Raw genomic sequence first — 72,089 nt, 5'->3', positions numbered from 1 at the left:
CCCTATACAAAATCCGTCATTTCCTCTCCCCCAACATTCTCAAAATCCTTGTCCTTGCCCACGTTTTCCCCCACCTCCATTACTGCTCGTCAGTGTGGGGTGGTGCTCCTAACTCCCGTCTTGACCGGCTGCAAAAAGTCCTCCATTTCGCAGCTCGGCTGGTTACAGGTCTCCGCCGATACGACCATGTCGGCCCCGCTCTCGCCGCGCTCGGCTGGCCGGACATTCGGGAGATGATCGCGCGTCGTGACGCGCTGAACGTATATCGCGCTCTCCACGTTGTTTCCGCGCCCGGCCCCCTGCGTGCGATGTTTCGCCCTCGTGCCGCCGTATCGGAGCGCGTGACGCGCAGCGCTGCCGCGGGGGTGTCGGTGCTGGGGCTGCCCCACTATCGGCTCACCATGGCGAGGCGGCTCTTCCCATACAGGGCCGCGGTATCGTGGAATGAGCTTCCACGAGATGTCACGTCATGTCCGACCAGGCGCTCCTTGTGTGATCATTTTAAAGCCTGATTTGATATTTATGACAGATGCATGTCTCAAGTTTTTACCCTTTTTAATGTGCTTTGCTTCATTGAGTTTGTATTGACTGGGCCCTAAGAGCCACTTTGTGGAACGGCCTTTGAATACACAATACACAATACACAATTAAATTAAAAACAGCTACCCAAATCTACCCAAATAATACAGCTAAAAATACAAGTCAATCACCCAACCTAATGCACCCGTAGCATAACATAAATCAAAACATACAGTTATCGCGTAAACATGTACGTGTACCTCTAGTCTGAATAAAATGACAAAATAGCAAAAATTCGGAAATATTCGATTACAGAACTTTGTCAACCAATACCAGCAGGCGCCACATTGTATATGTCAAAAGAATTTACTGGTTGACAAAGTTCAATTCTGTTTTGACATCTACAATTGTGGCGCCTGCTGGTATCGGTTGACAAATATCTGTAACCGAATATACCCGAATTTTTGCTCTTGCGCCCGTAATGGAAACACCAATACGGGCGCGGGTTAACATTATCAGTCAATAAGTGCCTTTTTTATTTTTTTGTTAATAGACCCAGGGATGCGGAGCCGTGGAAATTTCAGACGGCTCCGGCTCCGGCTCCGGCCTCGGCTCCGAGTAAAATGGTCCGGCTCCGGCTCCGGCTCCAATACTCAGTACATCCCCCATGCAATTAAATACGGATGGAAGAAAAAAGACGATGGGATTGGTGCACGCTGCTTCTGTATTTGCATAACAAGGCTATTTTCATATTTTGAATACCGCATGTTTTACTGCCTTGATCTGTCAAACCAAACTAGGTCAATAATTATTTCCTCTTCAAACAAAAAGGAGCCGGAGTCGCCGCCTTCTTTGACGACTCCGACTCCGGCTCCGGCTCCGGGCTATACTGTTTCACGGCTCCGGCTCCGGCTCCGGCTCCGGCTCCGAGCAAAATATGCCGGCTCCAGCTCCGGCTCCGGCTCCGCACCCCTGAATAGACCATATTGAAAAAAAAATAGGTAGGGATCTCAAACCTTCAATGCCAAAGTATATAGTTGAGACTGGTTGTACGGTGGCCGCCGTCTCCACCCTGGCGGGCCATGCACATCATCACTGCTCTGATCATGTTCTCTCGTTTACAGACATGAATCATGTATCGCAGATGGCCAAGTCGTTACAGAACAAATTGACTTCTGCTGCCGAGTGAGTATTAAGTACCTATGTTCGTGGTACGCTCGGCACTAGAGATGTCAATCGGATACCAACTTTTTGGTATACCGATACCAAACCGATACCAACTTGGCATTTGGTATTTCAATCGTAATGTGTTTGGTATTTTGTTGGTATCATAAGCCCTCACTAATGTATAAGAGGCTAAGAAATCGGTAAAAGTTGGTATTTCCCTCATTTTCCCAAGTTGGTTTGGTTTTGGTATTTTCCCGTGGTTTTGGTCGGTAGTTGGTTTGGTATCGGTAATCCAATTTTCCGTAATTGACATCACTACTCGGCACTCGTCATGTTTTTGTATGCGTGCGTTTGTGCCGGTACTGCTTGTGCTACTTTTGTATCATGTGTGGCTATTTGTGTATGATATGTGCGGCGTGCGTTGGAGTAGGGGAGACCGGGCCAAAGCCTACCTTCCTTGCCCCGTTCTTCCCTGCTCGCTTTTTTCGATGCTGATGCTTCATTCTTAAATTGGGAAAATTTCTCCTGATAATTTATTTTGTATGATCCTGATCCCTATTAAATTGCCTTCCATTTCAACTGCGTTCCATTTCTTAGCCCACGAGCCACTGGAGGGGGCATAAAGTTGCCCCCTTTACGTTTTGTAGAATATCTCCGAAACCTGATGAGCTACGAACGTGAAACTTGGCATAGCTTTAACCCTCGCCCGTATTGGTGTTTTTACAGCCGCGAACGTATAAGGGGGGGGGGGGGGTCCGTTGGACCCCCCCTTGCCGTTTCGCCCCTGATCGAGCTAGAGCTTCGCGGAAAAAACGAGCGTGTTGCCCGTGACGAGAGAAAGCCGATGATACCCAATTTTAAGGTCCTAGGTCATCGGTTGACCTTCCAGGTCAGGTCAATGACCCAAAAGTCGGGAAAATCGGGACCTGTTAGAAAGTCGTAAAGCGTGGCTGTTATGAGGTTTTTCGGGGTGCTGATCACGAATATCATGTTAGTTTTGATCACAGATGATGTCTTCATGCATTTAGGCCAGGTTGGGTCAGGTCAGGTCAGGTCAACCAGTAAGGGTATTCGTAGTAGGTGGCAACCGCCTCTGACAGCTTCGTAACATGTTACGAAGGTGCTAAAACTACTTCGTAAATGTTCATATGGTTGCCAAATTCGAATTCAGCTCCAAAAACTGGCCTAGAAACATGTAAAACTCGGAAAAGTGAACCGAGGTCATCAAAGGTCAATGACCTGACCTGACCTTCCGGTGACCTTGACACCCACCCTAATGGATAGGAGCAACATCAGATCCCATGTTTGAACGCTTAAAACCACGAAAAGACTGCAAACGCGCGGCTAATGCGAGCCGACATATGCCGAATCGCGATTCCGGCCAAACATGGTCTCGAAAAGTAGGGCACAGGTCAAAGGTCATTAGGGTCAGGGTCATGAAAATTTCAGGGTAGGTGTAAAATTGATTAACGCGAGGGTACTGAAAGTTTCGTCGCGATCGGCCGCTTTTTACGCGAGTTATTCGCGAAAAACCGAGGGGGGGTCCGTTCGACCCCCCCCCCCCCTATACGGGCGAGGGTTAAATGGATACCTAGGCAATGTTTGAGGAAAGTTAAGTGGTTGCAGCACTTATGATGACGTCACAGTGACGTCATAAAATTTTGTCGTTTTCCGATATGTACCGTTTCTGATGTCGCTGAGCATGAAACTCAACTGTAATGCCAGAAACAGACTCTTTCCGCAGTCAGGAAATCGCATGCGAGAGCCTTTTCAAATACATGGAAGCACGCTCGCATCAATCGCACGCACCTCCCGGATGCGATTGATGCGGGAAGAATTATAATGTATTTAAATAGGCTCTCGCATGCGATTTCCTGAACGCGGAAAGAATCTGTTTCGGCCTTAAAGGGAAACTATCACCTTTTTCATTTTTATAAGATTGCACAAATCGAATTTTAGAAGTCGTTCTGTGCAAGTTTCAGAATTACCGGATTCTTCAAACACGATCTTTCGATAAATGATTACAGAGTCGCTTGCGAGTCTAAAATAGTACGTGCGAAAAGCCTTCATCACTATTTTCATGATGGCCGACAGCGAAATCGTCACCTTGAATGGCGCACTTCATACATCTATCACGCAATTTCCGAAGGCAAGCTATAACGATATTTTTTCAATATAAGCCTCACGCCCGTTCCACATTTAAAGAAAAAGGCAAAAAAAAAAATGATGCCAACACACAACCAAATACCCTCGTACCACCATACCCGAACGTTGAATCTCGTCAACCCGGCTTTGTTTACTTTTGCGGCGTATCGATTCGCCGGGTCCAAAGCCGGGAATTCCGGCGCCAACGTTGAGTGAATGTTACTAATGTTTACTAATCTCCAAAGCTTGTCCAAAGCCACAGCATCGGCGAATCGGTTTCTGCTTTCTTTTTGCAAAATGAAAAATGCGAAACGCCAATGGTTTTTGAAAATAATTTAACTGGTAATACATTTATAATTTTCATAACCTAGGATGATTACGAGCGAGCGAGCGCAGCGAGCGAAGCGAGTCTTTTCAATATAACGGAAAAATCTCAGTATGAGCGGCCCGGCCTGGCCTGTAACGCTTTTGAGAGGCTTATATCTCAGCGACCGCTGGACCGATTGGCCTGCGGTCTTTTTTGCTGGGTAGCCCCATCCCTTCTACCCCGTAATTGACTACTTTTGATACACCTCAGTGACCCGTCGTGGCACGTGCCACGTGAAAAGTGATGGGTGTTCAAGCTGTTTTGCAAAAGTAGTGATTTTGAGAGGCTCATATCTCAGCAGCCGCTTGGGCGATTGACTTGCGGTAATTTTTGTAGGGTAGCAGCATCCCTTCTACCAAAAATAGGATACTGCCGATGCATGTGGGTCACCCCCAGTGCACGTGCAAAATACAACAATGAGAGGTGTCAAATTTGTTCCCATTTTAATAACTCGGTAATTACTGGGGCCATTTCGCTGAAACTTGGCATACAGGTAGGCACCCACCAGGCAATGTATTCCCATGTGTTGCGGTTAAGGTGCTACTGCACGTGCGCACGTGCAGGGGGCGCTTCCAGATCTCGAGAACGGCTGGGCCGATTGCGCTCAAATTTGGTACACGGCTGGGGACCAGTTAGTAAGGTGCCTTGCAAAAGTCAGTTTGGACCCCGTTTGCACGTGCGCACGTGCAGAATGCCGCTTCCAGATCTCAGGAACGGCTGGGCCGATTGCGTTCAAATTTGGTACACCGCTAGCGACCGGTTAGAAGGATGCTTTGCGCAAGCCCGTTGGAAGTACCCTCTCGCCTTTGCCGCACGTGCAGGGCTCACTATCTCGCTCGCTCGTTCTTCGCCCAAAAGGCGTTTTACTGGTATTATTATGTTGATATTCGGCAAAATCGCAAATTAACTTTTGATTTGAAGTTTCGTAGAGAAGCTCCGATTTCACGCGATTCAAATATAGTGATAGTTGAGGAATCTGGTGGGTTTTAACCCTATTAGTGGCAGGCTCCTGGCTACCCCTATTAGTGGCAGGGGGGGGGCTGTTTACGACCCCCCCTTGATATCTCGAGATCTAACGGGCCGATTTTCAAAATTCAAACGGCATTCGATTTCGCTCAACGTGATCTACATTTCTAAAAAATAAGAATTAAAAAATGTCAATAGGGGGGGGGGTAGAGGGGGGTAAAAAGGGCAAATTGCAGATACATTTTAGACTGTTTATCACGGCCAGGTTTCTGAACCAATCTTAACGCAACTTTTGCCGATCGATAGAGAATGTACCAGGAATTCACATGGATCCTAAAAATATGCATTTTCAAAAATCATAGGCGGATACAGATCATTGAGATTGGGGGTACACAAAAAGTATAGTAAATAAGGTTTTTGTTGGTACTGTTTCTAAAAAGGGTGGTAATGGTCTTGTTATGTTAGAATTTTCTTATGAGAGAACGACTACAATTGTATTGGTCATGCATAGGCGGTGTCAGGGCACCTATGTTAGGAGGTAAAACATAACCCCCCTTTTTGGACGCCTGGATCCGCCTGTTATAGCAAAAACGTGTCAAAAGAGGATGCACAATAACTGTATATGTTATCACATGATACCTTTCATTCACTGTTCGTAAAACTGGTCCAGCATCGTGATCTTCGCCCAAATGACTCGCTTCACGAATAGGACCCCCCAATTCCCAGTACTCTGGAGCCGCTCCTGGTAAAGTTATGAACTTGACATTGTCAGGGAATGTGCCCAATTTAGTTTTAGGAAAAGTCAGAAAATTTCAGCATCGTAGCTTCAGCGGTTTCGGAGATATTCCCGAAAAACCTGAGGGGTGGATGAAAACAACCCCCCCTGCCACTAATAGGGTTAACCCTCGCACGACCAGGCCATTTCTCATAACACGAACGACCAGGGGGGGGGCTGTTACGACCCCCCCTGGCGTTTCGAAACGGAAGGTCGTAGAGCTTAGCGGAAAAAACCAACGGATTGCTCTTAACGAGATCTCGCGATTGGTGGTATACTTTTTGGTCCTAGGTCAACATTTGACCTACTTATGACCGGTCAAAGGTCAAATTTTCCGAAAAAATCAAACTTTTTCAACTTTCCGCGGCGATTGCGGCAAAACGGTGGGAGATATCGACTTAAAACCTTCACTATCGTGTTCCTTGATCAATTCTCTATCGTTTGGTATGTATTTCGTTTCCCTAGCTCTAAAAATGGCGCGTTGGGAGCGCCGGAAGTCGGCAAGGTCACAGTCGGCGGCAGAAATTCGAAAAATCAAAATAAAAATTTTTGAAATCTGATTGTATTTTTGGATTTGGGAGGTCCATTTGCTCCCTATAGAAGCTAATATTGCTGCATATTCCCATTGAGGTGACAAGAATTAGCAAAATAGTGGTTCGGGCGCTTTTCAAAAATAGCACCGGACGCTGTTCCTCTTGTGACGTCATAGCTCCGTGACCTGACCTGACCCGGTCAATTTTCTTGCACCACACGATAGCCAATGCTTGCCTGAACATGCATGGGAAGTTTCATCATGATCCATCAAACAATGTGGGTATCGCCGGCAGAAAACCTAGGGATTCGGCGCACACGTTTGGTAACTGTCGGCCGGAGGCTGTACCTCTTATGACGTCATAATTCCGTGACCTGACATGACCCGATCAATTTTTTTCGGCAAAAGATGCGCAAAGGTTGCCCCAGAGGGTATTGAAAATTTCAGGCCGCTACGACAAGCCGTTTAGCGTGCACTTCGAAAAAACCTCGGGGGGGGGGGGGGCGGGGGTTGATACAACCCCCCCCCCCCTAGGCGTTCTAGGGTTAAGGTAAAAATAGTACAAAAAGTAGGTGAAATCCCAATTTCAACATTAAATTGCTCGTGACTCAGACCGAATTTCGAAAATCTGACTTCAATTTCGTAAAGTGGAGTGCTGATTCTACCAAATATCAAATTGTGTATTTTAGCTGACAATGTACCTTTAAGTGAATTAAGCAGCACCTGCTGTCATCCTAAAACATCTAGGTACACTTCCAGCTAGTTCCTGACCAATAATCGGTCATTTTTATTCGGTCTCATATATCGCATATATCATGAAGAAGCTGGAAGTCGCAAATCTACAATTTGACTTCTGACGTCACTGTGACGTCAGTTGAAATGAAATCGACACCAAATTTATTATGTATGCTCACTTTTCGGATTATTCTCTGGGATAATAATATCTAACTCACAAGTCCATATATTTCGGATGATATTGCTCACCCTTGGTCACTGGACAAAATAAAAACAATTACATGTATGAAAAACCACACACCAAAATTATTCCCTAGACGGGTTACATTTTTCAAAAATATATCACTTGCCAAAAAACTGACACGGTCTTTTAGCTTGCATGTTCCTCTACATAACAAGTAGTGCAACCAATCTTCTAAGTTCTACATATACCTATGGATACCTACTACCTATACTTGTGTCTACAGAGATACATCCATAGGTATATGTAGAACTTAGAAGATTGGTTGCACTACTTGTTATGTAGAGGAACATGCAAGCTAAAAGACCGTGTCAGTTTTTTGGCAAGTGATATATTTTTGAAAAATGTAACCCGTCTAGGGAATAATTTTGGTGTGTGGTTTTTCATACATGTAATTGTTTTTATTTTGTCCAGTGACCAAGGGTGAGCAATATCATCCGAAATATATGGACTTGTGAGTTAGATATTATTATCCCAGAGAATAATCCGAAAAGTGAGCATACATAACTAATTTCCTGGGAAAAATGACTTTAAAACAACATACGACACCAAATTTGTTAAAAACCTCGGCTAGGTATTCAGGAAGATGTGTGCGAAGTTTCGTCTCTTTATCTCTTCGCGTTGCGACGAATCGTCGCAGAAGTAAAGGGGGGGGCAACTATATGCACCGCCCCCCTTCAGCGGCTGACGGGTGGTGCGGAGGCCCAGCGGCCGCCGGGTTAAGAAACACACTGTTAGTTATTGAAAACAGATTATACTTTGCGGTTATGAGTCTTTAACCCTCGCCGGACCTATTGGTTTTCTACATACACGCCGGCCGAGGGGGGGGGGGGGGGTACGACCCCCCGCCGTTTCGCCCCTGGTGGAGCTAGCGCGTCGCGGAAAAAACGAGCGTGTGCGCCGTTACGAGACGCAGAGACTGATACCCGGTTTTAAGGTCCTAGGTCAACCGGTGACCTCTGAAGTCAGGTCAAGGGCCCCAAGGTACGGTTCCGTTTTTGGTGAATAATTTCGCAATACATGGTCGCAGAGCCGCGATTTGGGCAGCATCGTGCTCGCCTTGCTCTGGCACGTCGAATGATATACTTTTTGTGTGTATGAGGTCAACTTGGGGTGTTGACCTCAGGTCAAGGTCAGGTCAGCGCCCCCAGGTCACGAAATTGGTCGAAGTAAGTCATGTCGCATAGCAATCGATTCGGCAGGTCTTCCTGAGTCCATTGGTGGCTTTTCCGCCTCGCTAGCCCAACTTGATCGGTTATTGACGAAAAACTAATATGACCCTAATGACGTCATAAATGACGTCACACTCTTAATGACGAAATGTTCTTCAAACACATATTTTGCTATTTGAGGTCACTGATACCAGGTCAGGTCACAGAGGTAAGGTTACTGAGGGTCACAAATTAAAAATACAACGCATTTTTACAACGCATTTCTTGAAATGCCTGTAAACGGTGAAAATTCGACCTTTGACCTGACCTGTGACGTCATCGGTTAGACCGAGGTCAATGACATTGGGTCACAAGGTAGTTCCCCGTTGGGGCTATCCAACGCCGTTTGCCGCTTGTCGCTATGGTGCGTGGTTCTCGAGATCTTAAGGGGGGCCAAAATGCCCCCCCATCAGACCACGTTGCTCGGCAGACCCCATCAGGGCGCGGGTTAAAATGGTAAGGTCACGTGACTGACCTGAAATGAGGTGAACTTTATCAAAAGTCCGAGATGTACAAGTTTTGATGGCTCGGAAGATCACTCAATCCTGTAAGTTTCATCTTCTTGTTAACCCGCGCCCCACGGGGGGGGGCTTCATAGCCCCCTCCCGTTTGTCTGCAATAACTTCCAAACCACTTGACGTATCGACGCCAAACTTTCAATACCTTTGGCTGCATCAATTTGACACCTTGCGTTAAAATATGAACTTCGTAGCTACCATAGGTCGGCCGGAAATGACGTCAGAGTGACGTCATGTTCGTCCGATTTCGACGCAAAACATTGAACCACGGCAATCGCTCCCAAGAGCTCAGTTTTTAAGCTAGATCCAATTTCTTTGCATGAGAGGACTCATAATAGACTGCGCTATCACACTTCTATCACGGATTTTCAAAAATTTGCAAATTTTGAGAAGTATATATAATAAATTTCAAAATTTATATGTTTATATTTTTGTCTTTTTTATTTTCGAAAAAAAAACTGGAATATATGTGATAGAACACATGGTTATGACTTACTCTAGCAAGTTTTAGCTAAATATCTTCAAAAATAGCCAAGTTATACGCATTATTGCAAAGAAATCACAATTATAAATTTATCAAATCAATTTTTCGGTACGTTTTTGATATCGTACACCAATATAAATAGCACCATTGTGTTTCTGAGCTCCAACTGCATCCGATAGAAATGTTTTTGTTGAAAAATTTCAACTTTGAAAATTGACCTTTTTTGACCTGAGCGTGACTTGACCTCAGCCATATTAAGATGAAAATGGCCTCAAATGACACAGGCGACACCGAATTAGAAATATATGGCCTAAATGGACGATAAAACATGTGTCACGTGACCGACTTATGACATAAGATTTCCGTGACCTATGATGACCTGACCCTGACCTGAAAATCAAAGTATAAGCTTAGTACCCTCAGGGTATCTAAAGCATCTGTTCACGAGTGTGTAAACCAAAAATCAGCCTGATCTGACTTGTAAGACGGCAGCCAGAGCCCAAAAAGTGAACAAGCCAATAATCAATAATTTTTACTTTGACCTGACCTGTGACGTCATCGGTGACCTTGAGGTCAATGAAATTAGAATCCGCTCAACAGGTTTTCAGGGGCTATCAAATGCCGTTTGAATTTGGACGATCGGCCCAGTAATTTTGAAGTTAGGAGGGGGCTATGAATAGCCCCCCCCCCTCCCCAGTGGGGCGTGTTATACACAGATCCCGATCCCATTGGGGCGCGGGTTAAAGATCTCCTGTCACTGAAAACGTTGTGACTGTGATATTTTAAGACCATACGCAGGTTTACTTATGACATCATAGTTCAGTGACCTTACCTAACCTGAAAAAAAAAACATTGGTGTCACAAGAACCAGCTGAAATCAAAGGTCAAGCGTACCGGCTTTTATTTTTCCCTGACCAGCGCGTAGCGAGTAATCGCAAGAAAACCTTCGAGCGATTGGGTTTGCACTCGTGCCTCCTCTCGGCCGGAGAGGGCGAGGGATCAATAATCAAGATCAAAATATGGTGTGGTGTTGTGTGGGGTTCTGGGATACCTGAGCGCGCCTATGGGCGACTGGCGCGCCTCTGGTGGACGGGTCGGACATCAGCTGACCCACGGGTCAGCGCGGCGGCGGAGAATCAGTAGGTACTACAGTGACCGGTGAGTGGGGCGGACCGTCACACTGGTGGCAGCGATAGTCGCGATGGATGGACATGGGGACAGCCGTGTGGTGTGGGGTGAAGGGGAGGAACTTGATACGTTCATGCGGAAAGTGAAGGCGTACCGGCTGCAAGTGGGAGATGGGAAAAAGGCGATCGGCAAGGCGTTGCTGGGCCTGGGCTCGAGGATCGGCATCATGGACTCTGACTCGCTGACGGAGGACGACACGAGCTCGGTGGCCAGCAGGTCGTACCAGACTGCGCTCGGGACCCGCGCCAGACTTCCCGGCGAGACTTACGGTATGTTTCTGGCTGCGTTGCAGTCTCTGTTTGTGAACGCCTTTCCTGATACCAAGGCGGACACTTCTGTCGTCAACGGGCTCTGATAAAATCTCTGTTTCTCGACGGTATAAATTGAAATGCGACTGCGTCTGCTCAGCTGCGGCTACTATGCCCCGATCTGGACGTTGAGAACCTTCCAGCCCGTGCAAAACAGATTGGCGAGGCAATGGCGGGCGCAGACGGCAAACCTGCCTGTGCTGTGGGGATCATAGCAGTCGGGGAAACTATGGTAAAATCTGCTATTTTTAGCAGTCTGCTATTCTTAACAGAAATCTGCTAAAAATGGCTACGCATGTGACGTCATCGTACCCAAATATAGCAGATTTGGGTACGGCCCCATACAAAAGCAGATCTGCACCCTAATTGAAGCAAATGCGCATCAAATGCCTGGCAGATTCATGATTAGAATAGTGCTGAGAATGTCCTCTGATATTTTTGTTCAGATCCGACTATTTTCAAATAATGATTTTGAATGAGATGTCAGAATGCCACACCTCACCTCGGCTGGATTTTTAGAACTGATCCATACCTTCAAAACTCATGGAAACGTCTTAAATTCTTCAAATTTTGAGTACCCCAGTGCGAAATTCGCCCCGACGGGTTGTCGGTCGTACCCCAACCACATTTCACACCACTATGAACAATAAATGCACATACTGAAATCGCTATTACCGATAGGCTCATCCAATCAAGTTTCGATAAACCCGTTCATCATCATCTCCTGCGGTTTCGAACACGCCTGTTAGGTGGTGCGGTAGACCGCGCCCAAAGCCAGGGCCCCGGTAACGTGAGGTAGCCGAGTCGGGGCAGCGTGCGCTGACCCAAGCCGGGGCCGCAGCTTTGGGCGCGGTCTACCGCATCCCCGCGGGCAGCCCCGGGCTATCACATGACACCGGGAGGACGCGCGGCCCCGGCTTGGGTCAGCGCACGCTGCCCCGACTCGGCTACCTCACGTTACCGGGGCCCTGGCTTTGGGCGCGGTCTACCGCACCACCTAACAGGCGTGTTCGAAACCGCAGGAGATGATGATGAACGGGTTTATCGAAACTTGATTGGATGAGCCTATCGGTAATAGCGATTTCAGTGTGTGCATTTATTGTTCATAGTAGTGTGAAATGTGGTTGGGGTACGACCGACAAACCGTCGGGGCGAATTTCGCACTGGGGTACTCAAAATTTGAAGAATTTAAGACGTTTCCATGAGTTTTGAAGGCATGGATAAGTTCTAAAAATCCGGTTCTCCTTATCTGGGCCATTAACTCCATACGGTCCAGGAAAGCTGGCACACTACCTTTAAGTTTCATCGAACATCGAACGCAATCGTTTTACATGCCTAACAATCTCATAATTTACCAAATTGGGGAGCAACTCGATTATTAGAGAAGGGCGCACGAAAAACGGCACGAAAAATCTTAGAAGCGGCTCACATATCAGCACGTGATACCATCAATACTAGAATTGGATTTATAACTTTAGCAATGTGCGCTGTAAGCTTTGTGGCAGGACCACGATAGATAATCTCGTGAATGTGATCTATTTTTCGAGTGCTATTTTATATTTGTGTACAAGGTGCCGTTGATCATTTCTGTCCTCATTTCTGTTTAAAGGGACTATCCCACCTTTAACATGGGGTTTGAGTTGAGATAGCCAAGTTTGCGGCGCGGTTCAGAAACCACTATCTATCTAGGTTGCAACCCCCGCGGCCTCTTGATGTTGAAGAAATTCGTTCCCTTCATTTGAAAATGGGCCTTGCGCAAGGCCCTATCTTCAACATGGAGCGACCGTTAGTGTGACGTCACCTCGTTTAGTCATTCTGATTTAAATGGGTTTGTTCGTTGAAAAATCGCTTAAAACTTGGTCTGAACTTTGTTGTGGTGCCTACAGAGTAAAAAGAATCAGCTTTATGACAGTCATGTGGCCTGGGGAAGGAGGTAATTTTGGGCTGTGACGTCACATATTTGAAAGTTTGTGTTTGGAATATGGGAAGCCTAAGATGTTTAATGAAAAATAAATGCCAGAACCGTGCTCCTGGTCATCCAATCTATAAAGTCGGGCACAATTTAACTGGTTTTAACAACATTTTAGAAGGTGGGACAGTTCCTTTAACCTGCGCCCTGATGGGGGGAGGGGCATTTTGCCCCCCCTGTGGTTTTTCTTACATAGCAAGAAAACGGCGGCGCCGCGCGCCGCTAAATTTTGGGTACCTTCCCGGGCATCAATTTGACACCTTCACACAAAATTTCAAGTCACAGGTTACCTTGGGTCAGGAGTTATTGAGGTCAAACTGAGGTCATGTTCGAGAAAAAATGAGCAAAAAACATGACATTTTGAAACGCTCACCAAATCTACAGTTAACAAGCAATTTTAAAGTTCTTTATGTGGTTGTGTAGAGAAAAGACAGCGCTACAAAACTGCTATCTCGGATTTTAGAAATCTTGGGATTTACACCCCCAAAAATGATTTTTTTTTGAAAAACTCAAAAAATTTAAAAAAAATTCGAATTAAAAAAACGGAATACTTGTGATAGTCCCTGCGCTCTTCGATATACATCCAAATTTTAGATGGATACCTGCTTTTTTGGCCAAGTTATAGCGAAAAAAACTGTTCAAAATTGATGACGTCAAATTTTTTAACTCAATTATTAGCGATTCTGGACCACGTAGCGCAAAACCGAGACCACCATTGAACTCCCCGTGACGAGCTGCATCGAATCGATACCCATTTTATGCAAAATATCAACTTTGAAATTTGACCTAGTTTGTCCTGACCTTGACCTGACCTGACCTTCACCAGAACATAATCTCAACTGACCCCAAGGGCTGCCTGTCCTACATAATCGCATTTGGCATATGAAATGGACCATAAAACATGCATCAGATGATAATTTTAACCCTCGCATGTGTAGGGGGGGGGGGGTCGGATGGACCCCCCATGGTTTTTCGCGAATAACTCGCGTAAAAGGCGGCTGATCGCGACGAAACTTTAAGTACTCTCACATTGATCGATTTTACACCTACCCTGAAAATTTCATGACCCTGACCCCAATAACCTTTGACCTGTGACCTCTTTTCCGAGACCATGTTTTGCCGGAATCGCGATTCCGCGTATGTCGGCTCGCATTAACCACGCGTTTGCAAGCTTTTCGTGGTTTCAAACGTTCAAACATGTAATTTGATGTTGCTCCCATGCATTTGGGTGGATGTCAAGGTCACCCGAAGGTCAGGTCAGGTCATTGACCTTTGGTGACCTCGGTTCACTTTTTCGAGTTTTACATGTTTCAAGGCTAGTTTTTGGAGCTGAATTCGAATTTAGCAACCATTTGAACATTCACGAAGTACAGGGATGTTCACAAAAAACTGACACATTTTATTTCCGAATAACGAGATAACACTTGCCCTCAGCACGGTGATCATGGTATGGGCAAATAGAGTCGACTTCTAAGTTTTTATTGAGGTATTTTGGGGACTTATCATTTTCGTTTCTAAGAAGTTACAGCGTATTTTGCACATGACGAGTTTTTGGAGCAGTGCACGACCCAGCCCGAGACAGGAAATTATCCCCCGATTACGGACACGTGCCTGGAGAATTGTGACACCTCCCACCGCACTCGTCAGGAGTTTTGAAGTCCTTTGGTCTGAAGCCGCCGCTACAGACCAATGTCACTCACGTGACCTCACAGGAAAAGACCACTGTGTTGAGGTAGAGAGAAATGGCCGGCTATGGGTGAGAGGTGATGCACGAGATAATACCCCCTCCCCCCTGTTCTCGTATGAGACCGATGATCGCGGTTACTGCACGTGGGGTGGCCCCGACGTGCCAGAACCATCGAATGGTGTCGGTGTCGGCGCATTTCCGCTGCAGCAGCTAACGGGAGCCGTTAACAGATGGCGCGGTTGTCAGCCTGTGACTATGATTTATGACAACAGCACTTCCATACCCACCAATCTTGGCGTTCCTTAGGAATTTGCCCACAATATGCCAATAGTATAAAAAATACTCCCTCGAAAAATTAATCTGCCAAATTTTAGACGAACTCGTGGACTGGTTCAGTCTTGGTAGCAGATCGTCGCCGCGAAAGCTTCATTGTTTTTTCGCTAAATTTCGTCGCCAAGTTTAATTTCCCTATTTGAATGTTTTCTTATTTATTTGAAAACTCCTGGTATGCTACCTAAAGGACTTATGCACATACAAAACTTTTTTCAACAGGCTTTCGAATGGCATACAAATCAAGTCTCTATGAGTTCTCACTTGTTCACAAAGTCGTTTAAAAATGTGTCAGTTTTTCGTGAACATCCCTGTAGTTTTGGTGACTTCGTAACATGTTACGAAGCTGTCAGAGGCGGTTGACACGTAATACGAATACCCGTCACGACGCCTACTGGTTGACCTGACCTGACCTGACCCGACCTGGTCTAAATGCTTAAAGACATCATCTGTGATCAAAACTAACACGATATTCGTGATCAGCACCCCGAAAAAGCCCTTAGCAGCCACACTTTACGACTTTCTAACAGGTCCCGTTTTTCCTGACCTTGGGTCATTGACCTGACCTGGAAGGTCAACCAATGACCCAGGACCTTAAAATTGGGTATCATCGGCTTCCTCTCGTCACGGGCAACACGCTCGTTTTTTCCGCGAAGCTCTAGCTCGATCAGGGGCCAAACAGCAAGGGGGGGTCGGTTAAGGGGGGGGTCCAACCGACCCCCCCTACACATTAGAAGCTGGCAAACGCCGCACACATGCGAGGGTTAATTTGTGACCCTCAGTGACCTGAACTCTGTGACCTGACCGGGTACCAGTGACCTCAAATAGCAAAATATGTGTTTGACGAACATTTCCCCATCGATGATTTTCAATGAAATGCATTTTACTAGATTTTACAACGCATTTCTTGAAATGCCTGTAAACGGTGAAAATTCGACCTTTGACCTGACCTGTGACGTCATCGGCTAGACCGAGGTCAATGCAATTGGGTCACAAGGTAGTTCCCCGCTGGGGCTATCCAACGCCGTTTGCCGCTTATCGCTATGGTGCGTGGTCAAGGTCAGGTCAAGGTCAGGTCAAGGTCAGGTCAAATTAGGTCAAATTTCAAAGTTGATATTTTTTCATAAAATGGGTATTGAATCGATGCAGCTCGTCACGGGGAGTTCAATGGTGGTCTTTGTTTTGCCGTACGAGGTCGCTAAATCGCTAAAAATTGAGTTCAAAAATTTGACGTCATCATTTTCTAACAGTTTTTTTCGCTATAACTTGGCCAAAAAACGAGATATCGATCTGAAATTTAGTATGTATATAGAAGAGCGCAGGGAATATCACATATATTCCGTTTCTTTCGAAACTCGGAAAAGTTTTGGATTTTTTAAAGTTTTTCTAAAAAAAAAATCAATTATTTATTTTTTGGGTCAAAAACCCAAAAGTTTGAAAATCCGAGATAGCAGTTTTGTAGCGCCGCTTTTTGTCTACTAGTCCATATAAAGAACTTTGAAATTGCTTGATAACTGTAGATTTGGTGAGCGTTTCAAGATTGCATGTTTTTTGCTCATTTTTGCTCGAACATGACCTCAGTTTGACCTCAGTAACTCCTGACCTAAGGTGACCTAAGACTTGAAATTTGGTGTGAAGGTGTTAAATTGATGCCCGGGAAGGTACTGAAAATTTGGCCGTTTTCTTGCTATTCAGGAAAAACCACAGGGGGGTGCCAAAATGCCCCCCCCCCCCAACGGGACGAGGGTTAATATACACTTGACTAGTTATTGGTATCATTTATCCTAACTGTCTTGCTTGGATATTTTACCAAGGCTATAGCTCAAGGCCCTATATACCAGGTAGGGTCGTCCGGCGATTCTACCTGATCGTGACGTCAGCTCGTGACGTCATCTGGGGGCAAGTCTTGAAGTCCCGTTTAAGTCCTATGCAAATGGGCGATTTTTGAAGCGCTCTAGAACAAACTCTGCTAAAGCTAGCACAAAACTAAGGGCATCATCGGAAAGCCGAGACATTTTTCTTCGAATTATCTAAGAAGCGTTTCTCACTAAACCCATTTGTTTTTCCAAAAATGCGTAAAAAAGCCCCCATGCCTCCGCAGCCTCCCTTCCGCCGGCCGCCACGCCGCCGCGGTAGTGTAGTGGTTAGGATGCTTGCGCCGTAATCCAAAGGTCGTGCGTTCGAATCTAGGCGCGGGTCGTACTTTATTTGAAATTGCAAGCAGAATATATGTTTTTTCTTGATAAATCACTTTAATTACAGCTAACCGTTCATAAAACTATCGATAACAATTGACTGAAACCCAAAATATAGAATACATTCTAATAAAACAAATTCAAATATGGCGGCCGTTGCGCCAGGCTCCGCCCCCGACTCCGCCCCTTCGTGTGACGTCATCTGTGCACTTGGACACACAGGGAGATAGGGGACGACATGGGCCTGCTATAGCTTTCTGCCTTGACTTTCTGCCGTTTTAATGCCACTAAAAAAACCTTAGTCGTCGCACGTGCGCTTGTCGAATCGGGGACCACCAGTCGGGCGATTCGGAATTGTTGGCCAATCAGCACGCCGCTTTTGTGATGTGATAGTTTGAGTGAGTTTGAGAGCCACTGGATATGGTAGCGTAGCAGCTTTTGGAAAGGTGCTACGCTACCAAATCGTCTCCTATTTGTCGCTTAAAGGGACCCTCCCACCTGAACATTAGATTTGAGTTGAGATAGCCAAAATGGGGTCCCTGGCTCACAATTACCGGTTTCGGCACTCACAACATCGAGAAATGCCTTAACTCGAAAATATTGAACTTCAAAATTGCAGCATTTTGATTCAGAGGGGCTAATGCAAAGGAATACCCCTCTGAATGTGTGACGTCAGCGCAGATATCTAACGATTTTTAAATGTTTGACTAAAACGTTTTGTAACACGCGGTGGTATATGCTGCTTTGCGCGCAACAAATGCCGCACTTTCAAATAAAGTCGCTATAGGAACAGCGGAGATCCCAAAAAGTAAACAAAAGTAAGAGTCTAATATCTTGAAAACCGGTGAATATTTCTCGATGAAATTTGGTATATATTCGTTTTTGCTCTTTCTGAACCGAGCGACATCACTTTCATGCCAATTCATTAACTTTTTTGAAGGCGGGAGGGTCCCTTTAAAGAGGGAATTGAAAGGCAGGGGAAAATTCCTTTAAATTATGGAATGTGAATTTTCAGGCATTTAATGTACAAAATTTATAGCTTTTACAGCAAAAAACGTTCCTTGTAAGCCTCTGAATGCAAAAAGCCGCACAGCCGCACTAGCACTAACACTCATATCAGAGTTATACTCGAGGGCTATGATACCTTAAAGGGACTATCCCACCTTTAACATAGGGTTTGAGTTGAGATAGCCAAGTTTGCGGCGAGGTTCAGAAACCACTATCTATCTAGGTTGCAACCCTCGCGGCCTCTTGGTGTTGAAGAAATTCGTTCCCTTCATTTGAAAATGGGCCTTGCGCAAGGCCTATCTTCAACATGGAGCGACCGTTAGTGTGACGTCACCTCGTTTAGTCATTCTGATTTAAATGGGTTTGTTCGTTGAAAAATCGCTTAAAACTTGGTCTGAACTTGTTGTGGTGCCTACAGAGTAAAAAGAATCAGCTTTATGACAGTAATGTGGCCTGGGGAAGGAGGTAATTTTGGGCTGTGACGTCACATATTTGAAAGCTTGTGTTTGGAATATGGGAAGCCTAAGATGTTTAATGAAAAATAAATGCCAGAACCGTGTTCCTGGTCATCCAATCTATAAAGTCGGGCACAATTTAACTGGTTTTAACAACATTTTAGAAGGTGGGATAGTTCCTTTAAATTCGATCTGAAAATGGGGGAGAAAAAGAGGAGGATTAGGGGAACCTCCATAACTCCTATGTAAACACGCTTATTGACTTCGGGGCGCCCTTGGATCGTAGCTTCAACCACAAACAGGCGTCTGATAAGCCTTCAGCTGCTTCAAACATGTGTAAAGACTGCATTTGCGGTCGACGAAACTTGTACGGACATTCCGTACAAGTTTTCGGGCCTTCCAAAACTTGCACGGACACGGTCCGTAGTGTCCGTAGTGGTGGCGACGCCCATGCGGCAACCCCTCGCTCACTAACGACTGTGATTGTGTGCGCCAGGGAGGGGGCGGCGCCGCGGAGCCTGGCCGCCGCGCTGACCCCGGGCGTACTGTCGCGGCGCCCGGCCGCCGCGCTGCCGCCGCTGCTCTCGCCCGAGCCGTTCTGGAGCAGGTCGTCGTCCAGCTGTGACCTGCGCGCCGGCTCCGACGGCGGCCGCACGCCGCTGACACCGTCCAGCCCGCGAGGTAGGCCACCAGACACACCAGCCCACTCCAACACCCCCTTGTAGCTTTTCGCGAATATCGCGCGCCGCCGCTTTTGGCAAACCTTATCATGTGTTGTCGTTACAACAATCACGAATGTTGAGTTAATGAATACATTACGTTAAATGCGAAAAATTCCCATATTACGAATACGAAAAGCGAAGGGAAACGAATCGTCGTAATGCACTCAAAAAACTGTATTTTTCGTCGAAACCCGTCGGAACGTTCAGTAAAATCATGAATAAAATATTAACAGTCCTCGTGCGCTCCAATCGCTGTCGCCTTTCGTTGCGTCGGCGACACACTCCCCCCACCCCGAAATCGAACCGAATAACCGATATAGTCAGGTAACACACGACACATTTACCTCCAGTACCTTTTGGAGGCCGTCTGTCCATTAACAAGCGCACAGTCTAACGATATACTCGCGCGCCTCAGAGACGATCTCAGGATCCTATGTACAACACCGATATTCCTCACGTCCTGCGTCACGTGCGTGCTCACTCCGACTCCTCGAGAACACACAGCCGGACGACAGGTCGGACATATGTACCACTCGGCGTGTTTAGTTCGACTGACCTCACTCGTCCATCTGATCCCGGGAACACTTTGGCTACCCGAGCCAGGGGCCAGCGGCCACGAGGTACATTACTCTCAGCAACTAGCACCACGTCATCGATCTGAATGTTTCTGGTATCCTTCGTCCACTTCTGTCTACCGATCAGTGTGGGCAGATATTCTCTGGTCCATCTGCGCCAGAAATGGTCTGCAATCTGTTGCGAGTGACGCCAACGTCTTGTAGCTAAGACAGCTCCCTGCAACTCCAGACGGACCACGGTCAGCTGCTTCAGAGGAGCGACTCGAGTCCGGCTCATGACCAGCGCGCATTGGATAGCGCCGGTCGCGTCGATTTGCCGGAGGTAGCCTGCTGCGCCGAAGGCTGCTTCCGAGGCATCGCTGAACACGTGCAGCTCTGACCTCTTCACTGGTCCATCCAGAGCGGTGTAACAGCGAGAGATCCGTAGCTGTGAGAGGATGTTGGCTTCCTCTTGCCAGCATCGCCACCTGTGAAGGTCCTGTTCGTCCAGCTGGCTGTCCCATGTAAGCTGCTGTCTCCATAGACCCTGCATCAACAGCTTTGCTTGCAGCATAAACGGCGACAGCAGACCGAGCGGGTCGTATACCGCTGCTATTGCCTTCAGAATTCCCCGTTTCGTCGTTGGGAGATTTCGTTTCTTCGGAACGTTTAGACCGATCGTGTCCTGTTCTGTGTCCCAGATCAGACCGAGCACGCGCTCAGAAGAGAGCGGAGTGAATGCGTCCAATTCGGAATGAGCCCTATCGGTCGGCTGAACAGATTCCATCACCTCTCTTGGGCTGCTTGTCCATTTTCGCAGGGTGAACCCGCCTGTGGAGACGAGCTTGGTGACGGTGTGCAGTAGGTCGGCAGCACTCTTAGGACTTTCTGCTGAGGCCACGTAGTCGTCCATGTAGAACTGCTTTGCAATGCCAGATGCTGAGTGCTTGTTGAGTCCGACTTCTACTTGACTTTCAATCACCTTTCGTAACGCGTAGGAGGCGATCGCAGGAGAGCACTTTGCGCCAAAAATGGCGACATTCATTTCGTATGTGTCTGGAGGTCGGCCACACTCCAAGTCCCTCCAGAGAAAGCTGAGGGCTGGTCGATCGCTCTGCTGGATGCGCACTTGATGGAACATTTGATCGATGTCCCCGACTATAGCCACCGACTTCTCGCGAAAACGCATCAGAATAGCCGGAAGCTCTTGAAGAAGGTCTGGGCCAGTTAGCAGCTCTTCATTCAGCGAAGTTCCATGGAACTCTGCGGACGCGTCGAACACAACTCTTATCTTCCCGGGCTTGTTCTGATTGAAGACGGCATGATGAGGAAGGTACCACCTTTTAGGGTTGGCTTTGGCTGCCTCGTCTTGTCCCAGCTTACGAGCATGCCCGAGAGAGACATAACTGTCGATGGCTTGTTTGTATCCCTTCGCCTTGTCAGGGTTACTTCGAAGTGATTTTTCAGTTCGTTCCAGGCGACGGAGTGCGCCGATGCGATTCTCCGGCAGCGACACTTCGTCCTTTTTCCACAGGAGACCACATTCAAAGTGACCATCGTCTTGAAGCCTGGTCGTGTCTTCGAGTATTCGAATGGCTCGTCTGTCTTCGTGCGAGGTCTCTGTCTTCAAGTCGTGTGAGGTACCGAATGAGTCCGTTTTCCACCAGTTCTGCAGCAGCTCGTTCAGCTCGTCTTCCTGAGAGGTGCTGCGGTGGATGTGCATCACATGGTGCTGATCAGTCGGAGTTAAGCTGGCGATGGAGCCAGTCAGAGCCCAACCGAAATGCGTTTTGATGGCGACTGGCTGACCTGCTTTCCCGACACGTACTTCTTTCTGGAGAATCGCTTCGATAACATTGACTCCAAGAAGCACTTCTACTTGGTCTGCGCCAACATCGGCTATGTCCAGCCCGTTCAAATGAAGCCACTTCGACCGCGCGGAGGAGCTCAGCTGGGGTACCGGAACGTTCAGTCTTGGCACCGTCCATACTTCATTTACAGTCACTGAGCGTGTCTCCGAATCCTCCGCCAGTGCGGTGAGCTTCACCGATGTCTTCATGGCCATCCGCTGCGGTCCGCTGCCTTCCACGTTGTTCAGCGATAGAGGCCGAACTTCACCAGTCAGCTGCAGCTTCTCAGCCAGCCGGTCGGTACACAGTGAGGTCTGAGCCCCCGAATCGAGAATAGCGAACGTGTCGACGTAAGTATTGTCTCCGTGAACCCTAACCGGCACTATCTGAAGCAGGGTCATTTCATCCTTCCGTGGAGTTGTAGCCGCGACTGTCCTACGAGTTGAACCATCAGTCTTAGAAGGGAAGATTCTGCTGCTGCCGTGAAGAAGGCGATGATGTCTTCCCCGGCAGTTTTCTTCTTCACATGTCTCTACCGATGGACAGTGTCGCGACCGATGTCCTAGTTTCAGGCACAGAAAGCAGCGAGCACTTTCACCGATAAACTTTGCTCGTTCTCCTTTTGACAACTGCAGAAACGAAGGGCACACGGACAGCTCGTGTGACTCTCCGCAGCTACAGTGTGGCGCGTCCTGCTCGTGCGGAGGTCTGGCGCTCTTTATGCTGGCCTTCGGTGCCGTGGTCAAGGTTGCTGGAGCTGAAGGTGTTCTTAGGAGGCTCTTGGAGCGGTCACTCTTGTAGCGAGTCGTTCTGTCGTAGTCCGTGGGCTTGGCTGGGAGGGCCGTGACGATGCGAACTTGTTGGCTCAGCCAGCTGTCGAAGTCCCTTAGACCAGGTCGTTTTGGCTCCATTTCCACGATTTGACGCCCCCATTCTCTTTTCAGCTCGTTCGGTAGTTTCAGAACGACCCGACGAAGGTTTTCGGTGCTGTTGAGGTCACCTTCGAATCCCATATTTTCAAGAACTTTGACCGCGCAGCGGACGACAGCATGGAATCTTTCCAGCGCCGTCGGGTCCAGCTCTTTCATGGGTGGTGTGCAGAAGACGGCAGAAAGATTGGCATTTACGATGTCCTGTTCCTTTCCAAATCTCTCCATGAGCGTTTCTAAGGCTACAGGATACAGCGCACCATCATACAGCATTCCTTCGACTGTCTGCTTGGCCAGCCCCGTGACAGAAGACTGAAGATGGGCGAGTTTTTCTGCGTCGGACAAACACTGCTGGTCGTGTATGAGCGTTTTAAACAGCCCGATCCATTGTGGCCATTCAGTTGCCTTCCCGCTAAACATTGGTAGTTTGATCTGGGGAACACTTCGATGATGGCCGCCCGGTGGGTACTGCCCCGCTGACGTCATATCTTGCGGTTTGTTTGCCACGTCGGAAATCCAGGATGTTGCAGAAGCAGTCCGTCTTGGATTTAAATGTTGAACCTGTCGTTCCTTCGGTGCATGCTCTTCTGTTTGATCTTGTTGGTTAGCCATGGTGCTCGTCGACCGGTCCGGTTTCTGCGCCGTCAAACATTCGGTTACTGGACCGTCTATTGGGGCTGCGGCACCTTCGTCGTTCATCTCGATCACACTCGATTGCTGATGTCTTTGGTTTTCAGCTTCTTCTCCGTCGAAGTCATTTATTCTTTCCCATTGCAGCTCGTCCTCAGCTGCCTGGCGTAAATCGGCCTCCTTTGCAGCCAATTCTGCAGCGTCCCTCGCTTCAACCAGACGCATCTTTCTTCTCGCCTCTTCCTCAGCCAGACGCACTTTCCTCGTTGCCTCTTCCAGAGCTCTCTCCTCTTGTGTGCGCCGTTCTAGCTGCTGCGCCTGCAGCCGTTTCAGACGGGCATTAATTTGGGCTTCTTTAGATGCTGTAGAGCGGTTTGACGTACTTGACGCTTGAGATCGTATGCTTGAGCCCGCCCTTCGCGAGCTCGCTTCGGAGGGTGCGTCGCTCTTACGTGCCATTAAGTACGACGTGATTTTGTCACCAATTGATTTATAACGCTCCTCCACCTCTTCCATGTAGCGTTCTGATATTCTTATATCTTCATTGTCATCTTCGATTCCTCTTATATACGCATCGTTTGCTTCAGCCACGTTGTCTAAAGCCTCTCCGATCCTTTCGAGTAGACCTTGCAGTTGCGTTCTGCTTCCGTTTGATGCGATAATGGTTTCGGCTGTATTACAGAGTCTCGTAAATGCTCCCTTCTTCCTGGCTCGTAACTTCTTCTGAGCCGTCTCCATGATAAGGGCTACAATTTACTTTAACTGTAACAGTGCGAGATAGATGCTAGCGAGTAAAGTAGGTCATCGTTACGTTACAATGAACTCGGGGTCAATGGCAATCGGTGACAAAAGCACACGATAAAAGGATCGATTCTTATCGATCCGGCCCGGAGGACCATTAATTGTTGTCGTTACAACAATCACGAATGTTGAGTTAATGAATACATTACGTTAAATGCGAAAAATTCCCATATTACGAATACGAAAAGCGAAGGGAAACGAATCGTCGTAATGCACTCAAAAAACCAGGGCTGTCTCATCCCTATCTCCGTAACGTGTCGTGTGCGACCAATGACGTCACGGCATTGCGGCGTTCTGATTGGGCGGCAGCTCTGAATCGCCCGACTGGTGGTCCCCGCTCGACAAGCGCACGTGCGCCGACTAGACATTTGTAGTGGCATTGACGGCAGAAAAAGTGAGGTAATGCAGAGCTCTGAATATACTTGAATAGAGTCTAAGCCGTTAGTAATACGTAAAAACGTCAGATAGGTTTCTTGTTCGTCTTGATTTGAGCTTTTATGTGATATAACTTTCACCTTAGTGTCGAGGTTGGCAGCTATGTGGGAGAGCCCTAAAGTTGGGTCATTTTCCATAGGATTGCATTACAGCCGTCCGACCCTTCGTACCAGTGACGTCACGGAAATCGCTGCTTCGGCCTAATGAGCATACCTTCTATATAGGGCCTTGTCAAAAAACTGTATTTTTCGTCGAAACCCGTCGGAACGTTCAGTAAAATCATGAATAAAATATTAACAGTCCTCGTGCGCTCCAATCGCTGTCGCCTTTCGTTGCGTCGGCGACATCATGCATCAATTCTACACCAAGATCAGGTCACCACTCACCAGGTCACTTGGTCACATAAAAAGGCTCAATTGTTTAACTTAATGATGACGACGCGCGACGATGATACAAATGCAGTGCACATGAGAGCAGTGCACACCATTGGGTACACGCATCATAGAGCTAAAAAGGCTCAATGTCTGCCATAACTACACCGAGTGACCGATCGCTTTGAACCTTTCAGTGATTGCTAAGAGTATTAGTATGTACAAAATGTTTACCTCAGAATTTTGATGTCGATGACCTAAGGTCAGGTCAATTTTGCGACCTTACCATTACCTATAAGTCAATAGGAGAAATCTGAAATGCGCTTCTTTTGGATGAAAGCCATTATGAACACTTTCAAACACTGAATTACAAGGAACTAAGACACACTGAACGTGAAAATGGTGTCTGCGAACTCTTAGTTATTGCCTATTCGGTGAAAACTCTGAGGGTGAAAGGATTTTGTCATATGCCCTCGGGCTACAGAGAAACAAGCCGCTAAACTTCTGCCTTTTTAGCAGAATGGGACGTGTACCTGTTGCAATCTTGAAAGATCTATAGCTTCAACATTTTTGAAGCCATTAATTTCAAACAAACTGGAACGTATTCATAAGGAGTTATACTAGCAAGATTTGGTAGTTTTTACATACCTATTTTGATTTTTTTTATTTATTTTATCTTGAATTAATTTCTTAAAATACAATTTGTCAAAAATGGGTACCCTTCGATTTTGCTCAAATTTAGATACCGTAAAGTGGGGCTATTTGGAACGGATTTTACAGTTTTTGGCCTCTCCCTTCAAAACGGTTGATATTTCCTATAGCATGTAAATTGCAAAAACGTAGTTCTCTGTAACCGTTTTTAGATAGGCCAATTTTGGTTCAGCTAGTAACCATAGATAAAGTTATTTTTATACTTGAAGCCTGTCTCAAATAGCCCCATAGTGTGGGGCTATTTGAGACAGTTTTGGTTGCAAGGAGATTGAAGAAAATTGGTCAAGCTAGGGATAATTCTTTTAGTGCCATGCGATTGGAAATTAAATTTTGATACTTCTAGGAAAAAGCATTTCTTTCAACTACAGTTATATAACCCTTATAATCAAACTTTTTGTTTTTCGTTGGACATAGCATTTCGGTCTGCTAAAAAATTGCATTACTTTATGCTAGGGCTGTCAAAATATTATGTGATCCTAAGCTTTAAAAAGCACAGGATGATTATCTAGGACTATTTCTTAGTCAACGGCAGTGAAATTTTCAAATAAAGTTGTTGTGTTTATTTCTGGCGGCGTGAAACATATAGGCCGAAAGTTGGTGGGGCTATTTGAGACAGTCTCGCTACTGCATTAAAGGGACTATCCCACCTTCTAAAATGTTGTTAAAACCAGTTAAATTGTGCCCGACTTTATAGATTGGATGACCAGGAACACGGTTCTGGCATTTATTTTTCATCAAACATCTTAGGCTTCCCATATTTCAAACACAAACTTTCAAATATGTGACGTCACAGCCCAAAATTACCTCCTTCCCCAGGCCACATTACTGTCATGAAGCTGATTCTTTTTACTCTGTAGGCACCACAACAAAGTTCAGACCAAGTTTTAAGCGATTTTTCAACGAACAAACCCATTTAAATCAGAATGACTAAACGAGATGACGTCACACTAACGGTCGCTCCATGTTAAAGATAGGGCCTTGTACAAGGCCCATTTTCAAATGAAAGGAACGAATTTCTTCAACACCAAGAGGCCGCGGGGGTTGCAACCTAGATAGATAGTGGTTTCTGAACCTCGCCGCAAACTTGGCTATCTCAACTCAAACCCCATGTCAAAGGTGGGATAGTCCCTTTAAACGTACCGTAATGCATTAACCCGCGCCCTGCTGGGGGGGGGTGTTTGAACACCCCCCCTTGTGGTTTTTCGCGAATATCTCAAAAACGGCGGCGCGGAGCGCCGCCGTTTTTGGTACACCTTATCATACATCAATTCTACACATGTTGTGAAAATTTCAGACCAAGGTCATTCAAGGTCAGGTCACCAGGTCACTTGAAGTGACCTCACCTCATAAAAAGTTTCAATGTCTGTCATAGCTACACCGAGTGACCGATCGCTTTGAAACTTTCAGCGATTGCTAAGAGCAATAGCTTGTACAAAATGTATATCTCAGAATTTTGATATCGATGACCTAAGGTCAGGTCAATTTTGCGACCTCCCCATCATAAGTCAATGGGAGAAAATTGAAATGCGCCTCTTTTGGATGAAAAACATTATAAACACTCCCAAACACCGAATTACAAGTGGTTTAGACACACTGAACATGGAAATGGTGTCCGTGACCCTTGTTTATGCCCTGAGGTCATCTTAGGTCACGAATGGTATCTAACAGTTTTTCGCAAATAACTTTTGATAGAGGCATGCTAGAGCGATGAAAACGCCTTAGATGTGTTCAGCTCGACGATACGGATCGACTGATATGCAACATGACCCTTTCCGGTCAGGTCATGACCTTGACCTGAGGTCAAATTTTCAAGTTGACCTTTCAAGGTCAAGTTATAGTTCATTCGATGCGTCTTGACGAGAGGAACACGATGCCGGTAAAAGTAAGCTCGCACAGGGCTTGGGTCAAAAGTTATTGCAGAAAAACTGTTTCCAAAAAAATCGGCTATTTTTGCAGTTTTTGCCCCCTGCAGGCAAAACCGTTGACGTTAGGTCAAATCTGAGAGAAATACTCAGAAAGGGCGTTAATAGGGCTATCGAATGCGCTTTTCTGCGGCGCTGTAGCTCTATTGGTTCCCGAGTTATGCGTTGGCTTCTTGGAAATTTTCGCCATTCGACCTGGAAATCGGCGAAATTTTGCCTTCAATGGCCTCTGGTGACCTGACCTTTGACCTGACCAAAAAATTGACTGAAGTGATTTCGTCATTATTTTTGACGCTCTTTCGAACGCCGCCTTCCGCGTATCGCTACGTGGCCCAGGAGCCGAGTTACAAGGGGGGGGGGGTGTTCAAACACCCCCCCCCCCAGCAGGGCGTGGAAATCCAGGACCCCCAGCCGGGCGCGGGTTAAAAAAGGGAAAGCAGGTTCCAGAATGGTTGAATGAATTATATGCATGATCGATTGTTCCATTGCACATCAACCTGTGAAGAAATAACAGAAAAAGGTCAAACGGCTTTGATTTTATACCGATTTTCCTAGATCACTGCATGTTGTATCGAATGACCGGTTACCGCACTGCATCAAGTACGTATGTGTACTGAAGGCTCACCTAACAGTAAGTATGTATGATATTATTGATAAATAACCTTCAATGGTGCTTCTGGTCAACCAGAGTAGACATGGGTCGATTACCGACCACGTCAGTGACTGATGAAACACATTCTATGCACATATTCATAAAGGTAACTAATATCGTCACAAACTGGATTGTCGTATTAACCCTCGCCGGACCTATTGGTTTTCTACATACGCGCCGGCCGAGGGGGGGGGGGGCGGGTACGACCCCCCCCCCCTCGCCGTTTCGCCCCTGGTGGAGCTAGCGCGTCGCGGAAAAAACGAGCGTGTGCGCCGTTACGAGACGCAGAGATTGGTACCCGATTTTAAGGTCCTAGGTCAACCGGTGACCTCTGAGGTCAGGTCAAGTGGCCCAAGGCACGGTTCAGTTTTTGGTGAATAACTTCGCGAAAAACGGCCGCAGAGCGCCGATTTTGGCAGCATCGTGTTCGCCTCGCTCAGGCGCGTCGAATGATATACTTTTTGTCCGGGTCAGGTCAACTTGGGGTGTTGACCTCAGGTCAAGGTCAGGTCAGCACCCCCAGGTCACGAAGTTGGTCGAAAGAGGTCATGTCGCATATCACTCGATTCGGCAGGCCTTCCTGAGTCCATTGGTGGCTTTCCCGACTCGCTAGCTCAATTTGATCAAGAGTTATTGACGAAAAACTAATATGACCTTGATGACGTCATAAATGACGTCACGCAAGGTCAACATTGCAAAAGTGACGCATCTAACCTTGCAAGGAGTGCATCAAATCACGATTCTGTGTGCTTGAGATAGTTGGAGATCGTTCCCGGCGCCAGAATAGCAGTTTTCATTTTTCCCCATTGACTTATAATGGTGAGGTCACGAAAATGACCTGACCTCATATGACCTTTAGGAAAAATCCGAGATATACAAGTTGTGGGACTCGTAATGGATACTAGATCCTGCAAGTTTCATTTCCCTGTGACATCTCCTCTGGCAGTGAGGGCGTTTCGAAGTTGCGACATCTGAAGACCGTGCAGAGGTTCACTTATGACGTCATAGGTCAGTGACCTGACCTGACCCAAAAATGCGGTTGGTGTCAAAAGATGCAGCTTGGATCAAAGGTCAGGTATGCCAAGTTTCAGCTTTCTATCGCCAGCGTGTTCGGAGCTATCGCGAAAAAACCCTATGGGGGGGCGGCACCCGCCCCCCCCCTCGGCCGGCGAGGGTTAAGTTACAATGTGTAATTATTGCTTGCTGCTAAAAGTGCCGTGAACCCATGGCCGATTTATCGGTGTTCCTTAGGTCGAACGTTTGATACACCTTAGGCAGATGGCGGTAAGTCTTTAGGATGCATCATATCACCTGTCTTTAGGGTCTTGGCATCACAATCATCAGCTGTATTTGGTATACGTTGAGGTTTGACGAGGTGGGTATTATCGGGATTCTGAGACATCGGGTTACACAATTGTCACTACCGCTAACAATATATAATGTCTTCATGTAAAATGTGCTTAACCCATAAGTAAAACGATAGTTACGATAGATTCGGTTGCAAAGTTTCCAAAACTTCAACCAAAGTGGACATTACGCCTGTAGCGCTGAAGCCGCCAGGCTCGCAGTGCCCTGACAGTCAACTAGAATCGCAGTGGGCGTTGCTAAAATTACCAAAAAACCGCAATCTGATTGTGTGCTCGGTGTACCGACCGCCGCGTTATTCCGCGACCGCACTGCGTGCAGATTTCACAGACCTCGAAACCCAAATTCAGCGCGTCCTAATCGACCACCCAAATGTCCCGTTTGTCATATGCGGCGATCTGAATTGTGACTTGTTAAAGAGCGCTAGCTCTCCCGCCCGTCAACACGTTAGCGAGTTCCTCTCTGACTACTCCCTGGATCAACTCGTGACAACATCAACATTCACTACCGGTTCTCTCTTGGACGTGTGTATTGTACAAAATCGAAAATTTGTGCGTTCTTGTAGCGTAGCCCATTGCCACTTCAGTCCACACAAATTCGTCTACGTGACCGTCGACGTGCCTAAGCAGCGCTTAAAACCATCTATCATCCAATCTAGATCGTTTAACCGTTTGGACGTTCACTCTATCAACCTAGAGCTGCTGACTGTCGATTGGCAGGAAGTATATAACTCGACGTCGGTTGGCGACAAGTGGCAGGCCTTCTTAGATAACTTCCTACCTGTCTTCGATGACCACGCCCCCCTCAAAAATGTGCTGATAAGAAACCCTACCGCACCCCCTGTATCTGCCGCTACCCGCGAGATTATGTCCCGGCGTCGCTCCGCGTTACGCCGGCTAGGCCGCGAGTCTCCCGAGTACAAGACGCTCAACCGCTCGGTCCGTGCAGCCTTGCGCCGAGACCGCCGTCACGACCTCCAAAACGAGATCAGCGAGCGTGGGGTCAACAAAGTTTGGCAATGCATCAAATCAGTGATCGCTGGAAAGAAAGATGGTCCAAATATTCAGCCCGACCTATCTCCCGACGACCTGAACTCCTTCTTCGTTTCTGTCGGGCCCCGGATCGCCACCGAATTGAGCACCCAGAACATCAATACTGACCTAAACGTACGTCTCCCCCGAGTCGGCGCATGCTATTTTAAGCCGAGAGCCATCACTCTCGGGGAACTCGGACACACAGTGTTCAGCATGCGAAACTCCGCCGCGCGTGGCACCGACGCTATATGTATCCGGATGTTAAAAACTTGCTTCCAAACCATTGGCGACATTATTTTGCACATCATAAACACCTCAATCACCCGTTCCGACATACCTATTTCCTGGAAACACTCTATCGTCCAACCCATCTTCAAGTCTGGCAACCCATCTGACCCCAGCAATTTCAGACCGATCTCCCTAGTTCCCGTTATCATGAAAATCATCGAGCGTGTAATCCATCGGCAGCTCTATCACTACCTCTCCCAAAACCACCTTCTTTCGTCTACCCAACACGGATTCCGCCCTCGGCACTCCACTGAGACTGCACTGCTGTCAGTCACAGATAGCATCCTTGCCGCCACCGATAGGGGTGAGATCTCAATGCTGTGCCTCATAGATCTCAGCAAATGTTTCGACGTCATCAATCATGAACTCCTTGTCAAAAAACTTGAAATGTACGGCATTGAGACCTGGTTTTCTGCTTATCTCCATGGTCACACGCAGAGCGTGTCCCTGAAAGACAAAACCGGCCGTAAGATGACCTCCCGACCGCTCCCAAACACCGTGGGCGTTTTCCAGGGATCGGCGCTGGGTCCCCTGCTTTTCACAATATTCTCGAATGACCTTTCCCTATTTGCTGGAGATGCCACCGCCTATCAGTACGCCGACGACACCCAGATATTGGTGAGCGGCCCACGCGACGACATTAGGAGCCTCATCTCGCGCATGGAGGCATCACTCGCGTCACTTAACGCCTGGTTCTGCGCACACGCCCTGAAAGTCAACGCTTCTAAAACTCAACTCATGGTATTCGGTAGTCGACAAAATCTACGTAAACTGCCTCGCTTCAAAATCTCATTCCGTGACGCTGAGCTCCAGCCGTGTACTCAGGTGGGAAACCTGGGTGTTGTATTCGACGGCGCACTCACCTGGGAGGCACACGTAGCCGAGCTGAGCCGTCGTTGCATGGGCGTACTGATCGGCCTCTCCCACGCACGACACTGTCTCCCAGACGGCATCCTCAAAACGATCGTGACGGCACTTGTCATCTCGCGCGTCCAGTACTGCCTCACTGTCTACGGAAATGGCTCCCGGAAAAACTTTGACCGGCTCCAAAAAATTATGAACTTCGCAGCACGGGTCATCTTCGGCCGCCGTAAATTCGACCACGTCTCTGGCCTCCGCGACTCGCTTGGATGGATACCTCCGAAAACTATGGCCGATATTCAAACCCTCGTAACTGCTCAGAAAATAATAAGGAACGGCGAGCCCGAAGAACTAGCTACTATGTTCACTTATAACAGTGACGCGCGAAAGAGGTCCACCCGGCAAGACCACCTTCTCCACCTCCCACGCTCGCGGCTCGAGACAGGCAAGCGACGGTTCGGCTACCGGGCCGCGGCGCTACTCAACAGTCTGCCTCCCGGTGTCATCGAACAGCGCCCCGCCCAATTCGCCCGTGCGGCCAAGGCTGCAGTCTGTCCGGCGTTCGCGACCGCCCGACGCTGACTCATGTCAGGGGGAGGGGGTACCCGCAGCCGTGTGTGGCGCGCTGACTTGAATTGTCCGTATGTATATAGAGAGTGAGTGTCCAGTGATTAAATCGTTATGCCTGTGTTCTACTGCCCCTGCATGTTTTTGTTCCAACCCGTCTCAGACTCTGGACTGTAATCGCCACGCCCCGTGTGGATTGTCCATGATTGTAATACATACATACATACATACAACCATGTTAACCCGCGCCCTGCTGGGGGGGTGTTTGAACACCCCCCCCCTTGTGGTTTTTCGCGAATATCTCTCCGCGCCGCCGTTTTTGGTACACCTAATCATGCATCAATTCTACACATGTTCGAAAAATTTCAGACCAAGGTCATTCAAGGTCAGGTCACCAGGTCACTTGAAGTGACCTCACCTCATAAAAAGTTTCAATGTCTGTCATAGCTACACCGAGTGACCGATCGCTTTGAAACTTTCAGCGATTGCTAAGAGCAATAGCATGTACAAAATGTATATCTCAGAATTTTGATATCGATGACCTAAGGTCAGGTCAATTTTGCGACCTCCCCATTATAAGTCAATGGGAGAAAATTGAAATGCGCCTGTTTTGGACGAAAGACATTATAAACACTCCCAAACACCGAATTACAAGTGGTTTAGAGACACTGAACATGAAAATGGTGTCCGTGACCCTTGTTTATGCCCTGAGGTCATCTTAGGTCACGAATGGTATCTAACAGTTTTTCGCAAATAACTTTTGATAGAGGCATGCTAGAGCGATGAAAACGCCTTAGATGTGTTCAGCTCGACGATACGGATCGACTGATATGCAACATGACCCTTTCCGGTCAGGTCATGACCTTGACTTGAGGTCAAATTTTCAAGTTTACCTTTCAAGGTCAAGTTATAGTTCATTCGATGCGTCTTGACGAGAGGAACACGATGCCGGTAAAAGTAAGCTCGTACAAGGCTTGGGTCAAAAGTTATTGCAGAAAAACTGTTTCCGAAAAAATCGGTCATTTTTGCAGTTTTTGCCCCCTGCAGGCAAAACCGTTGACGTTAGGTCAAATCTGAGAGAATTACTCAGAAAGGGCGTTAATAGGGCTATCGAATGCGCTTTTCCGCGGCGCTGTAGCTCTATTGGTTCCCGAGTTATGCGTTGGCTTCTTGGAAGTTTTAGACATTCGACCTGGAAATCGGCGAAATTTTGCCTTCAATGACCTCTGGTGACCTGACCTTTGACCTGACCAAAAAATTGACCGAAGTGATTTCGTCATTATTTTTGACGCTCTTTCGAACGCCGCCTTCCGCGTATCGCTACGTGGCTCAGGAGCCGAGTTAGAAGGGGGGGTGTTCAAACACCCCCCCCCCCAGCAGGGCGTGGAAATCCAGGACCCCCAGCCGGGCGCGGGTTAAGCTGCAGGTAGGGGTGCTTTTCGTATAACTTAAATTGTGGGTTTTCTGTATTTCTCATTTAATGCCAAATTTCTTTCAGAACTTTTCAAAATTTTCAAAAACCCTATCCATGGAATTCATTGCAAAATTCCAAATTTACCTGAGCAAAAATTGATCAAAAATATCAAACGGTTTTAATTTTACAGCAATTTTACGAAGCCATTGCCGTACTGTCTCAAATAGCCCCACTGTCTCAAATAGCCCCACTTTACGGTATTGTCTTCCACTACACCTAAGGCACACGTGCTGAGAAGATTAGAGTGGGCCAACGATAACTTAAGATGATATAGCAACAAGAAGTGTAACGTGCACGCGCAGTGGAAGGGGGTGGATTTCGCCAATCTCACCTGTTTTCGCGAATAAATCACGCCGCAATCATTATATTAACGTCAAATTTTCAGTACCTGTCCAACATCAAATTGCGAATCTTCCCGTGCAAGCAATAGGTAAATCAGTCCACAATTTTTTTTTAGTAATAGCGGTGTAAAATCAAACATCCTGCCGGGGCGGCGCGGCGGCCGGCGCCGGCCGATACTCGCCACCTGAATGGTAGACTGTGCCGGGCCGGCGCGGGACGGTTTCATCTTTGCACTGCGCTTCTTACCGCTGATTATGATCGATCCGCATCAAATCTTGTGTGAAGGCTTAGAAATGTACAGGCAATCTTATGGTAAAAAAAAGAAAATAAATTAGTAAAAAGTTGAATTATTAAGGTGCAAACACAACATTGTGACTGAAACGTTTCCCGCGTCGGCCGACCCACGACTCTGCCGGCGACAGCTTACTCTTAGCAGGCCACTAACTGCCAAATTTTTGGTTAGATTAACTAGAGATTCTCTTAACCCTCGCCCGTATTGGTGTTTTTCCAGCCGAGAACGTATAAGGGGGGGGGGGGGTCCGTTGGACCCCCCCCCCCTTGCCGTTTCGCCCCTGATCGAGCTAGAGCTTCGCGGAAAAAACGAGCGTGTTGCCCGTGACAAGAGGAAGCCGATGATACCTAATTTTAAGGTCCTAGGTCATTGGTTGACCTTGCAGGTCAGGTCAATGACCCAAAAGTCGGGAAAATCGGGACCTGTTAGAACGTCGTAAAGTGTGGCTGCTACGGGGTTTTTCGGGGTGCTGATCACGAATATCATGTTAGTTTTGATCACAGATGATGTCTTCATGCATTTAGTCCGGGTCGGGTCAGGTCAGGTCAGGTCAACCAGTAGGGATCCTGCCGGGTATTCCTAGTAGGTGTCAACCGCCTCTGATAGCTTCGTAACATGTTACGAAGGCACCAAAACTACTTCGTAAATGTTCAAATGGTTGCTAAATTCGAATTCAGCTGCAAAAACTGACCTAGAAACATGTAAAACTCGAAAAAGTGTACCGAGGTCATCAAAGGTCAATGACCTGACTTGACCTTCAGGTGACCTTGACACCCACTCTAACGCATGGGGGCAACATCATATCACATGTTTGAACGCTTGAAACCACGAAAAGACTGCAAACGCGCGGCTAATGCGAGCCGACATACGCCGAATCGCGATTCCGGCCAAACATGGTCTCGAAAAGTAGGTCACAGGTCAAAGGTCATTGGGGTCAGGGTCATGGAATTTTCAGAGTAGATGTAAAATTGATTAACGCGAGGGTACTGAAAGTTTCGTCGCGATCGGCCGCTTTTTACGCGAGTTATTCGCGAAAAACCATAGGGGGGGGGGTCCGTTCGACCCCCCCCCCCCTATACGGGCGAGGGTTAACATGCCTAAAATATCGAATAAAGAAAAAAAGGAAAATCGGCCGGTAACTCTTAGAGCTATTGCCTATTGGTGTATAAACGCAAAATAGTCACTTTGTTAAATTTGATCACGTTTAACCTCACCTGACCTTGAATGTATTCATCTAGGGTTATGAAATTGGTACACGATTAAGTTCCCCTCCACCCCACCTACAAATCAAATTCCGTTTTTTAATACTTCTCTTGGCTAAGCCGGGCCTTTCTCCCCAAGCGCTGGGGGAGTCAGGCGTATTTCCTTTTTGCAACCAAAGAGAGGCACTACCCGGAGAATGTTCAATTGTATCATTAAAAAACTGGCTTACAGCTCAGCGATGACCAGCTATCTTCGTTTTTTAAGTATAGCATTTGGCCAGCCGGCAACTGTCGTGAGATATATTGGTAAACACCGAGTGGATCCTCCCCTCCTTCATTCTCAGCAGCTCCAAAAACATGGCCTGCCTGCGTGGCATAAGTGATTCGGCGATAGAAAGGCCGGAACCATTCAGCCTTGCTTTTGACCGGAAAAGGATGTCTGTTGGAGCCTGTTGCAAGGGAGGTAAACTCCAGCAGTATCTTTCCATTCTGCAGTCTTATGACGGCCTTGACCTGCCTGTCATCCAGGGTGTGGTTCAGATACTGTCGCACCACAGACTGAATCTGCCTCACTGCCTGGTCCCGCTGGGTGTGCGTCTGAACCGCCGGCCCGGAGAAAAAACAGGCATGCCAGCCTCTGCTCCCCTCGCTCCAGCTCCTGAACTCGCCGTCTGAGGTGGGCTGTCTCCTTACGCAGTTGGACAATGTCCGGATCAGCGGAATACTGCCTGTTAGACACCGCAGTGATCGAGTCCATTGTGAAAGACAGTGAGTGACTCCTCGATCGCCACTAAGCGCCCGTCACTCGCGGCCTTTATCTCACGAACACATTTCGCGTCTTCTTCCACGATGAATTTCTTTAGCTCAAAGTTCACTTTGTCCTGTCCTCCATCTTTTGGAGAACACGCCTTTCGCTTTTTGGTGATATCTAGACCCACACGCGACTCACGCTACACTACAACACTAGCTGGCCCGGCTCTCTCGCTCCGCCAGCCGCGCGGGGTGCGGTCCGAGCGCCGCAAACGTCCGGCCGGGTCAACGTCTACCGGTCAACTCGACAACTATCTATGGAGTTTCAGTAACATTGGTTATTTCAGTACGTAATAGGTCTGGTGGAGGGGAGGGGGCGCGTTATGGCCCCGCGAGGCGCCCAGAAAGGAGAGGGGGCACGACCCGGAAAACCTACCGATCACTGTACCAGAGCAAACATTGTCTTTTGTTATTTCCATTCAATATCTCTGTTTACAAGTTTGTTTTTTTCACCGACGTACTTTAATCCTAAACTAATGTATTCCTGGTAACATTCACTACGTTTCCATGACACGTCTACACCTTTTTAGGCGCAATTTCAAAAAGTTAAAGGCCAAATTCAAAAAGTTTACGTTCAAAATGCACGTGAACGTTTTGAATTTGGTCTTTGACTTTTTGAAATCGCGCCTAAAATGCTGTAAATCGATTTAGCGATATTTCACGTGCGTTTTTCTCGGAAACTATTTACCTACCTTATGCAAAAAATGAGCGTATATATGGTTTTAGCTAGCACCTAATCCTGTATTTACATTTTTAAATTATGCCTTAAAGGGACCCTCCCACCTTAAAGGGACCCTCCCACCTTAACATTAGTTTTGAGTTGAGATAGCCAAGTTTGCGGCCAGGCTCAGAAACCACCATTTATCCTTGTCGCAACCCCCGCAGCTTTATGGTGCTCAAGAAATTTCTTCCCTTTACTTGCAGGGTGGGACCAGCTTGGTCCCTATCTCTTAACCATTACGGGAATCTGATGACGTCATCAGGCTTTCGAACGTCCGTTAAATGTTTGACTAAAACGTTTTGTAGCACGCGGTGGTATATGCTGCTTTGCGCGCAACAAATGCCGCACTTTCAAATAAAGTCGCTAGGAACAGCGGAGATCCCAAAAGTAAACAAAAGTAAAAGTCTAATATCTTGAAAACCGGTGAATATTTTTCGATGAAATTTGGTAGATATTCGTTTTTGCTCTTTCTGAACCGAGCGACATCATTTTCATGCCAATTCATTAACTTTTTTGAAGGTGGGAGGGTCCCTTTAACATTAGATTTGAGTTGAGATAGCCAAAATGGGGTCCCTGGCTCACAATTACCGGTTTCGGCACTCACAACATCCAGAAATGCCTTAAATCGGAAATATTGAATTTCAAAATTGCAGCATTTTGATTCAGAGAGGCTAATGCATAGCAATACCCCTCTGAATGTGTGACGTCAGCGCAGATATCTAACGATTTTGAAATGTTTGACTAAAACGTTTTGTAGCACGCGGTGGTATATGCTGCTTTGCGCGCAACAAATGCCGCACTTTCAAATAAAGTCACTAGGAACAGCGGAGATCCCAAAAAGTAAACAATCGTAAAAGTCTAATATCTTGAAAACCAGTGAATATTTTTCGATGAAATTTGGTAGATATTCGTTTTCGCTCTTTCTGAACCGAGCGACATCACTTTCATGCCAATTCATTAACTTTTTTAAAGGTGGGAGGGTCCCTTTAATGCTATGATGGAGCAAATCCATTTTTCAAAATCGGCTTAGCTTGTGTCATGGAAACGTAGCCATTGTTCGGCTTTTTGCATTTTTAATGTCGAGGAAAAGGTTAATTGCTTTTACTTATCTAATTATATTCAATATGTTCCTCGCTCCAGCACTTAACATTTACCTTTTTTAAATACATTATTCGGCTTTTGCATTTTTAATGTCGAGGAAAAGGTCAATTTCTTTTACTTATCTAATTATATTCTAATGTATTCTTCTTAACGACCGTCTGAGGTCACCATACAGCCGACTGGCCTGGGGGACGACATGTGGTGTAGGCGGCGCTCGTGTTCGCTGTGTGTGTGTATGTGTGTGTATATGTGTATGTATGTATGTCTATGTGCGCCGCGCTGTGCCGGCAGAGCCGGCGGGCGCCGACGGCTGGCGCAGCGGCACGCCGTCGCCGCTGGGCTCCCAGTACTGGTCGGCCGAATCGTCTCCGAGCGAGGCGCGCGCCGGCTCTCCGTCAGCCGTCTTCTTCAGCCGGTCACCAAGTAAGCCGACTGGTGGGCACTGGTGGGCACCCCAGACCAGCTGCCCTCCATCGGCGCTCCGCCACCCATATCGAAACACACGATTCATTCTCAGAAACAACTTCACTATTGGATCTCTGTTCAAGTTCAAGTACATCATGTCGTGAGATCCATACAAGTCATAGGTATCCCCAATTATTGTCCGTGGGATCCACATAGATCATAGATCCTAACCTACAGAATTGTCGCGAAATGACAATAGATCATAGATCCAACCTTAACGTTTGTCGAGAGATCCACTGAGACACAGACTTCTCTCTATATATAGAGAAGTCTGTGACTGAGATCATAGATCCAGCCTGTAAAATTTGTCGAGAGATCCACGAGGATCAAAGGCCCACCTTTCAGATCCATGCACATGTCTGGTTGTGACCAATTGTAACTGATGCTGTGACTAGTGTGAGTGACGTTTACTGATGCCAGTGCTGATGTTTTCGAAATCAGTGGCTGACGCTGTCCCACTGACGCTGCTGCCGCTCGGCAGAGAGAGCGGCTCTGGGACGGCTGGACCCGGACCTATACCGGCTGACGGACGGAGACCAGACCGAGGACGACCAGACGGAGCAGCACGCCGCACTCGGTGAGCGGAGCGGGCCAGCCCAGCAGCCCCATATACCGGCCAGCCCCATATACCGGCCAGCCCCAGCAGCCCCATATACCGGCCAGCCCCATATACCGGCCAGCCCCAGCAGCCCCATACACCGGCCAGCCCCAGCAGCCCCATATACCGGCCAGCCCCAGCAGCCCCATATACCGGCCAGCCCCAGCAGCCCCATATACCGGCCAGCCCCAGCAGCCCCATATACCGGCCAGCCCCAGCAGCCCCATACACCGGCCAGCCCCAGCAGCCCCATACACCGGCCAGCCCCAGCAGCCCCATATACCGGCCAGCCCCATATACCGGCCAGCCCAGCAGCCCCATACACCGGCCAGCCCGAGCAGCCCCATATACCGGGCCAGCCCTATCAGCCCCATATACCGGCCAGCCCGAGCAGCCCCATATACCGGGCCAGCCCCAGCAGCCCCATACACCGGCCAGCCCCATATACCGGCCAGCCCCAGCAGCCCCATATACCGGCCAGCCCCATATACCGGCCAGCCCCAGCAGCCCCATATACCGGCCAGCCCCAGCAGCCCCATATACCGGGCCAGCCCAGCAGCCCCATATACCGGCCAGCCCCATATACCGGCCAGCCCCAGCAGCCCCATACACCGGCCAGCCCCAGCAGCCCCATATACCGGCCAGCCCAGCAGCCCCATATACCGGCCAGCCCCATATACCGGCCAGCCCCAGCAGCCCCATATACCGGGCCAGCCCCAGCAGCCCCATATACCGGCCAGCCCCATATACCGGCCAGCCCCAGCAGCCCCATATACCGGGCAGCCCGAGCAGCCCCATATACCGGCCAGCCCGAGCAGCCCCATATACCGGCCAGCCCCAGCAGCCCCATATACCGGCCAGCCCGAGCAGCCCCATATACCGGCCAGCCCGAGCAGCCCCATATACCGGCCAGCCCGGGCAGCCCCATATACCGGCGGGCAGCCGGCCGACAACAGCTCTCACATATTGACCAGTCGCCGTCAGTCAGAACCTTTCAGGATGTGTGCAAAGTTTCGCCTCTCTATCTTCTCGCGTTGCGACGATATCGTCATTCGTCGCAGAGGTAAAGGGGGGGGGGGCAACTATATGCCCCCCCCCCCCCCAGTGGCCGGCGGGTGGCGCGGAGGCCCAGCGGCCGCCGGGCTAACCGTTTTACATGACAAATGCGATTATGTGGGTCAGGCAGCCTTTGGGGCCAATTTAGACTATGCTCTGGTGAAGGTTAGGTCAAGGTCAGGTCAGATTAGGTCAAATTTGAAATTTGGTGTTTGCATACATTTGGTATCGATTCGATGCAGCTCGTCACGGGGATTCTAATGGTGGTCTTTATTTGCGCTACGAGGTTTAGAATTGCTAAAAGTTGATTTGGAAAATTTGACGTCATCAATTTTCAAAAGTTTTTTTTTCGTTATAACTTGGTCAAAAATGAGGTATTGGTCCCAAATTCGGTATCTGGACAGAACACGGTAGGGACTATCATATATATTCCTTTTTCGAATTTCGAAAAAATAACTTTGGCTCTTATCCCGCGCCCTGCTGGGGGTGTATGTGGTTGAACACCACTCCTCTGCAGTTTTTCGCACACATTATCATACATCGTTTCTACATATGCTGTGAAAATTTTAGACCCAGGTCACTTAACCCTCGCCGGCCGAGGGGGGGGGGGCGGGTGCCCCCCCCCCCTAGGGTTTTTTCGTGATAGCTCCGAACACGCTAATGATAGAGAGCTGATACTTGGCATACCTGACCTTTGATTCAAACCGGATCTTTTGACACCAACTGCATTTTCGGGTCAGGTCAGGTCACTGACCTATGACGTCATAAGTGAACCTCTGCACGGTCTTCAGATGTCGCAACTTCGCAACGCCCTCACTGCCAGAGGAGCTTTCACAGGGAAATGAAACTTGCAGGATCTAGTATCCATTACGAGTCTCACAACTTGTCTATCTCGGATTTTTCCTAAAGGTCATATGAGGTCAGGTCATTTTCGTGACCTCACCATTATAAGTCAACGGGGAAAAATGAAAACTGCTATTCTGGCGCCGGGAACGATGTCCAACTATCTCAAGCACACAGAATCGTGATTTGATGCACTCCTTGCAAGGTAAGATGCGTCACTTTTGCAATGTTGACCTTGCGTGACGTCATTTATGACGTCATCAAGGTCATATTAGTTTTTCGTCAATAACTCTTGATCAAATTGAGCTAGCGAGTCGGGAAAGCCACCAATGGACTCAGGAAGACCTGCCGAATCGAATGATATGCGACATGACCTCTTTCGACTAACTTCGTGACCTGGGGTTGCTGACCTGACCTTGACCTGAGGTCAACACCCCAAGTTGACCTGACCCGAACAAAAAGTATACCATTCGACGCGCCTGAGCGAGGCAAACACGATGCTGCCAAAATCGCGGCTCTGCGGCCATTTTTGCGAAGTTATTCACCAAAAACTGAATCGTACCTTGGGGCACTTGACCTGACCTCAGAGGTCACCGGGTGACCTAGGACCTTAAATTCGCCGATGTACCCGCCCCCCGCCCCCTCGGCCGGCGCGTATGTAGAAAACCTATAGGTCCTATAGGTCGAAGGTTAAACTGGCCTCTGAGGGCCCAAACCGGCCTCTAAAAGTCCCACACCGGCCTCTGATAGTCAATCAGCCCAGTTGCAGTGGTGGCTGATATAAACCTTTTAAAAACGTTATAGGCCTGGCTGAGACTAGCTGGGCCGTTCATGCTGCTTTTTATAGGTAGGTACCTATATTGAAAAGACTCGCTTTGCACGTTTCACGCTTGCTCGTAATGGAAAAGTTGCTGGATGCCTCTGGAATTTGCATGGGTGACAACGGCTGCGGAGGACAGGGGAACGCGTCCGTCCATCAGTTAATAGTTTGAGTTTTTGGACGGGAGTCTCCCTGAAATTTTAACCAATTTTGTTTTCGTTTTTGTCTCGATTTTTTTTTTTACCTCTGAGCATGCTGCGAAAACAAAGTGGCCGAAATCCGAGGAGAAATTGGATTTTGGGGGTAGGTTAGGTTTTGGACCTCTGGGACCCTGCCCCCCCCACACTTTCGAAAACGTTCCTACGCCTATGGAGGCCAGCATGATGTTTTCCGACCAGTACAAGCTCGTGGAGTGCTCCTGGCGGCCATCCGTCTTGTTCGCCTGCTCTGGTAGGCGCCGACGAGTGGTGATCAGATGGTGCCGACATGCGTCAGCCGCCGGGCCAGCAGCTCCTCACAGGCAGGTCGGCCGCCGAGCCAAATTTTGGGTACCTGCAGGGAATTGATTGAAGTTTATTGTGACAAAGTTTCAAAAAAATCGGTCGGAAATGTTTTGAGATATCGAGGTTTTAGTGACGTCATGATTTCTGAGTTTTCGACCAAAAACGGCATATGTTCAAAAAATCATATAAAATCACAGAACAGACATACAGACATGCCGTAAACGCCATTCGACTGCCAATACCATGATTAATCAAATGTCTATCTTCGATTATTGATTATCGTTCCGTATTTTCCATAATCTGGAACTGAATCTTGGCAATTTTTCGTGACTACTTCACGACCATGATACATGAATTTATTAAATTGAACTTTTTGAGCCAAACACGTACACATATGATAAAATGAATGTCACCATCGTGTTCTACGCCCCAAATTGCCTATAAAACATGTGTCACAGGCTGCGAATATCAGTTTTGATTTTCGGGGATATGTGCCTACCCGGTTGACCTGACCTTGACCCTGACCTATGCTTGACTGACCCCTACATGGAGCTGACACTCTTGTAGGCCTTAAAAGATGGATTGTGCACCGTTTTGACAGAGTTTATGGCGAGAGGCGCCCATTGCGAAGTCCTGAAGTCCATGCTACTGAAAGCCCGATTTCAGGTGTTTGACCTGACCTTGACCCGACCTGTGACCTCAAAATTCGACTTTAAAATACTCATCTGAAGTGTCTCGTCGCGCTCTTTCGTTTGCCGCCTCGTGCGTTTCGCTGCGCCTATTGGTTCTCGAGTTATCGGCTGGGGGCGTTTAACGCCCCCCCCCCCCCCAGCAAACGGTGGGTGGCGAAATACCCCAGCAACTGCCGGGTTAACGCTCCAGTGATGTGGAGTTTGGGGTCCGGTTCTTTGGCTTTGCCCGCGTACGGCGCATGTTCAGAATCAGGACTAACCAGGACCTGGCGTCCGCCACGTCCCGGAACAGCAGGCTGTTCTAGTCCGGCTTGTTAAGCGTTTCACAATGTTTTGCTCTTATTTGTCATGGGAGATCACACGCATGCAGTAGGAGCTTTTGCTTTACAAGTATGCTTGATTCAATATCTTTTTTTTTGTTGTACCTATGTTATTTCCTGATGGCAAATAGAGCGAAAGAGAGAAATGCTTATTCTGCTACTCTGCTGGAATAATAAAGCGGTATCTGCTAACTACTGGGGCATTGAAGTATGAGAGATTTCCCAGCCCTGGCCGCAGGTCATCTGTGGTTGTCTGTGTCCTGTGCCGCCCTGTGCCGCAGGTCGGCTGTGGTTACACCTGTGTCCTGTGCTGCAGGTCGGCTGTGGTTCTCTCTGTCCTGTGCCGCAGGTCGGCTATGGTTACACCTGTGTCCTGTGCGCAGGTCGGCTGTGGTTATCTGTGTCCTACACCGCCTCAGAAGAGAAGCTCACCGTCACCATCATCAAGGCCAAGAAACTGCCGCAGAGAAGTCGAGATGAGCCGGACTCCTGTGACCCGGTCATCAGGTGAGGTCAGAGCAGGGCCCGGTCATCAGGTGAGGTCAGAGCAGGGCCCGGTCATCAGGTGAGGTCAGAGCAGGGCCCGGTCATCAGGTGAGGTCAGAGCAGGGCCCGGTCATCAGGTGAGGTCAGAGCAGGGCCCGGTCAGACCACAGCCCGGTCATCAGGTCCTCGATGCAAACTGACGACACCAGACCAGAGCGAGTGTTGACCCCGCACTTATAGGGGGGGGGGGGGGAGGGGGGTCAACCGGCGAAACGAACAAGCGCGGACGTACGGTTCTACAGGGTCGTTAGTCGTTACTCGTTGGTCGCTCGGCCAGCGGGAGGGCAACCAGTTCCGCCCCTGTATCGCGTGGCCCCTTGCTCCGCCCAGTTACGCACGAGCGTACTCCACGCCGCGTAGTAGCGTGGGGAGGGGAGCGTTAGAATGGTGGCATGTATAGAGGCTAGAACCAGTTTCCACCGCCATGCCACCGCCCAGCGGCATGGAGCGGGTTCAATGACCAGGGCACGGGGAAAGGTCAGAGGTCAGCTATAACGTAGAGCTTTGTGTCTCCCTCCCCTCTGCGTGTAACGACCGCACGACAGCGGCCGGCGGCCGATCAGGCTTGACATGTCAAGGTCACCTGCAGTCAACGGGCTTGGAGAGTTGGTCGAGTGTGCGTCCGCGGCTGACGACAGTCTCGACCATTGTCTATTTGCTGCGAGAGCTGAAATTCTGCAAACCTGACCTTTGATTCCAGCCGACTTTGTATGACAGCTGCTGTATTTTAAAGGTAGTGTGCCAGCTTTCCTGGACCGTATGGAGTTAATGGCCCAGATAAGGAGAACCGGATTTTTAGAACTTATCCATACCTTCAAAACTCATGGAAACGTCTTAAATTCTTCAAATTTTGAGTACCCCAGTGCGAAATTCGCCCCGACGGGTTGTCGGTCGTACCCCAACCACATTTCACACCACTATGAACAATAAATGCACACACTGAAATCGCTATTACCGATATGCTCATCCAATCAAGTTTCGATAAACCCGTTCATCATCATCTCCTGCGGTTTCGAACACGCCTGTTAGGTGGCTTCTGATGCTCGTCGAGGTCGGAATTTCCAAATACGCGTGGTGCGTCGGGCCGCGCGCTCTGACTTCGGCCAAGAAAAATGCGTCAGCTGATCATTGTCATTTCTGCCACTTGCGTGTGGTGAAATGGGGTCATAACTTATACTTGACGGCTTTTTCATATCAATTATTTTACATAAAATCATATTTCAAACCATAAATAATGTTCGACAGCCAAATAAAAGAAACAATACCAATACGGGCTTACAGTTTAAGGCTCGACATTGTGTTGTCTACGATTAGACAGCTGATAACTCATTCCCGTACGTCGTATGGTCGCAACACTATAATGACCTTTGCTTATTGTCACAAGTGCGCCGCATTCGCGATTGTTGCCCGACGCCTGTTTGCAGGTGAGCCCACTACAGTTGTTATACATATCTAAAAACCGAAAAACTTTTAGGCGAAAAAGGCACTATTCCAGGCCCATTTTTGATTTTTTTTTTTGCGATATTAGGTAAAAACAGAAGCTTCTGATCCTAGGAAAAATAAAATGGGAAATCTTTCAAAGGTGGCACACTACCTTTAACCCTCGCGCATATTGGTGTTTTGCCAGCGTCTAGCGTAAAGGGGAGGGGGTCCGTTGGACCCCTTTGCCGTTCAGCCCCTGATCGAGCTAGAGCTTCGCGGAAAAAAAGCGTGTTGCCCGTGACGAAAGGAGGCCGTTGATACCCAAGTTTAAGGTCCTAGGTCATTTGTTGATAGGTCAATATATACTCAAAAGTCGGGAAAATCGGGACCTGTTAAAGCTTCTTAAGTGAGGCTGTTATAAGGTTTTGCGGGGGTGCTAATCACGAATTTCAAGTTAGTTTTGATCACAGATGATGTTTTCGTGCATCAGGTCACATGTTACGAGGGAACCAAAACTACTTCGTAAATGTTCAAACGGTTTCTAAATGCGAAATCAACTCCAAAACCTACCCTAGAAACATATAGAACTCGAAGCAGTGAACTAAGGTCATCAAAGGTCAGTGACCTGACTGACCTTCACGTGATCTTGACACCCACTAGAATCCATGGATCAACATCCTTTCCTTTCATATGTTTGATCGCTTAAAGCCACAAAAAGACAATAAACGCGCTCCTAATGTGAGCCGAAATACGCTAAATCGCGATTCCGACCAAACATGGTCTTGGAAAACAGGTCACAAGTCAAAGGTCTTTTGGGTTAGGGTCATAAAAATTTTAAGGATAGGCGTAATATTGATTAACTCGAGGGTACTGAAAGTTTCGTCGAGAACAGCCGCTTTTTGCGCGAGTTGTTTGCGAAAAACTAAGAGTGGGGCGTCTGTTCGACACCCTCTTATAAGTGCGAAGGTTAAGGTCAGGCCGTTGACCAATGACGTTAAAAGTGAACCTCTGTAAGGTCCCAAAATGTCGCAACGTCGCAACACCCATCGTGCCAGGGGACCTTTCACTGGGTTATGAATCTTATATGATCTACACAGTATGTATGTATTTACCGAATAAGGTCGCTCCACTGGTGCAGGGCTATTCTGCGACCTTCGTCATATACAATGCAATATGAGCACACAATGAACACTTCATAAAAGACACCTAATAAGATCGATCAATACAGTGGACCTAATATGACACAAAATACACGATCATATGATATATGATCATATGATAAATACATATGATCTACACAGTAGGTACATACTATCTCCTAGAGGCCTCACAACTTGTATGTAGTTATCTCGTATTTTTCTTAAGAGTCACCTGAAGTCAGGTCGGTCACGCAACCTCACGATTATTAACCCGCGCACCGACGGGGGTCTGCGCCAACTTCGCACCGACGGGGGGGGGGGCGGATGACCGCCCCCCTGAGATCTCGAGAACGAAGCAAGATAGCGACAAGCGGTAAACGGCATCGGATACGCACGGCCAAGATCTACAATTTTTACAAAGGTCATTTTCAGGTCAGGTCAAAGATGACGTCACAGGGGTCGAAAAAGTCAAAATGGCGGCGCTAGATATGGAGAGAGTTTTTTTCTCGAATAACTTTCGAATTAGTCAAGCTAGGAACAAACTAAGGGCATCATCGTGATCCTCTCGTCAATCCGCATCGAATGATATATATGTTGACCTCGAAAGGTCAAGGGCAAAGGTTGACCTCAGGTCACGTGACCTCGAGGTCATCATGTATGTCATTCGATGCGTCTTGACGAGCTGAACACAATGAGACCATCCACGCGTCTGTATCTTGTTCCTGTACGGAGTTATTGGCCAAAAACCTTTGGTGACCTTTGATGACGTCACATGACCTCACAGCTGCCCGTCAGCAAAACAGACCTCAAGGTAGTGAAGGTTGATCGTATATAAAGTCATGTATGGTATATGGGGCCATTCCGACCCGTTTTAGTGGTAAAAACAGGGAGTTGATTTTTCCCCCATTGACTTATAATGGGGAGGTCGCGAAATTGACCTGACCTTAGGTCACCGATATGAAAATTCCTAGATATACAAATTGTAGCTACAAATGACCTTATAATATCCTGCGACTTTCAAAGGCTTCCGACATCTACTGTAGCTCTGGCACGGTCACAAAGTTGCAAAAAAGTGATTTGAGGTTGGGTCATTCAAAATGACCTGGTGACCTGACCTTAAACGGTAGGAGGTTCAAACTTGCACACCATGTGTAAAATTGATGAGGTTATAGTCATACCAAATTTCGCGGCGCTACGCGCCGCGGTTTTCCCGCTATTCGCGAAAAACCTCAGGGGGGGCGGATATCCGCCCCCCCCGTCGGTGCGCGGGTTAATCATTGGGGAAATATGAAAACTGTTATTTTGGCGCCGGGAGCCGTCTAAAGCTGTCTCAAGCGCATTAATTCGTGATATTATACAATCTTTGCGAGCCCCAGCATTTACTTTTGCATTCTTGATCTTAGGCGACTCCATTTATGACGTCACTAAGGTCACAGGAGTTTTCACCAAAAAAGTCCCGATCAAATTGAGCTAGCGAGTCGGGAAGCCACCAAAGGACTTGTGAGGACCTACCGAATCGAATAAGCTATATGACCACTTTGGGCCAGCTTCGTGGACTGAGTGGCTCTGCCCTGATCATTACCTGAGGTGAACAACAAGAACGCGACGAGACGCTTAGTCAGATGAGTACTTAAACCCGCGCCCGGCTGGGGGTCCTGGATTTCCAAGCCCTGCTGGGGGTGTTTGAACACCCCCCCCTTCTAACTCGGCTCCTGGGCCACGTAGCGATACGCGGAAGGCGGCGTTCGAAAGAACGTAAAAAATAATGAGGAAATCACTTCGGTCAATTTTTTGGTCAGGTCAAAGGTCAGGTCACCAGAGGTCATTGAAGGCAAAATTTCGCCGATTTCCAGGTCGAATGTCGACAATTTCCAAGAAGCCAACGCATAACTCGGGAACCAATAGAGCTACAGCGCCGTGGAAAAGCGCATTCGATAGCCCTATTAACGCCCTTTCTGAATAATTTTCTCAGATTTGACCTAACGTCAACGGTTTTGCCTGCAGGGGGCAAAAACTGCAAAAAAGCCGATTTTTTCGGAAAGTTTTTCTGCAATAACTTTTGACCCAAGCCTTGTACGAGCTTACTTTTACCGGCATCGTGTTCCTCTTGTCAAGACGCATCGAATGAACTATAGCTTGACCTTGAAAGGTCTACCAATCACCTATGAAATTAAATTTGGGTATCATGGGCTTCTTCTCGTCAAGGGCAACTCGCTCGTTTTTTTCCGCAAAGCTCTAGCTTGATCAGGGGCCGAACGGCAGGGTGTGTCCGTCCAACCGCCCCCCCCCCCCCTACACATTAGACGCTGGAAAACGCCGCACACAGTCGAGGGTGAATTAGTGATGTCAATTACGGAAAATCGGAATACCGATACCAAACCAAATACCAACCAAAACCACGGGGAAATATCGAAACCGAGCCAACTTGGCAAAATGAGGGAAATACCAACTTTTTACCGATTTATTAGTCTCTTATACATTAGTGGGGGTTCACGATACCAACAAAATACCAAACACATTACGATTGAAATACCAAATACCAAGTTGGTATCGGTTTGGTATCGGTATACCAAAAAGTTGGTATCCGATTAACATCTCTAGGGTGAATGCCCCTTGGATGTCGAGAAACTGGTTAGCTGGCCTGCTGACTGCTGGCCCGACAGGCCTCAGCCGCTGACCGCTGACCTTATGCGCCCGCCAGAGTCCACCTGCTGCCCGACCAGAGGCGCTATCTGCAGTCGCACCAGAAGAAGAACACCTGCAATCCGCGCTTCGATGAGGAGTTCTCGTTCATGGTGAGTTGACCCGCGCCCCGGTCCTGGATTTCACGCCCTCCTGGGGGGGGGGGGGGGGCTGTTCCCGTCTAGCACGGCTCCTGGGCCACGTAGTGACATGCGGGAAGCTCTATTCGAAAGAACTTCAAAATAAGGACGAAAAGAGTGTCAGAGGCAAGTTTTACCAACAGAAAAATAGCCGCCTGACGCAATTTTTCTATCAAAAATCCGCCGACGAGTTTCACCAACCACGCGAAAAAATATTTGCCGACGTGAAAAAATATCAGCCAGAAAAATAGCCAACGAGTTTCACCAACGGCAAATATTAATGGAGTGCTTATCTGCGCCATTATATGTAGAAAAACAGCCTAGAAAAATAGACAGGCAGCCCCGTCTATTTTTTTTTTTGATGTCGTGTTGGAATAATCGGCCTCATTTGTTACTAATCATCGTGATTTGCGCTTCTCGATATAATAATTTAGTATTATTCATGGCCAATTTGTAAAGCATCTGGGCTTCAAGATTAGAAGAGGAATACTGATGATATTGCGTAAAGAAAGAGCCTTTGTCACCAGGCAGGTCCAAAAGGAACCAACAAGACGGGTGTTTGGTGTTGTGATGTTAGTTTTTATTTTATTTTATATTATCTATTTGCTACAAGCAGCACCCAACAGTAAGATGATAGTGTATTAACTAGTGGTCAGATTACAAGTTCATTGCTCGCACGGAAGTAGAAAATAATGATGGAAGGCCATTTCCGAAGGTGCTTGAAGAAATGCTGGAAGAAGAGACAGAAAGGCTCATTGGCTCATTGGACTCAATATTTTAACCCGGCAGTTGCTGGGGTATTTCGCCACCCTCCGTTTGCTGGGGGGGGGGGGGGGGCGTTAAACGCCCCCAGCCGATAACTCGAGAACCAATAGGCGCAGCGAAACGCACGAGGCGGCAAACGAAAGAACGCGACGAGACGCTTCAGATGAGTACTTCAAAGCTGAATTTATAGGTCACAGGTCGGGTCAAGGTCAGGTCAAACACGTGAAATCGGGCTTTCAGTAGCATGGACTTCAGGACTTCGCAAAGGGCGTCTCTCGTCATAAACTCTGTCAAAACGGTGCACAATCCATCATATAAGGCCTACAAGAGTGTCAGCTCCATGTAGGGGTCAGTCAAGCATAGGTCAGGGTCAGGGTCAGGTCAACCGGGCAGGCACATACACCCGAAAATCAAAACTGATATTCGTAGCCTGTGACACATGTTTTAAGGGTAATTTGGGGCGTAGAACACGATGGTGACATTCATTTTATCATATGTGTACGTGTTTGGCTAAAAAATGTCAATTTAAGAAATGCATGTATCATAGTCGTGAAGAAGTCGCAAGAAATTGCCAAGATTCAGTTCAAGAATTTGGAAAATGCGGAACGATAATCAATAATCGAAGATAGCCATTTGATTGTACATGGTACCTATTGGCAGTCTAATGGCGTTTACGGCATGTCTGTATGTCTATTCTGTGATTTAATATGATTTTTTGAACATATGCCGTTTTTGGTCGAAAACTCAGAAATCATGACGTCACTGAAACCTCGATAACTCAAAAATTTTCCGACCGATTTTTTGAAACTTGGTCACAATAAGCTTCAATCAATTCCCCACAGGTACCCAAAATTTGGCGCGCCTGCGGCGCGCCGTTTTTATGCTATGGCCCGGCGAAAAAGTGGGGCGTTTAACGCCCCCCCCCAGCAACTCGCGGGTTAAATAAATATGTCACTGTTTTCACATATTCATAATTCAGTCCTACATTTGACATTGCAAGGCACCAGCTACTAATACCAACTACTTTTTGGTGGAACTTGAGTTGTGCGGCAAGCAGGGAAGATGCATTGACATTGCTAAGGCCAAAATCGCAAGATTTTCAAGATAAATGATAATGAATATTTCAAATATTTTTTTGGATAGCATGAAAGAAAGGTATAAATACTTGCCTTGGAAACAAAAAGGTGCAAAGCTTGGATGTTTGTGAACCCGGACAAACTTGCTGTCATAAGATTTTGCCACTGAACTCAGCAAGTCACACTGCCTTATTTTCTTTTCCTTCAATGGCCAACATTGAAGGAAAAGAAAATGATATTTATGTTGTAAAATGTAAATGAGTCCATAACTGTTGTGTGTGCACTGTGCACTGTGCTGATATTAAATGCACATGTATCTTGCATGCATGAGTCATGCACATATGATAAAATGAATGTCACCATCGTGTTCTACGCCTGTCAACTGTCAAACTGTCAACTGTCAAACTGTCATTTGTCAAAGTCATGAATCGATGACCTGGATTGACAGGAAAAAACATAACATAGGGGATCTGGCGCGCGGCCCGCCTCTGACCGCACGTCCCCGCCTCTGACTGCACGTCCCCGCCTCTGACGTCCCGTCTCTTTTGACCGCACGTCCCTGCCTCTGATCGCACGTCCCCGCTTCTGACCGCACGTCCCCGCCTCTGACTGCACGTGCCCGCCTCTGATGCCAGTATGTGACTCCAGATTCCGCAGCGGCGGCTGTCGGAGCACAGCATCCGGATATCGGTGTACGACAGCCGCCGAAACAGGAAGCACGTGCCGCTGGGCATGGTGACACACAGCCTGCGCGCTGGCGTGCACCTCACCAACGCCGTCCGGGACATCAGGTGAGCCGCACCAACGCCGTCCGGGACATCAGGTGAGCCGCACCAACGCCGTCCGGGACATCAGGTGAGCCGCACCAACGCCGTCCGGGACATCAGGTGAGCCGCACCAACGCCGTCCGGGACATCAGGTTAGCCGCACCAACGCCGTCCGGGACATTAGGTGAGCCGCACCAACGCCATCCGCAACGTCAGCTCCGCTGGATCCCCAGTCGTCATTCCATTACCGCTAGCTAGTCGATGCTGTGCATTTCAAATTGAGTTCTAATACATTGAGAAGGAATCTGCAGGTGTCCAGCTGGGGCACGAGGTCAGCTTTGCTAGGGATGTGATTATGACCTGTTCTAAGCGATGCTCCGCTACCATCGCTGACCTGAGAGCAGAGAATGTTGCGGTTCTCAACAACTCTCGAACTGGTGCCCAACCGGCGGCCGCCAAGAGGGCGGAGCGGCGTGCGAAGCGGGGCAGTCCGAATGCCACCTTCACCCATCCGGCTCGAAGGGCGTCCAGCCGGCCCTCCTCGGATGAATAGAGAGGAGCTGTGCTGCACCTGTACCCATACATCAGAGTACAGGGTGTCCCAAAAGTTCGTTCTCACATATTGTTTGCATGTAAACTGGAGTACATTGCGTTTTGCTATGTTTATGACCACTCAATGTGCTCCTCATTTGATGGGCAAACACATGGATACACGTTGCGGCATGTAGTGGCGTCGCCACCGATTTTCGACCCACCTCTAACCAGTGGCGGATCTAGGATTTGAGTTTAGGGGGGGCAAACATTGCGCCGCCAGGCAAGTCGGCGAGAATTTCAAACATCCAGTCTTAGGGCAAAAAAAAAAAACGAGCTACCCCTATTTTTCTCCTCGGATTTCGGGAATTACTTTTTTTATTTTTTACATTTTTGTCAGTCCGGCCAAGCCAGGGCAGCGCAAAAAAAAAATTTGCAGCCACCCTGACTCCGGGAGATAGTTAGCCCGCGCCGGGCCGGGGGTGTTTGAACACCCCCTTGCGGTTTTTCGCAGATATCTCAAAAACGGCGGCGCGGAGCGCCGCCGTTTTTGGCACACCTGTTTGTGCATCTTTTCCGCACATGTTGTGAAAATTTCAGACCCAGGTCACCTTAGGTCAGGTCACCAGGTCACGCCAAGTGACCTCACCTCAGAAAAAATAAGAATGCTCGTCATAGCTACACCGACTGAACGATTGCCTTGAAACTTTCAGCGATTGATTAAAGCAACACTATCTATAAAATGTGTATCTCGGAATTTTGATATCGGTGACCTAAGGTCAGGTCAATTTTGCGGCCTCTCCATTATAAGTCAATGGGAGAAAATTGAAAAGCGTCTGTTTTGCACGAACGCTACTCTAGACACTCTCAAACATCGAGATGTAGGTAAAATAGACACACTGAACCAGAAAATGGCAACTGTGACCCCTCGTTATGTCCCCGAGGTCATCTCAGGTCACGAACAGAATCTAACAGTTTTTCGATGCTAACTTCTGATAGAGGAGCGCTAGAGCGCTGAAAACGCCTTAGATGTGTTCGGCTCGACGTTGCGGATCAGCTGATATGCAACATGACCTTTTCCGGTCAGGTCATGACCTTGACCTGATGTCAAATTTTCAAGTTGACCTTTCAAGGTCAAATTACACTTCATACGACGCGTCTTGACGAGAGGAACACGATGCTGGCAAAAGTAATGTCATAGCTCTTTTGAGTCAAAAGTTATTGCCGAAAAACCGTTTTTCGTAAAAACGGCTATTTTTGGAGTTTTTGCCCTCTGGAGGCTAAACTGTTGACCTGAGGTCAAATCTGAGAACATTACTCAGAAAGGTCTGTAAAAAGGGCTATCGAATGCGCTTTTTTGCGGCGCTGTAGCTCTATCGGTTCCCGAGATAGCCGTTGGCAGTTTCCAAAATGTTGAAATAGTCAACATTTTACCTTTGGTGACCTCTGGTGACCTGACCTTTGACCTGACCCAAAAAATGACCGAAGTGTTTTCGTCCTTATTTTTGACGTTCTTTCGATTGCCGCTTACCGCGTGTCGCTACGTGGCCCAGGAGCCGAGTTAAAAGGGGGGTGTTCAAACACCCCCCGCGGCCCGGCGCGGAATCTCAGAGCACCGGCCCGGCGCGGGTTAGAGAATAGCTCACCGGCGCTATGGACGGTCCGTCCTCTACCTCCCGCATCACCTCGGCAAGACCTCGTCCGAAAGGTTCGCCCGCGCCGGTTCTCAAGGGCTTCTGTATCCGGAGACCGATAAGGGTCGCAGCAGCAGGTTCATGTGTAAATGCCCACGACCAAAGGCCACATCAGCGTACCTGCGATACTATACGCAGTCAGGGTTGCCACGTAGTTAAACGTATTAACAGTTGTTTCCGGTAATAGAAAATGAGATCAGTCGATTAAGAATCCCAACAAGAAATAGACGAAGAACAGCGCATTTGTTTTCGGTCCTGCATTTATTGATGCAATTACAATGAACATTCCTTAACTTTGGGACTAAACTTCGCGAGCTAGCAAAATTATACAGTGTTACTTTCGAGAGGAGATAAACGATGCTTCTACAGACTACATAGGACCACAGCGCAACAGCCAACGGAATCACACTGAACAGCGTTAAGTTCCCACAACATACTGAGCTTCTCCAACACCTCGCAAACCAAAAGCTCTGACTGAGCCTTTCTGTGTTTGTCCCCGTTAGATAACGGTATGGCTCATGAAAAAGCCGCGATTGGTAATCTTCTTTACGTTATTCCTCTCAGAAACCTATCTCGCACTTCATGCATACACATATGCAGCTCTTGTAGAGACTCTCGGACTTTGGCACCCTTTTGGCACCCCCTTTGGAAATGGCTGTATCCGCCTCTGGACATAACTAATGTAGCCACAGTGGAAATGCTAGGTACTAATGGATATTTAGACCCACCAATATTTTTTCAGCTCCTACACCCATGCTATCTAGCAATAAAATATTATGCAAACACTTCTTATATACCCATGCAAACCCACCACTGTACAACCGCTCACCAGTGTGGTGACCCCTGACCCCACTGGAGTGACAGGCGTCTGGCGGTCTGCTGTTGACGGTTTGTTTACTTGGTTCAAGGTTTCAATAAATCGCGTTATTTTTTTTCTTTTTGGTAGCAGTAGCAGTAGTAACACTGCTGATGGATGATGGACTGACATTCATGGGGCGGAGGACTTTTTATCAGCTCACAACTTAATATCACGAATATGACAACCTTCTAGTCCTCCATTTATTTCACATTTTCTTTTCAAACACCATATTTTTAGCATTCAAGTTGTAGTTTTTTTAGGGGGGGCAAAAAGATATGTTTGCCCAGAGGTTTTCCGTTTAGGGGGGGGCAATTGCCCATTTTGCCCCAACGTAGATCCGCCACTGCCTCTAACTCAAAAACTAAGAGGGCTAGAAAGACGCGGTAAAAAGCAGTCGATAGCTCTCAATGCGTACGTTTGAAAGTATTTCGGTCATTTTTAATCTTGGAGCAATATTTGGGTCACTGGAGGTCATCAAAGGTCAAAATTTGCCAAAGGTCATTATATTTTTCAGAAAACATGCATTTATCTCAGCAACTATGATAGCTAGAAAAACGCTTGGAAAAGCAATCGATAGCTTTTGAACTCTTCATTTGAAAAGGTTATCATCAAAATTGACCTCAGGTCAACGGTTTAGCCTCCAGAGAGCAAAAATTCCAAAAATAGCTGTTTTTCGCAAAGTGTTTTTCGACAATAACTTTTGACTAGAAAAAGCCACGACATTTCTATTATCAGAATCGTGTTGCTCTCGACGAGACGCGTCGAATGAACTATTATTTGACATTGAAAGGTCAACTTAAAAATTTGACCTCAGGTCAAGGTCATGACCTGACCGGAAAAGGTCATGTTGCATATCATTCGATGCGTCTCAACAAGACAAACACAATGAGGCCATCCCCAGCGTCCTATCTCTTTCCAATCGAGAGTTATTGGCAAAAATCTGTTTGTAGCCTCAAATGACCTCGGATGACCTTTCTAGAGGCTATCATCAAAAAAGACACCTTGGTCGTCACGGGTGGTCCAAATCATCGTGATTCTGAAATATTTGGACTGTTCCTATGCGTACACACGGATCTAGAGGCATTTTCATTTTTCTCCATTGACTTGTAATGGTAAGGTCACGCCACTGACCTGACCTTAGGTCACGGATATAAAAAATCCGAGATATAAAAATTGTAGGCGCCCATAACAGCATGCAATCCACCAAGTTTAAAACCTTTCTGACAAACACTGCAGGCTGGACATGATAGCAAACTTTTTTTTTAGGCCTGGTCAGTTAACTTGACCTGGTGACCTGACCTGACATGACCTGGGGTCAAATATTTCACACCTTGTCCAATATTGATGTACAAAAAACTATGATAAGCGGCGCGGCGCTACGCGCCGCGGTTTTTTATTTATACGCAAAAAACGCGACAGGGTGGTAACATACGTCCCCCCCCCACTGGGGCGAAGGTTAAGTGTGCTTATTTCTCTTCTTGTATGCAATGTTGTAAGTCCTAATTCTACTAGCAGTGAATTTGTTGGTGTCCTTCGAAAAGCTCCGGTTATGAGCCTTGATGCTCTGTTTTGAACCCTTTCTAAGCTAAGAGTCTCTAAAGGTAAGGGAGCATGGTGTGTCAAAAGTGGAAATACCGGTGCGCCGTCTGGCAACCCGGCAGCCCGCCGCTATAGAGAAATTCATGCTTTTGTCGCTTTTTCACTCCTTATGAGTCACTTGATCTAATTTGAGCTTAACCCGCGAGTTGCTGGGGGGGGGGGGGGCGTTAAACGCCCCCACTTTTTTCGCCGGGCCATAGCATAAAAACGGCGACAAAGTTTCAAAAAAATTGGTCGGAAAATTTTTGAGATATCGAGGTTTTAGTGACGTCATGATTTCTGAGTTTTCGACCAAAAACGGCATATGTTCAAAAAATCATATAAAATCACAGAATAGACATACAGACATGCCGTAAACGCCATTAGACTGCCAATACCATGAACAATCAGATGGCTATCTTCGATTATTGATTATCGTTCCGCATTTTCCAAAATCTTGAACTGAATCTTGGCAATTTCTCGTGACTACTTCACGACCATGATACATGCATTTCTTAAATTGAGCTTTTTTAGCCAAACACGTACACATATGATAAAATGAATGTCACCATCGTGCTCTACGCCCCAAATTACCCATAAAACATGTGTCACAGGCTGCGAATATCAGTTTTTATTTTCGGGGATATGTGCCTGCCCGGTTGACCTGACCTTGACCCTGACCTATGCTTGACTGACCCCTGCATGGAGCTGACACTCTTGTAGGCCTTCTATGATGGATTGTGCACCGTTTTGACAGAGTTTATGACGAGAGGCGCCCATTGCGAAGTCCTGAAGTCCATGCTACTGAAAGCCCGATTTCAGGTGTTTGACCTGACCTTGACCTGACCTGTGACCTCAAAATTCAACTTTAAAGTACTCATCTGAAGCGTCTCGTCGCGTTCTTTCGTTTGCCGCCTCGTGCGTTTCGCTGCGCCTATTGGTTCTCGAGTTATCGGCTGGGGGCGTTTAACGCCCCCCCCCCCAGCAAACAGTGGGTGGCGAAATACCCCAGCAACTGCCGGGTTAACTAGGAACGACTACATGCCCAAATTAACATTGAGCGCGGCCGTATTCGGTCGGTTTTCCGCGACCTTTTGGCGAAATCGCCTTATTTATTCAACCAGGGTGGACTAGTTAATTCGCTTAGCTAGGAATAAGGCGTTGCAGAGAAATTATTCAAGGAATAGAGCTGTGCAAAAATATTTTTTTTTGTATCGTATCCGCCCTCGGACGAAAAATATTGTTGACGCATCAGAAACAGATCCCGTGGAATGCGTTTGGACTTGGCTGGATCTAATATTAGCGAGTATCTGCTAATGCAGCTTCTTAACTTGCAAAGTATGCAAACAAACATACATGCTTCCTGCCCTTGGATTATTCCTCACTCGAATGAAAACTACCACCACCACTACACTCTGTGGTGGGAGTGTAGTGTACTGGTGGTGTCTGTGGTGTGAGTTTAGTGTACTGGTGATGTCTGTGGTGGGAGTGTATGTACTGGTGGTGTCTGTGGTGGGAGTGTAGTGTACTGGTGGTGTCTGTGGTGGGAGTGTAGTGCACTGGTGGTGTTTGTGGTAGAAGTGTAGTGTACTGGTGGTGTCTGTGGTGGGAGTGTAGTGTACTGGTGGTGTCTGTGGTGGGAGTGTAGTGTACTGGTGGTGTCTGTGGTGGGAGTGTAGTGTGCTGGTGGTGTCTGTGGTGGGAGTGTAGTGTACTGGTGGTGTTTGTGGTAGAAGTGTAGTGTACTGGTGGTGTCTGTGGTGGGAGTGTAGTGTACTGGTGGTGTCTGTGGTGGGAGTGTAGTGTACTGGTGATGTCTGTGGTGGGAGTGTAGTATACTGGTGGTGTCTGTGGTGGGAGTGTAGTGTACTGGTGGTGTCTGTGGTGTGAGTGTAGTGTACTGGTGGTGTCTGTGGTGGGAGTGTAGTGTACTGGTGTTGTCTGTGGTGGGAGTGTAGTGTACTGGTGGTGTCTGTGGTGGGAGTGTAGTGTACTGGTGGTGTCTGTGGTGGGAGTGTAGTATACTGGTGGTGTCTGTGGTGGGAGTGTAGTGTGCTGGTGGTGTCTGTGGTGGGAGTGTAGTGTACTGGTGGTGTCTGTGGTGGGAGTGTAGTGTACTGGTGGTGTCTGTGGTGGGAGTGTAGTGTACTGGTGGTGACTGTGGTGGGAGTGTAGTGTACTGGTGGTGTCTGTGGTGGGAGTGTAGTGTACTGGTGGTGTCTGTGGTGGGAGTGTAGTGTACTGGTGGTGTCTGTGTTGGGAGTGTAGTGTACTGGTGGTGTCTGTGGTGGGAGTGTAGTGTACTGGTGGTGTCTGTAGTGGGAGTGTAGTGTACTGGTGGTGTCTGTGGTGGGAGTGTAGTGTACTGGTGTTGTCTGTGGTGGGAGTGTAGTGTACTGGTGGTGTCTGTGGTGGGAGTGTAGTGTACTGGTGGTGTCTGTGGTGGGAGTGTAGTGTACTGGTGGTGTCTGTGGTGGGAGTGTAGTGTGCTGGTGGTGTCTGTGGTGGGAGTGTAGTGTGCTGGTGGTGTCTGTGGTGGGAGTGTAGTGTACTGGTGTTGTCTGTGGTGGGAGTGTAGTGTACTGGTGGTGTCTGTGGTGGGAGTGTAGTGTACTGGTGGTGTCTGTGGTGGGAGTGTAGTGTACTGGTGGTGTCTGTGGTGGGAGTGTAGTGTACTGGTGGTGTCTGTGGTGGGAGTGTAGTGTACTGGTGGTGTCTGTGGTGGGAGTGTAGTGTACTGGTGGTGTTTGTGGTAGAAGTGTAGTGTACTGGTGGTGTCTGTGGTGGGAGTGTAGTGTACTGGTGGTGTCTGTGGTGGGAGTGTAGTGTACTGGTGGTGTCTGTGGTGGGAGTGTAGTGTACTGGTGGTGTTTGTGGTAGAAGTGTAGTGTACTGGTGGTGTCTGTGGTGGGAGTGTAGTGTACTGGTGGTGTCTGTGGTGGGAGTGTAGTGTACTGGTGGTGTCTGTGGTGGGAGTGTAGTGTACTGGTGGTGTCTGTGGTGGGCGGGGAGTGTACTGGTGTTGTCTGTGGTGGGAGTGTAGTGTACTGGTGGTGTCTGTGTTGGGAGTGTAGTGTACTGGTGGTGTCTGTGGTGGGAGTGTAGTGTACTGGTGGTGTCTGTGGTGGGAGTGTAGTGTACTGGTGGTGTCTGTGGTGGGAGTGTAGTGTACAGTAGGTCTACTAAAAAAGTCCCCCGCTCCAGAGGCGGCCGGCCGGCCGAACCCCCGGATTCCAGCCCTGACTCTATTGCGCAGGCCGCGGCAGCGACACGGGTCAGGTCGCGGCGCCCGGCGAGTGGGTCAGTTGGCGGCGGCCGGCCGTGGGGTGAGGACGCCGTGTGTGGGGCGCAGAGATGCCACAGTGCAGAGGAGGAGAAGATAATGACTGCACGATGCCGGAAGGCGGAAATGATGCCTTTGTGATCTAAATTAAACACCTGCAGTGCATATCCTCCCTTGCCCCAATCCTATTTCATCGTAATCCTTCAATAATCCGTGATGGCCATTCAACGCAAGCAAACAAACAAAACAACCCGTTTAGCGGCGACATCATCTCGGATAAAAAAGCGACAGTGATGATTAGAATAGACTTCGCGCGAGGGCAAATCGAGGGGTATAACTATATATCACATACCGAGTATTTTATTCCCATCTAGCGAATTAACATTGGGATCTTGTCCAACAAGTCAGCGGCCGTTCTAGACACAGATAAATGCTTTGTTTTCGGTCGCATCATTATCTGCATTAATTCGAAGCGAGGTTTAACCCTCGCCGGCCGAGAAGAAGGGGTGGATACCGCCACCATGTATTTTTTTTTGCGGTAGCTCAAAGCACACTGATGATAGAAGGCTGACATTTCACATGCCTTACATTTCATTCAAGCCGGATCACTTGACATCAACCACGTTTTCAGGTCAGGTCACTTAACCCGCGCCCGGCTGGGGGTCCTGGATTTCCACGCCCTGCTGGGGGGGGGTGTTTGAACACCCCCCCTTGTAACTCGGCTCCTGGGCCACGTAGCGATACGCGGAAGGCGGCGTTCGAAAGAGCGTCAAAAATAATGACGAAATCACTTTGGTCAATTTTTTGGTCAGGTCAAAGGTCAGGTCACCAGAGGCCATTGAAGGCAAAATTTCGCCGATTTCCAGGTCGAATGGCGAAAATTTCCAAGAAGCCAACGCATAACTCGGGAACCAATAGAGCTACAGCGCCGCGGAAAAGCGCATTCGATAGCCCTATTAACGCCCTTTCTGAGTAATTCTCTCAGATTTGACCTAACGTCAACGGTTTTGCCTGCAGGGGGCAAAAACTGCAAAAATAGCCGATTTTTTCGGAAACAGTTTTTCTGCAATAACTTTTGACCCAAGCCCTGTACGAGCTTACTTTTACCGGCATCGTGTTCCTCTCGTCAAGACGCATCGAATGAACTATAACTTGACCTTGAAAGGTGAACTTGAAAATTTGACTTCAGGTCAAGGTCATGACCTGACCGGAAAGGGTCATGTTGCATATCAGTCGATCCGTATCGTCGAGCTGAACACATCTAAGGCGTTTTCATCGCTCTAGCATGCCTCTATCAAAAGTTATTTGCGAAAAACTGTTAGATACCATTCGTGACCTAAGATGACCTCAGGGCAAAAACAAGGGTCACGGACACCATTTTCATGTTCAGTGTGTCTAAACCACTTGTAATTGGGTGTTTGGGAGTGTTTATAATGTCTTTCATCCATAAGAGGCGCATTTCAATTTTCTCCCATTGACTTATAATGGGGAGGTCGCAAAATTGACCTGACCTTAGGTCATCGATATCAAAATTCTGAGATATACATTTTGTACATGCTATTGCTCTTAGCAATCGCTGAAAGTTTCAAAGCGATCGGTCACTCGGTGTAGCTATGACAGACATTGAAACTTTTTATGAGGTGAGGTCACTTCAAGTGACCTGGTGACCTGACCTTGAATGACCTTGGTCTGAAATTTTCACAACATGTGTAGAATTGATGCATGATAAGGTGTACCAAAAACGGCGGCGCTCCGCGCCGCCGTTTTTGAGATATTCGCGAAAAACCACAAGGGGGGGTGTTCAAACACCCCCCCAGCAGGGCGCGGGTTAACTTATAACTATGACTCTTAAGTAAACCTCTGCACGGTTGTCGGTTATAAAATGATGCAATCCGCAATGCACTTAGTGTCATATAAGCATAATGGGGAACTTATGGACACTGTTAATTTGGCGTCGGAAATGATCTGAAACTATACCTCAAGCACATGAAATCGTGACTTCATACATTCTTGACAAAGTCTAATGCTTCACTTTTGCATTGTTCACTTTGCGTGACGTCATTAATGACGTCTTTAGGGTCATAGGAGTGCTTCGTCAATAACTCCCGGTCAAAATGAGCTAGCCAGTCGGGACAGCCATCAATGGACTTTGCAAGACTTGCCGAATCAAATGTTATGCAACATGTCCTCCTTTCAACAGCTTCGTGACTTGCGTTGCTCTAACATGACATGGACCTGAGGTAAACATCCTAAATTGCTTCACCTAAACAAAAAAGCATATAAATCGACGCGTCGGAGAACAGAAAACACGATTGTATCGAAATGACGATAATGCGTTTAGCTATTAACCAAAAACCGATCAAATGCCTTGTGGCCCTTGACCTGCCCTAAGAGGTCATTGATATTTTAAAGTGACCATCCCACCTTAACCCTCGCCCCGTTGGGGGGGGGCCATTTTGGCCCCCCCTGTGGTTTTTCCTGAATAGCCAGAAGACGGCGGCGCGCAGCGCCGCCAAATTTTCAGTACCTTCCCGGGCATCAATTTGACACCTTCACACCAAATTTCAAGTCTTAGGTCACCTTAGGTCAGGAGTTATTGAGGTCAAACTGAGGTCATGTTCGAGCAAAAATGAGCAAAAAACATGCAATCTTGAAACGCTCAACAAATCTACAGTTATCAAGCAATTTCAAAGTTCTTTATATGGTCTAGTAGACAAAAAGCGGCGCTACAAAACTGCTATCTCGGATTTTCAAAATTATGAGTTTTTGACTCCAAAAATTCAAAAAATTGATTTTTTTTAGAAAAACTAAAAAAAAAATCCACATTCTTTCCGAATTTTGAAAAAACCGGAATATATGTGATAGTCCCTGCGCTCTTCTATATACATACTAAATTTCAGATCGATATCTTGTTTTTTGGCCAAGTTATAGCGAAAAAAACTGTTCAAAAATGATGACGTCAAATTTTTTAACTCAATTTTTAGCGATTCTAGACCACGTACGGCAAAACAAAGACCACCATTGAACTCCCCGTGAAGAGCTGCATCGATTCAATACCCATTTTATGCAAAAATATTAACTTTGAAATTTGACCTAATTTGACCTGACCTTGACCTGACCTTGACCAAAACGTGACCTAAGCTGACCCCAAAGGCTGCCTGACCAACAAAATAGCATTTGTCATGTAAAATGGACCATAAAACATGTATCACACGACACTTTCATATTGTGACCCCCCCGTGACCTGACCTCTGTGACCTGACCTGGTATCAGTGACCTCAAATAGCAAAATATGTGTTTGAAGAACATTTCCCCATCGATGATTTTCAATGAAATGCATTTTACTCGATTTTACAACGCATTTCTTGAAATGCCTATAAACGGTGAAAATTGGACCTTTGACCTGACCTGTGACGTCATCGGTTTGACCGAGGTCAATGAAATTGGGTCTCAAGGTAGTTCCCTGATAGGGCTATCCAACACCGTTTGCCGCTTGTCGCTAGGTTGCGTGGTTCTCGAGATCTTAGGGGGGAGGCCAAAATGCCCCCCCCCCCCCCAACAGGGCGCGTTGCTCGGCAGAGCCCAACGGGGCGCGGGTTAACATTAGTTTTGAGTTGAGATAGCCAAATTGGTGGCCATGGCCTGCAAATACCGGTTTGGGCACTCACAACATCGAAAAATGCTTTAATTCGGAGAAATGGAATTTCAATTCAAACTTGCAGTTTTCGGATTCTAAGGGGCTAATGCATTGGAATGCCCCCTTAGAATTTGTGACATCAGCGGAGATCTAACGATTTTAAATCTTTGACTAAAACGTTTGGTAGCACGCGGTGGTATACGCTGCTTTCCGCGCAACAAGTGCCGCACTTTCAAATGAAGTCGCTAGGAACAGCGGAGATGCCAAAAAGTAAACAAAAGTAAAGGTCTAATATCTTGAAAACCGGTGAATATTTTTCGATGAAATTTGGTAGATATTCGTTTTTGCTCTTTCTGAACCGAGCGACATCACTTTCATGCCAATTCATTGACTCTTTTGAAGGTGGCGGGGGGGGGGGGGGTCCCTTTAAAATGGGGGTACCAGTCGCTGCGTCACGTAATGACGCAAGCGCTCGTTTTTTTTTCGCGAGGCTCTAGCAGCTAGCTCAATTATAGGAGCTAAACATGGGGTCGGGGAATCACTCCATTCTCACTCACTATTTGGCCGGGATAGTGTTTGCAATTATTGTTAAAATCTAGCATTTTAAGATTTCAAATGCCCAAGTCTTTCAATTCAAGGTCATAACACCAGGTCACGTCAAGTGACCTTACCTCAAGGAAAATTCCTGTGCTCATCATATCTAAATACACCGACTAACCGATCACTTCAGAACTTTCAACGATTTTAATGGGCAACAGTATATGTATTTGAAACGTTTACTTTGCAAGTTTGACATTGTTGACAGAAAGGCCGGGTCAATTTTGAGATCGCTCAAGTCAATGGGAGAAAATTGAACTGCGCTTTTTTACGGGACGCATAATAAACACTCTGAAAACATGTGGTGCTTGATGAGATACAATACTGAATGAGAAAATTGTTTGTTTTGTTGGGGGCCATCTTTTTCGGTCTGAAAAGGCCCTTGCAGAGCTATGACATACATACCATGCTCTGGTGTAATAATTGGGTTGTGCGAGCCAGCGACAGTGATCTGCGGAAGCGAGACTGTTCCCGTGGGACGACTGCCCTGTCGGGACGGTCCAGCCGTCTCCCAAACGGTCACCCGAAGAGGATGATGTGTCCTGGAATGGATCCGACATCAACTACAGGTTGGCTGGTGGGGTGACCTCCAGTCCAGAGAGGGAAGCATGAAGACTAGGGGCGATGCGGATTGGTTTTTCCTGAGGATAGCGAGGACGGAAGGAATCTAGCACCCTTGAACCTTCCTTATACTGAATGTATCTGAGGCTGTTAAATCTACTAAGCGTTTTTTCTCGACATCGTCAAGGTGTCATTAACAAAAAATATGAAATCCGGGAGGATAAATTATATATAGAAATTGTGGCCAACAGAACATTATCAGTTGCGTTCAACATACTCGTAAGCATGTTCACACACCCATCTTACATATGGGCCATGTAATAATTATTTTTGATAGACATGCTTAAGTTATGAAATCATCTGAAGTGTTTGTAAAGCTCCACGATACGAATCTAATATCCTGCTATGCATTATGACCATTTCTGGTCAGGTCATGTCTTTGAACATAGGCCAAATTTTTCAAATGACCTTTAATGATCAACTTTTGATTCATTCGAAGCGTTTTGATAAGAGGAACACGAGGCTGGTAAAATTAATTTCATGCAAGTTTAGCTAAAAACTTTTAAGTGTTTGTGGAAAAGCAATTAGTTTTCTCATAATAGCAATGGTGGCAGTTGTTGTTATTTACATGCTAAGCCGTTCACCTTAATTAAATCTGGCAATATTATTCAGACATAGCGGTAAACGAGCTGATTGTTGTGTTAGGTTAGGCTCCTTCGGTCGATTTCAGAGTGGGAAGGATGAGTGGAATTAGGGGGGGGGGAAGGGGGCCTGGGCGGCAGTCCTGGCCCTCATGCTCCGCTGGGGCCGAGCCTATCACGTGGGTTGGATTGCCCTGACACATGGATAGCCCTGGGCGGTGTTTCACGGCCCCGCGCTGCAGCACGCTGCGCTGCGCTGCTGCATTGTTGCGGCGGATGATAAGAAATAAGAATTCGGCTCCACGCTAGCGTTGCGAGCTTCCGAGTCTGTTGATGTTTCCATGGAAATTGGAAACCCAATGCACCGGTGCGCGCAACGCACCCTGTCTAAGCAAAATGTTACCACCGATGACCTCTAGTGACATGACCTCTGGCTATGACCCGATCCAAAATTGGCTGAAGTATTTTTTTCTTCTTTTTGCTACTTTTGACGCTACTTCGAATACCCCTTAAATGCCCAAAGCTGAGTTATAAGAATGATGCTCAATCCCCATTTCCCCTCCAACAGGGCGTGAGTGTCAAGGCATTCCTGTGGGGCACGGGCTAACAATGACTATCTCATAATCATTGTGGCCATGAACATCTACTGCCATTCTTTAACACCGGTTTCGCTGCGCTGAGCGGTGGCCGTCCCGTTTGTTGGATCCTACAGCTGGCTGGCGGAAAGCGTTACCGGCCGCCCGTCCACCGCCCGCGGGCCGGACCGAGCGGTCCCGCTGACCCTACCTGACCTGAGCCCGGCGCGATATGGGACAGGCAGACGGGGGTTCGGCTCAGCGAAGGCAGCGCCCACTGGTGCTGGGGACTTTTTAATAGACTTCTGTACTGGTGGTGTCTGTGGTGGGCGGGGAGTGTACTGGTGGTGTCTGTGGTGGGAGTGTAGTGTACTGGTGGTGTCTGTGGTGGGAGTGTAGTGTACTGGTGGTGTCTGTGTTGGGAGTGTAGTGTACTGGTGGTGTCTGTGGTGGGAGTGTAGTGTACTGGTGGTGTCTGTGGTGGGAGTGTAGTGTACTGGTGGTGTCTGTGGTGGGAGTGTAGTGTACTGGTGGTGTCTGTGGTGGGAGTGTAGTGTACTGGTGGTGTCTGTGGTGGGAGTGTAGTGTACTGGTGGTGACTGTGGTGGGAGTGTAGTGTACTGGTGGTGTTTGTGGTGGGAGTGTAGTGTACTGGTGGTGTCTGTGGTGGGAGTGTAGTGTACTGGTGTTGTCTGTGGTGGGAGTGTAGTGTACTGGTGGTGTCTGTGGTGGGAGTGTAGTGTGCTGGTGGTGTCTGTGGTGGGAGTGTAGTGTACTGGTGGTGTCTGTGGTGGGAGTGTAGTGTACTGGTGGTGTCTGTGGTGGGAGTGTAGTGTACTGGTGGTGTCTGTGGTGGGAGTGTAGTGTACTGGTGGTGTCTGTGGTGTGAGTGTAGTGTACTGGTGGTGTCTGTGGTGGGAGTGTAGTGTACTGGTGGTGTCTGTGGTGGGAGTGTAGTGTACTGGTGTTGTCTGTGGTGGGAGTGTAGTGTACTGGTGGTGTCTGTGGTGGGAGTGTAGTGTACTGGTGGTGTCTGTGTTGGGAGTGTAGTGTACTGGTGGTGTCTGTGGTGGGAGTGTAGTGTACTGGTGGTGTCTGTGGTAGGAGTGTAGTGTACTGGTGGTGTCTGTGGTGGGAGTGTAGTGTACTGGTGGTGTCTGTGGTGGGAGTGTAGTGTACTGGTGGTGTCTGTGGTGGGAGTGTAGTGTACTGGTGGTGTCTGTGTTGGGAGTGTAGTGTACTGGTGGTGTCTGTGGTGGGAGTGTAGTGTACTGGTGGTGTCTGTGGTAGGAGTGTAGTGTACTGGTGGTGTCTGTGGTGGGAGTGTAGTGTACTGGTGGTGTCTGTGGTGGGAGTGTAGTGTACTGGTGGTGACTGTGGTGGGAGTGTAGTGTACTCGTGGTGTCTGTGGTGGGAGTGTATGTACTGGTGGTGTCTGTGGTGGGAGTGTAGTGTACTCGTGGTGTCTGTGGTGGGAGTGTAGTGTACTGGTGGTGTCTGTGGTGGGAGTGTAGTGTACTGGTGGTGTCTGTGGTGGGCGGGGTGTGTACTGGTGGTGTCTGTGGTGGGAGTGTAGTGTACTGGTGGTGTCTGTGGTGGGAGTGTAGTGTACTGGTGGTGTCTGTGGTGGGAGTGTAGTGTGCTGGTGGTGTCTGTGGTGGGAGTGCAGTGTACTGGTGTTGTCTGTGGTGGGAGTGTAGTGTACTGGTGTTGTCTGTGGTGGGAGTGTAGTGTACTGGTGGTGTCTGTGGTGGGAGTGTAGTGTACTGGTGGTGTCTGTGGTGGGAGTGTAGTGCACTGGTGGTGTCTGTGGTGGGAGTGTAGTGTACTGGTGGTGTCTGTGGTTGGAGTGTAGTGTACTGGTGGTGTCTGTGGTTGGAGTGTAGTGTACTGGTGGTGTCTGTGGTAGAAGTTTAGTGTACTGGTGGTGTCTGTGGTGGGAGTGTAGTGTACTGGTGGTGTCTGTGGTGGGAGTGTAGTGTACTGGTGGTGTCTGTGGTGGGAGTGTAGTGTGCTGGTGGTGTCTGTGGTGGGAGTGTGGTGTACTGGTGTTGTCTGTGGTGGGAGTGTAGTGTACTGGTGTTGTCTGTGGTGGGAGTGTAGTGTACTGGTGTTGTCTGTGGTGGGAGTGTAGTGTACTGGTGGTGTCTGTGGTGGGAGTGTAGTGTACTGGTGGTGTCTGTGGTGGGAGTGTAGTGCACTGGTGGTGTCTGTGATGGGAGTGTAGTGTACTGGTGGTGTCTGTGGTGGGAGTGTAGTGTACTGGTGGTGTCTGTGGTTGGAGTGTAGTGTACTGGTGGTGTCTGTGGTAGAAGTTTAGTGTACTGGTGGTGTCTGTGGTGGGAGTGTAGTGTACTGGTGTTGTCTGTGGTGGGAGTGTAGTGTACTGGTGTTGTCTGTGGTGGGAGTGTAGTGTACTGGTGGTGTCTGTGGTGGGCGGGGAGTGTACTGGTGGTGTCTGTGGTGGGAGTGTAGTGTACTGGTGGTGTCTGTGGTTGGAGTGTAGTGTACTGGTGGTGTCTGTGGTAGAAGTTTAGTGTACTGGTGATGTCTGTGGTGGGAGTGTAGTGTACTGGTGGTGTCTGTGGTGGGAGTGTAGTGTACTGGTGGTGACTGTGGTGGGAGTGTAGTGTACTGGTGGTGTCTGTGGTGGGAGTGTAGTGTACTGGTGGTGTCTGTGGTGGGCGGGGAGTGTACTGGTGGTGTCTGTGGTGGGAGTGTAGTGTACTGGTGGTGTCTGTGGTGGGGGTGTAGTGTACTGGTGGTGTCTGCGGTGGGAGTGTAGTGTACTGGTGGTGTCTGTGGTGGGAGTGTAGTGTACTGGTGGTGTTTGTGGTAGAAGTGTAGTGTACTGGTGGTGTCTGTGGTGGGAGTGTAGTGTACTGGTGGTGTCTGTGGTGGGAGTGTAGTGTACTGGTGGTGTCTGTGGTGGGAGTGTAGTGCACTGGTGGTGTTTGTGGTAGAAGTGTAGTGTACTGGTGGTGTCTGTGGTGGGAGTGTAGTGTACTGGTGGTGTCTGTGGTGGGAGTGTAGTGTACTGGTGGTGTCTGTGGTGGGAGTGTAGTGTACTGGTGGTGTCTGTGGTGGGAGTGTAGTGTACTGGTGGTGTCTGTGGTGGGCGGGGAGTGTACTGGTGGTGACCGGGACAGTCTTCTCTCGGCCAGCCGGGTCGACGATGAGCTGGACAGCGGCTGCAGCGCCGGCAGCGCGAGCACCAGCTGCGTGCGCGCGGCTGCGGCCGCGGCGCCGGCGGCCGGCACGGCAGGCGGCCTGCTGGTGGGCCTCACCTACAACGCCGGCCTGCGGCGGCTCACGGTGGCCATCCTGGAGGCCGTGCAGCTGGAGGTGGGTAGCGGTGATATGCACGCACGCACGCATGGTAGGGGTTTACTCTTTTTATGAGGTGAGGTCAAGTGACGTGGCCTGGTGACCTGACCTTGAGTGACCTTGGTATGCAATTTTCACCGCATTTGTAGGAAAGTGTTTAACAAGGTGTTAAAAGCGCAGGGGGATGTTCAGTGAGTTCACACCCAGCAGGGCGCGGGTAACCAAGCGCGACTGGGCTCGCTGCCGTGTCGGCGCGATGTGTGCGGCCGTGTCGGCTGACAGCTGACGGCCGTGCCAGCTGACAGCTGACGGCCGTGCCAGCTGACAGCTGACGGCCGTGCCAGCTGACAGCTGACTGTGTCCCACAGAGTGTCAGCGGCAGCGGCGGCGGGGCTGAGCACCCGTCCACGTACGCTAAGGTGACCATGTACCACCACACGCGTGGAATCCAGTCAAGACGAACCGAGACCGTCCGCAACAGCAGCTGGTGAGTCCAGATCGGCACCTGCGCACAATCTTACCAAATGCGGTGAATGCGCATTCACGGCATTTGGTAACATTTAGAACTATTCCACATTCACTTATTCATTCGTTTAGACAACATTCATTTCATAATCATTCACGCTATTAAAATCATTGGACAAGTTAAGCTGGATGTAAATAAAAATAATATATTTGATATCAGTGCCGTAAAATCCGGCCAGTGCAGCCAAATCCTATTTGTGGCATTGGTAAGGGGTGCGTATTATTTAGGCCAGGGTTCATAATGTCCAGGGCACGATGCGTCCAGTGTTTTTTTTTTTTTAATATAGTACGAACCACTGTTTGAAACGGCCAGTGCCCTGAATTGGCCAGTGCTCATATTGTCCAGGGATTACATGGTCCAAATGTGGCCAACTGGCTGAAGGGTTAATTTAAAGAGGCCATGGTGTGTCAGAAGTGGAAATAGCTTTATGTGGAAATAGCCACACGGCTTTAGTTCTCCAGCCTTGTCAACAGATGGCAGTACCGCAATATGGGCGGTACCTAAATCGTGCAATTGACGTCAAATTTTCGGTACCTGCTAAGAATTGAATGACAAATCTTGTCATGCAAGAATGAAGTAAATTGGTCCACAACTTTTCTAACAACAGCGGTATAAAGTCAAACACCCTGCCAGAGCGGCGGCGCGCCGGCCGGCGGCGGCCGTTACGCGCCGCCTGGGAGACCATGCCGGTGCGGAACGGTTCCGACTTTGCATTACACTAAAACCCGTCAACTGCGTGGAATAGTTATTATAGCAAAATTTCCATTCAAGTGAGGAATAATCCAAGGGCAGGATGCATGTATGTTTGTGTGCGTACTGTGTAAGCCAAGAAGCTGCATTAGTAGATACTCGCTAATATTAGATCCAGCCAAGTCCAAATGCATTCCACGGGATGTGTTTCTAATGCGTCAACAATATTTATCGTTCGAGGGCGGATACAGTTTTAACGATACATTTTTTTTTGCACAGCTCTATTCCTTGAATAATTTCTCTGCAACGCCTTATTCCTAGTTAAGCGAATTAGTCCACCCTGGTTGAATAAATAAGGCGATTTCGCCAAAAGGTCGCGGAAACCCGACCGAAAACGGCCGCGCTCAACGTTAATTTGGGCATGTAGACTCTTAAAAACTCGCATTGGGCGGAAAGGGTTTCCAAGGTATTGGCTCCAAAACAACGTAGCGTCTCCCACGATAGGCGTTATCACAAGTGTATTCGCGGCCATTGGGGCGACGTAAGAAAAGAAGAAAACACCTGGCCCCAAGAACTTTAAATTATCAAATAGCATGCACCTTTTCCTTGATATGTAGAGAATTTACCATTAATTGTTAGAGAAAATTGCATTTAAAATCTTCCATTTATGCTTTTTTCATCGTTTGCACAGTATGTTCTTTTACTAAGCTAGAAACACTAATTAGAAATAGTTCCCGCATCATCAAGAACAATAGGGAAGGCTTGAAGTGAATACAATAACCTAAACGGTTTTGTAATCCATGTGAAGACACTTCTAAAATTGCCTGTAGAAATATTAAAGGCAAAAGTTCAACTTTTTCACAAGACGGATGGCTATAAACCTATTCAACGTGTGACAACTCAGCCGGTATATCGTCGCCTACAGCCCAGCTTTCCCTAGTGACCGATAGAGGCGCTGCTATCGATGTCCGCCCATGCCGCCTAACGAAATACGTCCAAGTGATCCACCGCGCTCCTAGTTAACCCTCGCGGGCCCGGGGGGGGCGTTTTTCGCCCCCCCCCCCTGGCGAATATTTGCGATAACTCACGAACGCTTAGGGATAGGAAGGCAAAACTTGCAGTACCTTTTCTCCCATCAATTTGACATCTTCTGAAGTAAAAGATTTGGACCTAGCCCCCTTGATGACGTCACAAGGTCCATTTTTCTAGACCCCTGCACGGCAAACTTCGGCGTCACAGACGCAAACTTCAAATAGCTGCTAAAAATAGAGTTTTAGAGATAAAGACAAATTACGAGCACGGCTGTGTAGCGTTTGACCTAG

General features: G+C 48.0%; 2 protein-coding genes across 2 annotated transcripts; one reads left to right on the top strand and one right to left on the bottom strand.

Moving 5' to 3' along the window:
• Positions 1 to 19,999: 19,999 nt before the first annotated feature.
• Positions 20,000 to 22,327, bottom strand: LOC122372869. Its single transcript, XM_043350521.1, has one exon. It carries the CDS (start codon positions 22,325 to 22,327, stop codon positions 20,000 to 20,002), a length of 2,328 nt encoding a protein of 775 aa, XP_043206456.1.
• A 14,179-nt stretch (positions 22,328 to 36,506) lies between these two features.
• LOC122372868 (synaptotagmin-15-like) lies at positions 36,507 to 70,038 on the top strand (the record flags this gene model as incomplete). Its single annotated transcript, XM_043350520.1, has 8 exons — positions 36,507 to 36,570; positions 38,726 to 38,857; positions 39,381 to 39,476; positions 44,115 to 44,238; positions 49,540 to 49,633; positions 52,150 to 52,292; positions 69,389 to 69,569; positions 69,920 to 70,038. Coding segments are annotated over exons 1-8 (953 nt in total), but the record flags the coding sequence as incomplete, so codon positions are not given.
• Positions 70,039 to 72,089: the final 2,051 nt, after the last annotated feature.

This window comes from Amphibalanus amphitrite, unplaced genomic scaffold (genome assembly GCF_019059575.1).
Source record: "Amphibalanus amphitrite isolate SeventyFive unplaced genomic scaffold, NRLGWU_Aamphi_draft 001411F_arrow, whole genome shotgun sequence".
Lineage (NCBI taxonomy): Eukaryota > Metazoa > Arthropoda > Thecostraca > Balanomorpha > Balanidae > Amphibalanus > Amphibalanus amphitrite.
Note: the sequence above shows the minus strand (reverse complement) of the source record. Positions and strands in the feature narration are given on the sequence as shown.

Excerpts from the sequence above, each read along its gene's own strand:
- LOC122372869 (XM_043350521.1), bottom strand. The coding sequence starts at position 22,327 with ATGACCCTGCTTCAGATAGTGCCGGTTAGGGTTCACGGAGACAATACT.